At 35.1% G+C, this 72,089-nt stretch overlaps 2 protein-coding genes across 5 annotated transcripts; both read left to right on the plus strand.

Moving 5' to 3' along the window:
• The first annotated feature begins 17,124 nt into the window (after positions 1-17,124).
• On the plus strand, positions 17,125-40,987 carry LOC120771923 (sodium-dependent nutrient amino acid transporter 1). 4 transcript variants are annotated; one of them, XM_040100216.1, is made up of 12 exons: positions 35,238-35,320; positions 35,403-35,469; positions 35,533-35,624; positions 36,784-37,045; positions 37,545-37,845; positions 37,973-38,198; positions 38,477-38,747; positions 39,621-39,724; positions 39,802-39,991; positions 40,065-40,341; positions 40,418-40,594; positions 40,649-40,987. In XM_040100216.1, exons 4-12 carry the CDS (start codon positions 36,884-36,886, stop codon positions 40,897-40,899), a joined length of 1,959 nt encoding a protein of 652 aa, XP_039956150.1. In that variant the 5' UTR covers positions 35,238-35,320; positions 35,403-35,469; positions 35,533-35,624; positions 36,784-36,883; the 3' UTR covers positions 40,900-40,987. The 4 variants fall into 4 exon arrangements, with proteins under 4 accessions (XP_039956149.1, XP_039956148.1, XP_039956151.1 ...); XM_040100215.1 differs by lacking the exons at positions 35,238-35,320; positions 35,403-35,469; positions 35,533-35,624 and adding an exon at positions 17,125-17,168; XM_040100214.1 differs by lacking the exons at positions 35,238-35,320; positions 35,403-35,469; positions 35,533-35,624 and adding an exon at positions 17,131-17,487.
• An 876-nt stretch (positions 40,988-41,863) lies between these two features.
• On the plus strand, positions 41,864-56,176 carry LOC120770496 (ack-related non-receptor tyrosine kinase). Its single transcript, XM_040098019.1, has 6 exons — positions 41,864-42,612; positions 51,854-52,371; positions 52,435-53,105; positions 53,174-53,499; positions 53,559-55,476; positions 55,586-56,176. Exons 2-6 carry the CDS (start codon positions 51,874-51,876, stop codon positions 55,683-55,685), a joined length of 3,513 nt encoding a protein of 1,170 aa, XP_039953953.1. The 5' UTR covers positions 41,864-42,612; positions 51,854-51,873; the 3' UTR covers positions 55,686-56,176.
• The last annotated feature ends 15,913 nt before the right edge of the window (positions 56,177-72,089 follow it).

Genomic DNA, 72,089 nt, shown 5'->3' on the forward strand with positions numbered 1-72,089 from the left:
TGGCATATGCCATTCTGCATAAGAGAGCATTTTGTTTCTAAAATGTCCTTATGCATAAAACTGTCCATTTTGTCCACTATTTTGTGTACAGGGCCAAGCCGATTTCCCGAGAAGCATGTCCACTCCATGACATTTCCTCCACCATGCTTGACAGTCTGTTTACAGTAACGTCGATGTAGTCGATCACCTTTCTGGCGCCTTACTGCACACATGCTGACTGAGTTGAAAAGGTTGATCACATGATTAAGCGGTATGTTATTTTTAAGTAAGATCTTCAACAACAACAATATTCTTTTTGTATTTTTTAGTCTTGAATTCGCAAAGAAGTACATTGATTGGACGGTTGAAAAGTGGAATAGTGTTCTTTTTAGCGATGAGGTGAAAGCCAACCTTTTCAATTCAGACAGCATGTGTACAACTTGAAATCTGCTTACATAATAAATTGGCTTTTAAAATATTTAAGTATTGTTTCGCATCCATATTGTTTTCTATGATAGCCAAATTTCCTACTTCTGTACATGAAATGCATCCCCAAATCATGACTGACATCTTGCCAAATTTTCTAATGAAGTTGAAAAAATGTGATACTTTTTCTTGCCTAAACTCATTCTTGACAAACTGTACTTAAATACAAACTAACTTTCTACTGTTTCTTATCCTAATTATAATAATACACTTATGTAACTAACAATTTATTCCATTTATTTACACCCATTGTAAGTTTATTATATTTTTGCAAGTAATATTTTTCAACGTGTGTCAGTTTACCTAAACTTCACTGACCCAACTGAAAAAAATGAAGACTTGGAGACTCTCAACAACGACGGACTACAGAATTTGGCAGGGTACATCTGCCACTCACTTGGTAAAGGCAACCTAGTTTAAAATTTGGTCATGCAAATCAAACAGAATTTTTTCCATTTGACATTTTATTGATTCTTTTTTTTTAACTTTTTTGAAAATATTGGTATATTCTTTTGTACATATGTATGTATGTCTAGAAAAACATTTATTTTTATTTATAAACTAGCTGACCCGGCGAACTTCGCAACGCCTAATTATTGGAGGCATATTTAGTAAGTCACAAACACACGACACAATACTTTTTTAATTTTATTGAAATTTGCTGCTTTTAGATTTTTAGGAATTTTAAAGAATTATAGTATAGATGCACAGCAAAGAGACGTTAACATTTCAAGTGACATTTTACCATCGTCGACAATTTTTTTTGAGTGAATACTGACAAATATTTACACTATAACTATCAAACTACATCTGTCGTTTTTTTTTCTTTGACGATGGCCATGGTTAGGAAAAGAAGAAGAACTACATCTGGCATCGAGAAAATAAAGAATTCAAACAACTATAATATAGTTATAGTGAAGCTACTTACATATCCCTCAACTCCTTAAAATGCATTGTCCGTTTTGTAAAAAGTGGATGGAACGGCAGAAAAAAAATAATAACTGTCCAGATTGTATTAAATTATTATGAAGATGCGACGAATGCTACAACATAATCGCTGTTTTGTACCATGTGTGGTAAGAATGTAGAACGAATAATACGCGTGAACAGGGCAAAAGTACAAAAAAATAAATTAAAGCAAAAGCTGCTATCTAAACCAAAACAAGTTTCTACAATGCCATCTTCATCATCTGAGGAGACATTCTGTGAATTAAATTTATCGGCCGAAGACATACAGGACATTCAAGTTATCGAAGACAGCCAAAAGCCCAACATCAAGAATGTTCTGGTAGATATAGATGTTATTGAAGACAGCCAGCAGCTCAACATTTAAAATGTTCTGATCGAATCAGATTTGTCCTCCTAGTCGCCTAGTACTTCCACCATATTATCATGTCCTGGCGAGCCAAGTGGTTCCCAAGTAGATGGAGCCAAGTTGATGGAAATAAAGAGTTACTAATACACGTTGACATTAAGGATCCAAATGCACATATTATATACATATTAAGTCATTTATTTATATTTATACACTTCATATAAAAAAATTTAAAATTTTCTTGGATGTACTCGTTTCTGGACTATGAACATGATAAACAAATCTTTGCTTAAATTAAATACAACACAGTTATGATCATATACAGTTAATTAATATATGTAGTGCTTTCTGGTAGACAATATTTTTAGTTTTTTTTTGCGGTGCGTAAATAAATAAGGATGTTGGTTTTCCGACACGCGAACACACAACGTATAATTGTCCATGTGCGAAACAGGGAAACTCTAAGTTTATTACGCAAACTTGCAACGATTGGCCTTGCGATTTATTTATGGTCATCGCAAACGCTAGACGCACGTGAAATTGCAACCTCTTAAAATCAAATGGCAAATCCGTTGAAATCATAGGTATTCGTGGGATTAAGACATCCTCTCCTTTGTATTTTCCTTTGGTTATTTTAGCTTCGATGATGTTATTTATGAGTTTCTTCACAACCAATCTCGTTCCATTGCAAAGTCGAGGTTGATTAATACAGTGCCACATATATGTACGTATAAACGCACTCTTAGTTTTAATTTTGCTAACTTCGCTCTTTCTTTGCATTGCACTAATTACAACAAATTCTCTCTCATATTATTTGTTAAACTAACGGAAATTCGTATTGAGTGCAAACCCCCACTTTTGTTGTTGTTGTTATATTTAAACCGTTACATTTTAAATCAAATAGCAAAAACAGGCACATATTCGTTTAAACGCATCTGATTAGAGTAGCGTGTTTGTGATTAAAAATAAAAAAAGTTTTTTCAATTAAATTGAAGATTGGTAAGTTTTCGTTTATTAAAGTGCAAAAAAGTTGTAATAACATTTTTTTTTTAAGGTTTTATTAAAATGCCAAAAGGCAGTTACTTAAACGACAGTGAAAAGGTCCAAATCAACCTGTACCACAAAGAAGGTTACTCAAATCGAGAGATTGGGCGAAGAATCGGAAGATCAGAGGCAGTTGTGCGTTCCTTTTTAAAAAAAGGTGAGAATAAAAAACTAAATTCACGCCAAATAAACCAAATTAAAACGGAAGCCACAAAACATTTTTTGAACTCCACTCAAATTAAGGAGAAGTTGGATTTACCGGTGACAACAAGGCACATTGCACACATTTTACGCATGTCACCTAACGTAAAATGGAAAAAACCGGTGTGCAAGAATGTATTGAAACCGCACCACAAACAAGCTCGGTTAGACTTCGCCAAAGAACACATGCAGTGGTCAATAGAGTGGGATAATGTTGTGTTTTCCGATGAAAAAAAAGTTCAACCTGGATGGTCCAGACTCGTACAGTTGTTACTGGCATGACTTACGTAACAATGACGTCCGTATGTCAAAGAGAAACTTTGGTGGTGGCAGCGTTATGGTGTGGGCTGCTTTCTCATCGAGAGGAAAAGCAAAAATTTGCTTTGTGCCGCCCAAAATGAACTCAAAAATATACACAGAATTGTTGGACGACGCTCTCATTTCATTTTTGGAAGATAAAATGGATGAAGATAGCATTTTTCAACAAGATAACGCTGCCATCCACGTCTCTAAAGAGTCTCTGAAATGGTTTGAAGAGCACAACATCTCTTATGAAATGGCCTGCATGCAGTCCAGATTTGAATCCAGTGGAGAACCTTTGGGGGCACATGTCGCGAAAAATCTACGCGCAAAAAGCTCAAGGACACCTCTTTAAAACAACACTTGAGCTCAAATTGGCTATTAAGGATGCTTGGGAAGATTTGGACCGGACGCTGCTGCAAAATTTAGTGCACTCGACGCCAAACCGTATTTTTGAAGTTATAAATAAAAATGGAGGACCAAAAAATTATTAAAAATTAAATAAATGTAGCCTTATTAAAAATTAAGTTGATGCGTTTAAACGAATATGTGCCTGCTTTTGCTATTTGATTTAAAATGCAACGGTTTAAATATAACAACAACAACAAAAGTGGGGGTTTGCACTCAATACGAATTTCCGTTAGTTTAACAAATAATATGAGAGAGAATTTGTTGTAATTAGTGCAATGCAAAGAAAGAGAGAAGTTAGCAAAATTAAAACTAAGAGTGCGTTTATACGTATATGTGTCACTGAAGTACGCAGCATGATGACAACTGACCCTACTTTTAATTTCAAATTATATGGTGGTAGTCCAGGCAAGTCCAATGAATTTAAAAATTCTGTAGGATAGTTGACTACGTCGTCCTGGTTTGTGGCCGTGTCAACTGATTTGTACGTAAACAACTCTCCTGGAAGGAAATTCTGAATGGTAGCATTGAGATCATCGGCATCTTTGTTTTTTGCTGCCAATATTGCTCGTTCACTTAGCCAATCGTGGTTATTATATTGTTGTTTAATGTCCGGAAAAACACACTGAATAAGCTCCTTTTTCGATTCTGTGAAGTGACAGAAATCTGTGGGGAAAAGTCAATAATCCGGTCGAGCTGTCAACTGCGACCTTACCATTGCCAATATCCAGCAACTGCTTCGAAAACACAGTCGCAGTTTGATCTTGTTGCAAAAACACTCGCATGTTAGTAGTTAATTGTAGTGTCTTTACGTGCCGCCACAAATTTGATGATTTTAGACATGCGTTTATTTCGTCAGCAACAGTCGATCGAGGAATTACTGGAAGAGTCTGACGAAAATCACCTGACAACAGTATCATAGCTCCACCAAAAATGTTTTAGTTATCACGTAAATCGTTTAACGTCCTATCTAGTGCCTCCAGCGACCTCTTCGCCATAGCGCTATTTTTTGGCAATGTTGCAAACTGGCGTTTCGTTGATATGCATGTTTAATGGTAATTTTAAGGCTGAATGTGCAGTTCGTCCGCCTTCTAATAAAGTTGCTGCTATTCCAGATGAAGCTAACGCTAGGGCTACCTCATTTTGCGATCAGATCTTTGCTAATAGCAATGAAATCCCCCCAGACCCACTGTTTACAGCTTGTGTTAAACGATCGTACGCAATCCTTTGTTCTTCGTTCAATAGCGGAACAGTTGTGCGAACTGCTTCGGTCATAGCTTGAGTATCGTACTGGAGTTCTCTTTGCAACTCATGGTTTAATGCATCTTGCATAGCACGGTTGGGTGCTGTCAGGCCCAAACACGACAATACGTTATTTGCCATCAACAAACACATATCTTCTATTATGATCAATTTGTCATTGTAAATCTCTGCCGTAATTTCCAATGTAGGATTCAAAGTTTCACAACGCACGCGATGCAACAAATCCTCAGACATGTCATCCCTATATTTCATCCACAAATCATTCGGATTTGAGGGGAAACATGTCGATATTATAATCCCAAACAGTGTGCGAATTTGATGCGGCGATGAAGATATCACGGAATCCTTGAGCGTATCATCGCAATGCGAATCGTTTTCAAGCAACCGTAATAATTGACACGCCTCACGGTAAGTCGCACTCAGATGTCCATCAACTGTTCGCAATTGTTGAAAAGATGTCGGACCAGGAACATTCACCAATAACAATCTAAGATAATAACATTCATCGTTATTAGGATGTACTGTATATATACGGCCTTAGCATCTGTGGCAAATACATTTTCATCCTTCAAGTGGTGTTCCTTGTTTACGACGCTGAAAAGACTTTGATGATGCGTTCCATGTGTAGTAGCGCGGCATATTAGCATACAGCAAAGTGCGAGTGAATTGATCAGTTGCACAAATTGCGAAGAAACCTGCCAATGTGGTCACAGGTGGACGTGCCGCTCTATCCACAGCGTTGTTTGGGTTGAAATACACTCGTTGTCCATTTTCTAAATGAACTGCCAAATGCAAAACAGTGGGATGTCTTTCATGAATTGCAAATGAAAATATGCGCCAAATAGCCTCATTACTGCTTACATAGCGACCCATCTGATAGTGAGACACTTCATCATTTGTGTTTGTTACTGCGAACATGGCCATGTCGCTACCTTTGTTAACATATTTACTTTATGGATTTCACAGAGTTACAAAATTCCACGTTGATGTGAGCTTCAAAAGTTTTGGACAATATGGGCGAGAACGGCACAATCCAACTATTGTCTACATGAAAATCTTGTCCTTTTATCTTGACATCTACAGATCGTCCACCGTCCTCAACTGATCGCCGACGATAGAATGGGTAACCATCGATTCCCGAGATGGTTTCAGCAAGCAAGTTTCTCGGGTACCGTTTGGAGCTCTTGCCGTCGATCATACAGGGTGAGCTGTTGTTGAAAACTCGACAAGGTCCATGTATCATGTGTTTAGTTACTATCGTATGCAATTTTGGGTCAACCGTTTCATCCGGAATTTCGTCTGAAATAATGGAATCAATTTCTTCTGGCCTTATTTTGTCAACCAACCAGACTAATATATGAGCATGTGGCAAACCACGCTTTTGCCACTCAACAGAGTACATCCAACAACGTACTTGGCCATTCACACGATGCTTTGTAATGAAATTCATTAAAGATTTTAATTTTTGCTTGTAAACTCTGGCTGTGATGTCATGCCTATCAAGTGGTGTTTGGTTGTGTAGCAGTTCTTTTTATATCAATCCATTGTGGGTTACAGGTGAATGTAATAAACAGGTCTGGACGGCCATACTTTCGAAGATAAGACATCGCATCTTGAGCGTACTCGTGCATGTGGCGCGGGCTTCCGATGTAAGTGGCCGGTAAAATTGTCATTCTTCCTATATTATTTACATTGCCGTCAGCATTGATTGCATCGCGAAGATGAATGTACTCTTCAGATCGAAGCTGCTGTTGGTTAAGACGGATGTATGTCAATCTTTCAGTTTCAATTTTGACGTACATGTCCACTGCATGCTGATGAAAGAGCCGTTTACACATCAAAATGTGATTTAATTCACCTTCACGGATCATGAGTCTGTATGCATAATAATTCATGGCACTGACTTTTTGGGTGTATCAGTACCTGGAAGTACATATGATAAAAAAATACATTTATATATTGAACATATAAAATATTTTATTTTGTATAATCTAATTATCTGTTGTTGGATTAACCATTTTGATATTAAAATGGTACCCATCTTCTCCCTGCCAGAAAATTAATGGGTATTGTAAAGGCTAAATATACATTATAAGCTCTATGCGTTTCATATACACGTTTCAATTCATTGTTCCGGCGATGAAGTACAATATCTCTTGATTGCAAATTCTCTCCAACAACGACAATAGCCACTTCATCTATTGTCGGTGAATTAAACCTCCTTGCATGCTCTCCAGCAGGTGTTTTGTCGGCTCTTATTACAATAAAGAAATGTTGTTGATGATTGGTAGGTTTTATACAACATTTCAAAATGGAATATACTTCATAATAATGATTTCAACTAATTTAGGATGAATTTGACGATTAATTCGAATTTCCTTCAAGAAACAATTGTTGATTTGATGTTTCTTCGCAAAACAAGGTTTGCCATATTCACATTTTACTGAAAAAAAGTATCAAAAATTGGTACTAGATTTCTTGAGAGCTGCGTACTAGCACAAGTAAGTTTGTCACAGGAAAGTATCTTGACCGTTTCTTAAGCGTTTTTTTTAAATGAAGTTTTTACGTTTCTTGCGAGCTGCGTACTAAGCTTAACGAACAACAATTCATTTTTATTTACACTGGCGGAGCTGCGTACTAAGCTTAACGAACAATAATTCACTTTTATTTACACTGGCGGACATAATTATTCACACATCACGGAGTTTACCACAAAAACGGTTGTACCTTTTAAATAATAAAAACTAGGTTATAGTTTTGTTCCAAGGAAATCTTTATTCATATCTCTGGTATCTTAAAATAACATTAATTTTACAAATTATTTTCTATTTAAAAAAAAACCTACAAAAATTGCATATTACTTCATTTAAATGAGGGACAAAATTATTCACACACTTTGGTTTAACAAGAAAACTTATAGCATAATATGAAAATTAATATTTAGTGGGCATACCCTTTTGTTTCAGTACATCTTTTAGTCTATTTTGCATAGAGTAAACTAATTTTTTTGTCACACTGGGCTCTATATTTTGCCATTCTTGTTGAAGAACTTCCTTTAGTTGAGATTTGCTGGTAGTATGTTGCTTACTTACACGCCTACCGAGTTCATCCCACAAATGTTCTATGGGATTTAGGTCTGGAGACTGTGGAGGAGTCGGAAGAATATGAGGTACATTGTATGTGATCCACATACGCACGTCATGAGCAGTATGTTTGGGGTCATTGTCCTGTTGGAAATAAAAGTGATCCCCAAGGTTTAGCTTTTGTGTGCTTTCTTTTAAGTTATTCTTTAGTATATTCAAATAAACTTTTTTATCCATTATTTCTTCAATGAATATGAGATTTCCAACACCCGCTGCTGACATACAACCGCATATCATGACCCCTCCACCCCCGTGTTTTACTGCATGTATCGTATTATTTTTCTCAAGTTCAGTATTGGGTTTTCTCCAGACCCGTATTCTGCCATCTGACTGAAAAATGTTGAATTTACTTTCATCGCTAAATAAAACGTTGCTCCAGAACTGAGATGGTTTATCTTTGTATGCTTTTGCGAAGTCCACCCTCTTTTTTTTATTAGCCTTGCTGACGAGAGGTTTTTTTCGCGCTATACGTAAACTGTAGCCAGCACGATGCAAGGTCCTGCGTACTGTTTTTGCGTGAATATGTTTCCCAATTTCTTCACGGACTTCTGCTGCCACCTGCGTAGAAGTAATATTGGGATTCTTTTTAACTTTTCTTAGGATTTGCCGTTCTTCAGCGTTGGTCAGCATACGGGGTCTGCCGGTATGAGCACGACTCTGAAGGTCTTCTTCTCCTTTAAAGCGCTTTATGATGCTGTAAATAGTATATCTGCTTCTATTTACAAGTTTACCAATTTCGGCCATTGACTTATTTTGTTTATGTAAATTTAAAATTATTTTTCTTTCCTCGACGGTAGTTTCTTTTAATTTACGACCCATTTTCAATATCGACAACTCACTTGCACAAATAACAATACCGAATGTTGGAAATTCAATGTAAAATTGCAAATTTCAAGTGTAGCATTCATAGCGGTACTTCTCCAATGCTTTCGTTAGAATTTAGTGCTAAAATTTTTAATGTAAATGGCATGACTTTGAGTTGTGTGAATAATTTTGTCCCTCACATAAACGAAGTAAAATGCAATTTTTGCAGATTTATTTAAAATGGAAAATTAATTTGTAAAATTAATGTTATTTTAAAATACCAGAGATATGAATAAATATTTCCTTGGAACAAAACTATAACCTAGTTTTCATTATTTAAAAGATACAACCGTTTTTGTGGTAAACTCAGGGATGTGTGAATAATTATGTCCGCCAGTGTATGTACTATATTTTGTTAATTAACATTGCTTTCGCAAACATACAGACAAATGTGCAAACGACATAATATAAGTATGTATGATTGTTTCCCATTTTGCTTCTACGCCAGTCAAATTTCTATACAAAAATCGACGGAAATGCATGGGGAAAATAAAATCGACAACTAGGGCAAATAATTTTTTAAAAATTTATTGATAATTAAATATAAATTGAAAATACATGTAAATTCTTACTTAAAAGAATACGACTGGCGCGCTATTGTTAACTCGGCTATAATCGCTTAAGCGGTTTCTACGCCAATTAAGAAGAAGAAGTTTACTTTTCTGTTTACAATTTGTATGCATTTCTATGCTTGTTCGTCTCAACGCATAGAGTGTGACGTCACGAAATTGTTGCACAATGTATTTGTTTTGTAAGAATGTGTCAAAGAGCTAAAAAAGCGAAAAAAAAAAACTAACTATAAACTAGTGTCGTAATCTTGTATTCTATCATTCTTGAACATAAAACATAGAGAAGGTGCAAATTGAATTCTGTATGATGTTCGATTGGACGGTTAACAGAGCTTATAAAATTGCGACACGGAATTTCACCATTCTCGCTGCTATTTAGCAGAATTGAGCATGTGCAATGGCAGAAATATATGTAAAGCGACTGAATTCATGCGAGAATGAATAAAGAGAAATGCTTTGAAGAAAAATATGCAAAGTCACACAAAGAATGTAAAGAAGCATTCTCTGAGACACATATGCGTGATCTTGTATCATATGAACCATTTTTTTCAGAAAAATTGTAAAAATTTTAGTTTTTTACAAAATCGTAAAAATTTAGATAAAACATAATTAATTTTATTTTTTAATTTTTTAATTATTTCAAAAAAGTTACATATATTTATTTCGTCTATTACCAAGCGAAGATGTGTCAAATGAACTTCATTTCTTAAAAAAAATTGATGACCTTCATGAAATATGCATATTCGCATTATTTCGTTATCATTGCCATATTTGTACCAATAGAATTTCTATGACACATGCATATGTGCATATGTTCATACATATATTATTTCTTTGGCACATTTGTCTGTATGTTTACGAAAGCAAATGCGAGCCATATACATACATATGTACATACATTCATAGTAACAAGTGTCGCACTCTTCTTTCGCATCTCCATTGTCACGGTCAACCAATGGCCGAAACTTGCGTTTTGTCAAAGAGTCAAGTGCTGAACAAATTGAGCACGACAGACTGCAAGCGACATTTGTCAAATATTAAAATACACACGTTCTTATGGACACAGTTATATAGTTGTGCAGCTGGCTCAATAACTGTGTCCCTAAAAACGTGTGTATTCTAATATTTGTCGCGCTCATTGGTTCAGCACTTATGTGATGATAGAAAATCCAAGCTGTGCCGAAAAAATAAACTAATGGCCGCCGATTGTCACCTCTTCCCTTGCCTCTGTAACAGCTTCGCCAACAAACTAGCGTAAATATGTATGCATATGTATGAGCTTGCATACATATCGACGCAGATTTTTGCGAGTCACGGAAAAATATTTTAGACAAATATTGTAAATCGACAACGGCTATGTTGCCACTTTTGTCACTTCTTTCTGTGAAGAATCATCAGAAAGTTGTTCAATTTATGATTTTTAGCTTTTGCCATCGTCGCGAAAAGACGCTTGTTGGCAAAGCCATGCTCGGGGAGATGTTACGGCGTCTGTTTTTATGAATGAAGCGAGGTCGCTTGTGGAATTTGCGCCTGCGTTTATGAATGAAATTGTTCTTGCTGTAAAATTTACTACATTTGGGCTTCGCCAATTCGGCTGCCATATTGGCTTGCCATGCTTATGCTATTTAGGCAATTGTTGTTTTTGTAGAACAATGCTTAAATTTTTTGTTGGTGATATATTCACATGTGTACGCATATGTATGTTTGTGCATTATTTGTTCGGCAATGTATGCAAATATATGTACATATAAGTATATATGAATGTATGAACATGCAGCTCAATCAGAGAACGTAAAGTATAGAGAAGGTGCAGGTTCGACTGCGAACATTTGATAGATTCGTGAAAGGGAATTCGCCGCATTTGTTAACATTGTAGGTCGGAATTCGCTTCACAATTTTAACATTGTTTACAATTCTCTCATATATTCTAACCGAGAATATGAAGAGACAGAAATATACATATGTATTTACGGCATATGATGACAGGGCATATATGCCGAAGCATAGAATATGAAGAGGCAGAAATACACTCTTAACGAAGAATTTCGTTTTGCTTTTCGTTTATATTTTGATCCATTTTGACAGCGAAAAATGTGTACAAAATACATCTCTCACACAGAGAACATAAACAAATTTTTTATGTTCGTTCTTGTCTCACATGCCCAAGGATATGAAGAGACATAAATACATGTATACATGCTCCTTATGATGCTCCCAACAACAGCATTGTGATATTTTCATGCTTCAATTTTTCTTTCAACTTGGGAATCACAATGTATGCAAATATGTATGCTTTTGCGTTTTGCCGTCGGCAATTCAATATTGACATGTAAACATAATTATGATATGAGTATAATTTTGTATGAATGCATGTATAGTAATATTTATAGTCAATTTGGACTTGCATATTTAATAATTTTCTTTGATTTTTACATAATATACTATTCTAATAAATATTTTTATATTATATTTCCTACTAATAGAAATTAAATTTATCACAACAATATATACAGATGTATGTACATACATATGTATGCATGTATGTACATCTTCTATCATATTAATCTTATGTCTCTGCACATGCTCATATCATAATCTTATTATGTATGTATACGCATATGCGCATTCAGAAATACAAATCATGATTTTATCACTTATCAATATAATGTATTACATGCGCGCGCATTGATCTGCATGTTCATACATTCATATATACGTATATGTACATATATTTGTATACACTTCCAAACAACTAATGCACAAGCATACAAGCATACACATGCGTACACATGTGAATATGTCACCAACACAAAATTTAAGCATTGTTCTACAAAAACAACAATTGTCTAAATAGCAAAAGCACCACAAGTCAATATGGCAGCCGAATTGGCGAAGCTCAAATGTAGTAAATTTTACAACAAAAACGATTTCATTCATAAACGCAGGCGCAAATTCCACAAGCGACCTCGCTTCATTCATAAAAACAGACGCCGTAACATCTCCCCGAGCATGCCTTTGCCAACAAGCGTCTTTTCGCGACGATGGCAAAAGCTAAAAATCATAAATTGAACTTTCTGATGCTTCTTCACAGAAAGAAGTGACAAAAGTGGCAACATAGCCGTAGTCGATTTACAATATTTGTCTAAAATATTTTTCCGTGACTCGCAAAAATCTGCGTCGATATGTATGCACGCGCATACATCTTCATACATATTTACGCTGGTTTGTTGGCGACGCTGTTCGAGCAGCAAGGGAAGCGGTAACAATCGGCGATCGTTTGTTAGTTTCTTTCGGCACAGCTCGGATTTTCTACCAACAACACAATGTTGTGGCGCTTTACCGTCGCGTCAGTGTTTCGACACATAGAAGTACTGAACACAATGAGCGCGACCGACTGCAAACGAATATATTAGAATACACACGTTCTTAGGGACACAGTTATCGAGCCAGCTGCACAACTACATAACTGTGTCCGTAAGAACGTGTGTATTTTAATATTTGACAGATGGCGCTTGCAGTCTGTCGTGCTTAATTTGTTCAGTACTTGACTCTTTGACAAAATGCAAGTTTCGGCCATTGGTTGACTGTGACAACGGAGATGCGAAAGAAGCGTGCGACACTTGTTATTATGAATGTATGTACAAATGTATGTATATGGCTCGCATTTGCTTTCGTAAACATACAGACTAATGTGCCAATTAAATAATATACATATGTACATATGTATGTGTCATAGAAATTCGATTGGTACAAATATGGAAATGATAACGAAATAATGCGAATATGCATATTTCATGAAGGTCAATTTTCTTTGAAGAAATGAAGTTCATTTGACACATCTTCGCTTTGTAATAGACGAAATAAATATAACTTTTTTGAAATAATTAAAAAATTAAAAAATAAAATTAATTATTTTTTATCTAATTTTTTACGATTTTGTAAAAAACTAAAATTTTTACAATTTTTCTGAAAAAAATGGTTCATATGATACAAGATCACGCATATGTGTCTCAGAGAATGCTTCTTTACATTCTTTGTGTGACTTTGCATATTTTTCTTCAAAGCATTTCTCTTTATTCATTCTCGCATGAATTCAGTCGTTTTACATATATTTCTGCCACTGCACGTGCTCAATTCTGCTAAATAGCAGCGAGAATGGTGAATTCCGTTCCAAAATCTTATAAGCTCTGTTAGCCGTCCAATCGAACATCATACAGATTTCGATTTGCACCTTCTCCAGAGAACTTAAAACATAGAGAAGGTGCAGGTTCGATGTCGAACAATTTATAAGATTGGAGTAAGGAATTCACCTCACAACTTCAAAATTCACGATGTGAAATGTTAACATTTTTAACAGTTCTCCACATACTCAAACAGAGAATATGAAGAGAAATAATATACATACGTACGGCTTATGATGCCATAGCATGTACATATGCGCAATCAGGGAATATCGAAGAAAAATAAGTTCTTTGATATTCCATTTTTAACAGCGAAAAATGTGTACAAATACAGCTCTCTCACATACTCATGAATATGAAGAGACATAAATATACATATGTATGTATGCATGCTCCTTATGATACTCCCTACAACAGCGTTGTGATATTTCCATGCTTCAATTTTTGCTTTCGCAATGTATGCAAATATGTATGTATGCTTTTGCGTTTTGCCGTCGGCATTTCCATATTGGCATGTAATAATTATGATATGAGTATAGTTTTGTATGAATGCATGCATAGTACTATTTACAGTCTATTTAGACTTGTATATTCAATAATTTTATTTGATTTTTACATAATATACTGTACTAATAAATATTTTTATATTATGTTTATTAGTAATAGAAATTGAATTTATCACAACAATATATGTATAAATATATCGTCTATCATATTAATCTTACTATCTACCCATATGATTGCATGTATGTACTTATGTATACGCATGTGCGCATTCAGAAATTCAAATCATGATTTTATCACTTATCAGTACATACATATGTACGTATATTACATGCGCGCGCATTAATTTGCATGTTCATGCATTCATATATATTTATATGTACATATATTTGTATACACTTCCGAACAACTAATGCATAAGCATACAAACATACATATGCGTACACATGTGAATATGTCACCAACAAAAAATTAAAACATTGTTCTACAAAAACAACAATTGCCTAAATAGCATAAGCATGGCAAGTCAATATGGCAGCCGAATTGGCGAAGCCCAAATGTAGTAAATTTTACAGCAATAACAATTTCATTCATAAACGCAGGCGCAAATTCCACAAGCAACCTCGCTTCATTCATAGAAACAGACGCCGTAACATCTCCCCGAGCATGCCTTTGCCCACAAGCGTCTTTTCGCGACGATGGCAAAAGCTAAAAATCATAAATTGAACAACTTTCTGATGATTCTTCACAGAAAGAAGTGACAAAAGTGGCAACATAGCCGTTGTCGATTTACAATATTTGTCTAAAATATTTTTCCGTGACTCGCAAAAATCTGCGTCGATATGTATGCACGCTCATACATCTTCATACATATTTACGCTGGTTTGTGGGCGACGCTGTTCGAGCAGCAAGGGAAGCGGTAACAATCGGCGATCGTTTGTTAGTTTCTTTCGGCACAGCTCGGATTTTCTATCTTCACATAAGTGCTGAACCAATGAGCGCGACAAATATTAGAATACACACGTTCTTAGGGACACAGTTATTAAGCCAGCTGCACAACTACAAGAAGTAACTGTGTCCACAAGAACGTGTGTATTTTAATATTTGACAGATGTCGCTTGCAGTCTGTCGTGCTCAATTTGTTCGCGCGACGGACTCTTTGACAAAACGCAAGTTTCGGCCATTGGTTGACCATGAAAACGGAGATGCGAAAGAAGCGTGCGACACTTGTTATTATGAATGTATGTACATATGTATGTATGTATACAGACAAATGTGCCAAAGAAATAATATATGTAAGTATGTACAATAGAAATTCTATTGGTACAAATATGGAAATGATAACGAAATAATGCGAATATGCATATTTCATGAAGGTCATTAATTTTTTTTAAGAAATGGAAGGAATGAATGGAAGTGTTTATATGAGCACATTTAAGTTCATTTCATAATAGTCGAAATTAATATCATTTTTGAAATAATAATTTATAGAAAATTATTTTTTGTTAAATTTTATAACATAAAATTTTTACCATTTTTCGGAAAACAATGGTTCTTATAACACAAAATAATCACGCATACTTATGTGACAATGGTTCATATAATACATGCATATGCTACTATGAGAATGCTTTTTTACATTATCAAATTATTTTTTGTTTAATTTTATCACATAAAATTTTTATCATTTTTACCAAAGTAATCACGCATATGTGACAATGGTTCATATAATTCACTATACGCATGCATATGTCACTCAGAGAATGCTTGTTTACATTCTCTGTGTGATTGTATATTTTGTATATTTTTCTACAAAGCAATTCTCTTTATTTATTCTCAGTCGTTTTACATATATTTCTGCCATTGAACGTGCTCATATCTGCTAAATAGCAGCGAGAATGGTGAATTCCTTACTTCAATCTTATAAGCTCTGTTAGCCGTCCAATCGAACATCATACAGAATTCAATTTGCACCTTCTCTATGTTTTATGTTCTCTGTCTGAGGTAGCTTTCATATATGTACGCCTAAAATTATGCAATAATATTCAAATTATTTAGTAAGTAGATCAGCAAAATACAGGTATTTTTCAATTCAGTTATTTGTCTATTTTGCACTGTATTATCCAAAAAAAAAAGTTTTTATTTAAATTTACTTTAAACCATAAAAACTGCACTTTTTCCGTATTTTTCGATTTTCAAAATAAGGAAAATAAAGATTTCTCGGTAGCATACTGCATTACATACATAGGTATCACACCAGATTGAATAAAAATGTCGGTTTGTCGATTTTATTGTTTTTTGTTGTGGAATATTGTAAAACTAATCATTAAATTTTTGCGCAATGCTTATGGCTAATTCACTGATCTTTTATAAATATAAATGCAATATTTAAGAATATGAATACGCTACGTACACTCATACTTATGTATGCAAAAACAACATAATAGGTTGAAGCTAACAAACTCTTTTACTGCTGTATAGCGGACAACAAACAGCTTAAGAATATATTTTCATTGTCATCAAAGCTAAAGCTCACAATTATTTTTCTAAATTTTTGGTAGTTTAACTGTTCAATTTTAAAGCAGGCATTCGAATATACGCAATCGGAATGTATATGTATGTGATATACATGTGAATTCTTGAGCGTTCTCCCAGATACGCGACATTGTAGAGATTTCTCATTTGCTTATTTCAGAGCGTGATCGCACGTGGACGTGCTCTCTGTTTGCAGTTAACCTTCTTTGTTGTTGCAGGCGCATCGGCTTTTATTCATATTGTTATTATGTTGGTAGTATCATTTGAAACAAGTTTAGATGTTGCTAGCGCTCATATTAATGAAGGTGGCACTGAATAAATCAGTTAGTGAACAACTGTCTAAATAACAAGACCTGTCTAGAAGTGCCAACTGAAAGTAAGATGAAGTGAAGTTATTAAAACATATGTAATAGCGCAATTCAAAGCAATATAATCTAAACCAGTAATAAGTATTTATATTTGTTTGTTAAGTGATGTTGGTAAAAAGTACCTTTGCAAATGTATATTTGAATTTGCATACCTAAATATTGCATATGCAAAAACCCAACATATGAATGTAAAAATTTGGATATATAGTATATAAACATGTGTATACTTTAAGGTGGGCCAAAACCACAATTTAACTTTTTCTTAGAAACCGCAAAAATAGTGTCCAAAGTAATATTATTATTTATGGTACAGGAATATTTTTTCGTGTAAGTATCCAACATACATATGTACATATGTATGTATGTACATTAAGACTGGAATATGTTGTTTGGATTTTTAAATGCTTTGAACAAATCATTATATAGAGGAAATTAAAACTTATTCTTATATATTTAAAAAAAATCGGGAAAGTTTAATTTTAATAATATTTTACACAATAATGCCGCCTCAAAATGATCGAATATTATGTTATTTCTAACTTTGTTTTTTATTCGATAAATTCATATAGATTTTGTTTTTCATTTACCACGGTTGAAATAACAAGATAATAATTTTTTATTAGTAATACATTTTATTTGTTTTTTTGTTTTTTGTACAAGAATAAGTTTTCATTTTCACTATAAAATAATTTCTTCTAGTGCCATTTGTTAATATTAATATTAAGATCTCAACCTTTAGCAGATTTTTTTATTCATGTCTGTCTACAGTTTCGCAGTATTTAAGGAAAAATTAAATTAAAAGTTCTTTCGATCTACCCTCGTATACCTATTTTTAAATATTACTATGCATGTACATATATATTATATATTTAAAACTTGTTTGAACGGCTAATGATTCTGAACATAAAAAAGAGTCGAAAATACTCTGAAGATAAATAATTTTGAGAATATTTTAAACGAAAGCTTTATATGTGCTTGGTATTGGCTCTGAAGTAATTTAAATATAGTGGCTTTGAATGATCATTCTGTTACTTTTACGGCCTATGTAATTCATATAATACCAATAATATAATATTTAAATGCTTAAAAGCCATTGGTAACCAAATTCTCAGTTATATATTAATTTCAAACAAATAAATAATTAGTAGTTCACTGAAAGAACTGTTAAAACGACCATAAAAGGTTCTCCAATCTCGTAAAGCATACTGCAGCATTTCATCTAATAATAAAATTTAATGTTATTTTATAAACTGCTCATAAAGACTCTTCAAAAAATCGGCATCGCCAAAATAATATAAGTGATCGGGGTACAATTTTATAGCGATCTGTGTCCATAATTACAGTAATTTGGCGAATTTCCTTGTCACATTTTTACCAAATGCCTCATATTATTTGTCAAATTATTTACTTAATCAACAGCTAATTACCTAACTGTCAGTTTCTAGGGCTAACTAGATTTTTTTTACCATTGAAATACATATTTAAACATAAATTTACCTTTCATATACATATCTCTTAATCGCATTATAATCGATATTTACCTCCATTGACGGGCCATGGAATTTTTATTTGTTTAATTGCCTGCAAACTATAACAGATTTTATGGAATGTGTGCTCAAAGCAATGATTCCCAATATTTGTAGCAGAATGGTTAGATATTATTTGTTTACTAAAACGAAGTTTCCTTCAATAAATTGATTGCTTCGTGGGCAGTAGGGCTGTAAGTTAGGTACCTATTGAACCAAAGGTGAACTTCATCGCTGAACGAAGTTTTTTTGTGAAAATGTGAAAAACGTGCGAACCGCAAAACCTTCCATAAATGGATCATCTCTGCTCCAATTGTCTTCTACGATACTCTACTCCACAGCAGCAATATCGTGTTTGGTGCGCACTGTACGGCGTCTCTGACGAAAAATTTTGTTTTAATTTTGCTTAAATTAACTACACTACCATAATTGTAAAAGTGCTACAATCTATTAAAAATGCTATTTTGTATATTTTTTTTCTATTAAATATTGTTTTAATCAAGTGAGAATATGTTTAAGGCAAAAAGAACACTTTGGAATTATAGTTTGTCCGTAATTTTATAAAATTTTATAATATTTTTCGCTCATGTGACTCTGTGCTGTTGTTCCGTAAAAATTATGTTCTTTTATTTTAAGGTTTCCATTACTTAACGGTACAAGCTGTCATTTTTCAATCATTATTCATGAAACACTTTTACTTGGCTTTCGTTTGTGAGTGAATTCTTTAATTAAAGATCTATGGTTTACTTATGCATGTACATATACATATATACATATATATATATATGTATATATATATACTTATGTGTATAAATGAATATGTGTGTCAATGAGTGTAAATGTCGAAGAACACAAAAATAGCATGACTGCAATAAAATAATAAAAGCGCGAAGCTTTAGGTGTTGGAAAATGACTCCAATTATAATGGGATATGATTACCTAAGATATCTTTACAGCTTTTGCATTACTAGACTTATTTTAACCCAAAACAAGCAGACTAAAATTTAAAATTCTTAACTAAATAAAGTAGTGTGATTGTATCATCTACATACTTACCATGTGTATGTACGTATGTATGCATATTAGAGTGATTAAAAAAAAAATTTTTTTTTTCGTTTGGTACTCGGAAAAATAGGTTCCTAGACACCTCTAAGAAAGCCTCTCCAAACATGAGTATTTAATTGTAACGGGAAGGTCCTCCTACATACAGTATACAATATCTTGTTCCTTAGATTTTATAGGAAATAATAATTTTTTTTTCATTGAGTTATAAAATTCATAAGAAATAAAAAAATTTCCCAAAAATAATCAAACTTTAACTGTTAATATCTTTTAAACGTTTGGGTTTACGAAAAAATCATAATAGACCTTTTTTGTAGAGCATTCAATTTCCTACAAAACCTAAATTTTTCTATCTGATAATAAGAAACAATAGAAAACTGTATGTAGGAGGACCTTCCCGTTACAATTAAAAACTCATATTTGGAGAGGCTTTCGTAGAGGTGTCTAGGAACCTATTTTTCCGAGTATCAAACGAAAAACAAATATTTCATCTAATAATAATATATGTATATTTATGCTGATCACAGCACCGAGTATATCGGGTGATTTTTTAAGAGCTTGATAACTTTTTTTTGAAAAAAAACGCATAAAATTTGCAAAATCTCATCGGTTCTTTATTTGAAACGTTAGATTGGTTCATGACATTTACTTTTTGAAGATAATTTCATTTAAATGTTGACCGCGGCTGCGTCTTAGGTGGTCCATTCGGAAAGTCCAATTTTGGGCAACTTTTTCGAGCATTTCGGCCGGAATAGCCCGAATTTCTTCGGAAATGTTGTCTTCCAAAGCTGGAATCGTTGCTGGCTTATTTCTGTAGACTTTAGACTTGACGTAGCCCCACAAAAAATAGTCTAAAGGCGTTAAATCGCATGATCTTGGTGGCCAACTTACGGGTCCATTTCTTGAGATGAATTGTTCTCCGAAGTTTTCCCTCAAAATGGCCATAGAATCGCGAGCTGTGTGGCATGTAGCGCCATCTTGTTGAAACCACATGTCAACCAAGTTCAGTTCTTCCATTTTTGTGCATTTTTCGGGATGCATGGGCAGTTGGCCACCAAGATCATGCGATTTAACGCCTTTGCTATTCCGGCCGAAATGCTCGAAAAAGTTGCCCAAAATTGGACTTTCCGAATGGACCACCTAAGACGCAGCCGCGGTCAACATTTAAATGAAATTATCTTCAAAAAGTAAATGTCATGAACCAATCTAACGTTTCAAATAAAGAACCGATGAGATTTTGCAAATTTTATGCGTTTTTTTTCTCAGCTCTTAAAAATCACCCGATATTTACTAATCGTTATCAGCGCAAACCGGGGGATCAAATTATATATTTCCCACACATTGTAAAAAACGTATTTGAGTTATGTTCGAGGGTTAATAATGATTATTTGCAATGTGTCTGCATGTTTTGAAAAAAGTTGCAAATATGTATACATGTATGTATGTCGAACTCAATGAAAATTTTCGCTTTAAGGCGAGAAGTATTAAATTATATCGTCAAATAGAGTCTTATAATAATAATAATATATCGAAATTATGAAATAATAGTATCAGCTGATTTCCAATAATAGTAATATTTGTGTGAAACACGGTACACATCTGTCTTGTCCTTGAGCGCGATGCTAAATCTGCAAAAAGCTTACGAGACAAGTAATGTCACTTGCACCAGACTTTCTTTAGCATTCATGGATTCAGAAAATATTCTGTGTTGGTATGTAAGTATAAATAAATTATTTAACAACACATGAAAGATATTGAGCACGTGACTATTTTATGTAAACCCGAAGGTATCTCTGTACCCATAATAAGCACCATATTCCGATTAATCCTTCTATATATTCTCTTATTTTTGTCATGCCATCTGGAATTTATAATTATATAACGAAAATCGCACACTTATTTCTAACATAGGTCGGTATGTTTGGTTGCGTACAATTGTGGCACTTCCTTACATGCTTGTTATTACTTTATGATATGGTATGCTATAAAAAATTTAAGTGAAATCTGCTTATAACTGGAAAAAGAACGAACAAAAAGAAAAATAATTGCTTATTAATGTCACGATTTTATTATTGCATTAACACACTTATAATCTTAACTTAATGAGTTCAAAATTTAGTTAACGTATTACGCTTAAATAGCATTCACGTTTGAAGGTTCTGAGAAGTAATAGTATTTAAGTAGTAGTAGTATTTAAAATAATTCAGAGGATATGAGGAATAATGAATCGTTTTTTTTTATGTTTCCTTTGATATTCCTTGGTCTTTTGATAAACCTCTTTTCAAAAAAGCGAAATTTACCATATTTTCTTAAGTGTAGTAGCTAATTTCCAAATTAAGATACACAACTCTATTTTGGTACAGGAAAGCTTAATTGAGTCGGGCATTTGGTGTTTAAAAATATTTTTAAAGGTGGGTTGGGCAACGCCCTCTAATAGATTTAATGTGCATGTCCCAGAAACCTTTAAATCTATTTCAACCCAACTTGCTGATGAAAGTCCTCCGCCCTCTACATATGTGTTCAGCACATGATTTCTGAGTTATAGTATATTACGTAAATGTGTGCGGTGCCATCCGCAATGTTAAAATTTTAAATCCTCCCTCATGTAACTCTTCTGTACCTTCTCTTCATAACCTTTATATGGGGATCAGACGTGGTTATTATCTGATTTTACCCATTTTCTTAATGAAACTCAGGAAACATATTTTTTGGTAATAATTTGTCGATTTCTATGTCAATATGTAAGATATCTCATTAGAATTAGTTAAACGTATAATATATTTATAACCGAAAACATATGAAATATGTCCATGAATTACCTTAGCTCTATACAATGTGACAAAAAAAACACCCAGAAATTGTAACTAAATTCCCCGAGTAAATGATATTTCAAAACAAGTAAGAAAGAAATAAGTTCAGGTGCAACCGAACATTTTATACTCTTGTAATTTGCAAGAATCAAAGCCAGGGAAATACTTTAAGGTGTAAAACCAATCATATAGATGTTCGAAAATCCTGATATTAGTTATACGAGTTTATTTATAAATTTTTCTATTTTAGGGCACGATTCCGATTACTTTGGCGGAGGGGTAAAAAACCGAATTTCCGTATAAATGGGGTATGTACGTAATTTATGTGACTGAAGTACTTTCGCGAAGTACTCCTTTCTGCGTTGGCGGCCTTCGGCCGCGCTCTAAAAAAATAACTCTGGGGTGACTGAAGTACTATCGCGTAGTACTCCTTTCTGCGTTGGCGGCCTTCGGTCGCTCTCTAAAAAAATAACCCTGGCCGAGCGAATACCCGGGGTGACTGAAGTACTATCGCGTAGTACTCCTTTCTGCGTTGGCGGCCTTCGGCCGCGCTTTAAAAAAATAACCCTGGCCGAGCGAATACCCGGGTTGACTGAAGAACTATCGCGTAGTACTCCTTTCTGCGTTGGCGGCCTTCGGCCGTGCTCTAAAAAAATAACCCTGGCCGAGCGAATACCCGGGGTGACTGAAGTACTATCGCGTAGTACTCCTTTCTGCGTTGGCGGCCTTCGGCCGCGCTCTAAAAAAATAACCCTGGCCGAGCGAATACCCGGGGTGACTGAAGTACTTTCGCGTAGTACTCCTTTCTGCGTTGGCGGCCTTCGGCCGCTCTCTAAAAAAATAACCCTGGCCAAGCGAATACCCGGGGTGACTGAATTACTATCGCGTAGTACTCCTTTCTGCGTTGGCGGCCTTCGGCCGCGCTTTAAAAAAATAACCCTGGTCGAGCGAATACCCGGGGTGACTGTAGTACTTTTGCGTAGTACTCCTTTCTACGTTGGCGGCTTTCGGCCGCGCTTTAAAAAAATAACCCTGTCCGAGCGACTACCCGTGGTGACTGAAGTAACATCGCGTAGTACTCCTATCTGCGTTGGCGGCCTTCGGCCGCGCTCTAAAAATAACCCTGGCCGAGCGAATACCCGGGGTGACTGAAGTACTATCGCGTAGTACTCCTTTCTGCGTTGGCGGCCTTCGGCCGCGCTCTATAAAAATAACCCTGGCCGAGCGACTACCCGTGGTGACTGAAGTTATATCGCGTAGTACTCCTTTCTGCGTTGGCGGCCTTCGGCCGTGCTCTAAAAAAATAACTCTGGCCGAGCGAATACCCGGGGTGACTGAAATACTATCGCGTAGTACTCCTTTCTGCGTTGGCGGCCTTCGGCCGTGCTCTAAAATAATAACTCTGGCCGAGCGAATACCCGGGGTGACTGAAGTACTATCGCGTAGTACTCCTTTCTGCGTTGGCGGCCTTCGGTCATGCTCTATAAAAATAACCCTGGCCGAGCGACTACCTGTGGTGACTGAAGTAATATCGCGTTGTACTCCTATCTGCGTTGGCGGTTTTCGGCCGCGCTCTAAAAAAATAACCCTAGCCGAGCGAATACCCGGGGTGACTGAAGTACTATCGCGTAGTACTCCTTTCTGCGTTGGCGGCCTTCGTCCCCTAAAATACAAACCAATGTATCATAAAAAATAAATGGAAATCGCTGACAGATATAATAACCAAAAAATATGACAACTTTATATCCAAAATTCAAATTTTGTTTCAATATGAGTGCATGATAACCAAAAAATATAACAACTTTATATTCAAACAAAATTTAAGTTTTCGTTATAAAATTTATACATTTTGGTTATTATATCTGTCAGCGATTTCAAGGTGATGATAGGTGATACGTTCAACCGTTGGGTGAACAAAACTATAATACTCTGTAGTAACTCGTTGCAAGAGTATAAAATTGTGTTGGTAGGACTCTCCTTAATTACTATGCCAAATATGAACCCGATCTGTCAACCAGTTTGTTTACAGCAGCTTCTTAAGTCGATACACCTCGGTAGTGTGTTGCGATATTTAGAATGGATAAAAATATCGAACAGAATTTTTCTCGAAATTTCTAACCAAATTTAATGTGCGGAATCGTCCAAAATGTTGAAAAGGCTAACGGTGATACAAAAACACAAACCTATGAGTTGTACAAAGCCATCAAAGACGGTCGATAGATTGATGAAGACATGTCTCGTTCTGGACGACTATCGACCTCTTCAACGGATGAAAATATATTATTAAAAAGTGAAGGATATGGGGCTTAAAAAATGTCAGGCAAGTGTTAGAGAGATGGCAAGATAGCTCGACATCTCTCGCGAGTACGATCAAATGATGTTGGTAGATGTTTTAGGTATAAAACCCATTCCTGTTCGATTCGTCCCGATAAAGCTGATTTTTTTTTTCAAAAAGGGTACCGTAAACAAGTCGTGTGGATTTCGATCCCACATTAATGGAGAGCATTATAACTGCCGATTAGATGTGGGTTTGTAAGTTTTACATGCAAACAAAATCCAAAAAAACCATGCCATAGCCACTCAAAAATCAAGGTAATATTCTCTGGATTTTTTTTCAATGAATACCTTCGACCATACGGTGGTATGGTGGATTTGGCTCCGTGTGACTTTTTCTTGTTACCCAAACTGAAATTGCCGCTCCGTGGAATCCGTTTTCAGTCGATAGAAGAGATAAACCAAAATTCGTTGAAGGATCTGAAGACCATCCCAAAATGTGCTTATGAAAAGTGTTTCGAGGACTGGAAAAATCGTTGGCAACAAAATAAATATTGCTGAATAATTAAATATTTTGCATTTGAGTTACAATTTCCAGATACAATGTACTATATAGTACATAATATACGAGTAATGATTTTACCGAATGTGTCGGTCAGTGTGTGACTTATCGTATAAAATTGAAAATATGTTGTAGGATATACTTAGTTAATGCAATTAGTCAAGACGTCCTCTACCTTCAAAACGAGTGTTGATGTTTAATAGCGTTCGAGGAAGATAAATAAAAAGCGTTCTATTCGTTCGAATTCCTTTATTGCAGAGAGAGATAAAACGGAAGCTGGTTTTACAGCAAGCCCATAAGGGCTGCCCATAAAGCTTTAAACAAATGTTTAGGCGCGAATATACCGACCGCCTTGGACAACAGTTCAAAAAAGTACAATTATAATTAAAATCTAAGAATATCATATTGAAAATGTGTCCCCCTTTGTTGGTAGAAGCGATAGCTTGATCACTGGCCTTAACAGCTTTCCTTCGGATGTCTTCAAATTTACAACCCGAACTTGACCATCCGTCCCTGGATAAGTGCGAATAACACGGCCAAGCTTCCATTTAGTGGGGGGAGTGTTGCCTCCATGTATGATAACGATGTCATCTTTCTGTAAATTCGGCGTTGAACTTATCCATTTTGAACACGTTGAAGACTGACAAGATACTCGTCCCGCTATCGATTCTAAAAGTGCTGTCTAATTGACACAACAAGTGCTGTCTAATCGCCAACATTGAAATATAGTTCCCTTGAAGACCTCAACGTCAGGGTCGGGTAGCACCTTTTCAGTTCGGCAATCATGAAGTGTCCAGGTGTGAGGATTTCAAAGTCGTTTACATTTGTAGGAATAAAGCAAATACAGCGCTAGTTCACACAGGCTTCAACTTCAGTTAGTACTGTTTCAAAAATCCAACAGTGGTTTGTGTACCATAGTGCGGATTTGGCTAAGAGATGCGAAACTTGTTTAGATGCATGTGGTATCAAATCTCTAAACATTTTAGAATTAGTTCAAAGCATTTGCATATTTCGAACCCACTTTCAGAGAGTGCGCGGGAGAACACAGAGACATGTGGTCTTTACCAAAGCATGATGTGGCATACCATATAGTAGAGTTTATCTGTTGTCGTCTCCATGTGTCCCATAGAGTTTGAGTTCATCTATAAACATGGTATACTCTTTGCGAAGTTGTCCGTTAGCTGCAAATCTAATTTCCATGTGGAGTAATGTTTGAATAGCTGCTTCTCCTGATTCACCTATCAATACGTTTTTCTTCAAAGGTAAACGCACGATGTATCGTACCGTAGTATAGTTTCTCACACATAGATTCTTCTGATGAGAAGTATTTGCGGGCGGGTAGCTCTTCGAGTTCTCAAAACTTGTTGATGAGTTAAGTTAAATGAAGGTAGGAATGTAAAGTTGAAATTTTCACCGGTGGGCTTTGTAAATTGTGGTAGTGGCAAATCCGTAAGATGCGACCATGAGAAAGATGGTAGATCGTCCATGACAAGCCATGACTTGCGGGTTTCATGTGATAACTTTGAGACGGTTAGTTGAACAAGTCAGTCATCCCAGAAGTCGACTAGTCGTTTGAGTGCACGTAGGGCACCAACGTATTGACGTATAGAGTTTAGCACTTGCTTTATTCCCTTAGCGGTATTCTTGCGTGCGCTCACAATTAACACATAGTAAGTGCTTTGGTGGCTGTCCACCATGACACGTATGACCTTATACCTCGTGGTCAATAAGTCCAAAGCTTCAGCGTATTTGCTATCACATACTGCTAAGCTACTCACCAAATCGAAAGTTTCCCATAAGTGCTGCTCATGAAGCTTCAAACGTTGTTTAGAAAGGTGATGCCAGATATGCGCGAACAACGAGTATATCCTACATAGTGATTTCCGACTGTCCACCTGGCTTTAAACCATTTATGTTGGTCAAAATATACTTATGTGATATTTTAATGATATTTTAACGAAATTTGCTGGATGTGCTCTAGCTCTGAATATGAAATTTGTCTAGAGTTTGCTCAGAACCTATTATTATGACTTCCGATTATTTGGTTGGTGTTGAAAACTCTGTTTTAACAATTTAAATAATGGATTAATTATATACATATATCTGCGCATACCCTGCCCAGAATATAGAATATTGAAGTACTTGTTTGGTAGTTTCTAAGTTTTGGATGTCATAATGTTAGATGCTGTTTTGTTATAAGTCTTGGCCGTTATTTCAAGTTAACTGAAATTGAAAAAAAAGTTATCAAAATGTGAACTAAAAGACAATTAATCTGATAGAAAAATCACTGATTTAGTAGAAGGTACCCAAAAGTAAGGAAGAGTCATAAGGAAGTCATAATATGAGTCTGAGAACGATTAGAACACATTTGTTAGACCTCAATTTAAACGAAAGAAACTTAAACTTATGACCGGACATGATAATAGAAAAATGGTTTCAAATACCCACGTAAAGTAATGAAATTCAGAATTTTACAGTTTGAAATATTTTCAGAAATAGCCTCTACTGCTAAAAACTTATCTAACATGGCTATGAGGCATATAATATATAAGGATGCAGGTCATTAGTATGGTGCTGTTTGATTTAACGATTAAAATTTATTATACTTTATTCATTCTGGTATTCGTCCAATGTCGGCCCGAGGGGATATTCTACTGTAGAAAAAAAAAGATTTATTTTTACTTTCAATATTTAACTACACAATAATATATCTACAAGAATGATTTTCAAAATTCGAATTCTCTTCGGAGATATGCGTATTTTGCTGACCGGCATCCAAATTAATTTGTCTGGAACTGAAACTTTAAGCACGTTTTTTTTCGAAAAAGATTTACCTGATATTTTTAGAGAATATTCATTATAAACTTCTCTATGTCTGGAACTAGTTATTGCCCTAAATTTCAATTTTTACCTTAAAAAAAAAAATAAAAACAGTCAAAAAAGTGGCGCAAAAAATTTTTTTCAAGCATTCGCCATTTCGGGAAAATAACATTTCAATTTTATCCAGACATAGCGACATTATTCTAGATTAACATTTTTTTGGTTTGAAATTGCTCGGTGGATAGAAATCGTGGCTATGGTCACGTTCTAAGTTTTTGAGACCCCACCCCCTTTTATCTGCTGCTAATTTTTGAAGTTTTTAACTTTTTTTTATTTTTTCCCTATAATTTTGTAGTTTAATAACTATAGAAAATGAATTGCGTTTTTTACTAAAAAAATTATCTAAAACTCATGCCTATTGTAGATAATATTTGAACTGTTGTAAAAAAGCAATTCTTTTTTTTCTATCCATTTTGTATTAGTTAAAACTCTATTCTAAATTAAAATATATCCTTAACATTCAGAGCTTTATAAATATGTAAAAAAAAAATTAGCCAAAATGCACCCTAAGCAATTGCCTGAATTGCCTATATGGACGGGCCGGCCTTCTATTCTATTTATATAGTATTATCCGTAAAAAAGAGTAAAATTTGAAATGTAATTCTTTTCTAAACGTACCATTTTTTTCTCATTCATAAATGAGGACTGATATTTTAATGAACTTAATTGTATATATACAATTCGTTTCATTGCTATAAAGACGAAAAAAAATTATTAACCGGGATAAGAAAGAGATATTTGTCGACAGTTATCAAATAAAACGACGTCATTACGAAAAGTTAAAAGAGAGAACCAAATTTCTGCATCTGTTTCAACAATTGTGAGTGTGGTGAAACGAAATCCTAACATTGTACGTGAGTAGATGCAGAAAACGTCTCTCTTGCAACCAAACCAAGAAAGTCTCTCGTTTCAGTTTTGCCCAAAATCACATGCAGACTAGCAGGTCAGATTAAGAGAAATAAAATTTTGGATAATACAAAAAACTTTACTATTGGTCCTAGGTGATTTTTTTCCGATAAGAAAAAGTTCAACCTTGATGGTCCAGGCGGCTTTTTGAGATACTGGAAAGATTTACGAAAATAGCCGCGATATTTTTCAAAGCGCAATTTCGGCGGAGGCTGACTTATGTTATGGGGCACGCTTTCAAATTCTGGGACAGTATCGTCGGCATTTCCTTCTTGCCGAATGAATTGTTCCGAGTACCAGGAAGTATTGGAAGCAATTCTTCTACCCTATATACGCAGAAATCTTTCTCTTTTCAACAAGACAACGCAAGATTTCATACGAGCAAGGCAACGTAAAAATATCGATTTTTTGCAATGGCCAGCTTGTTCTTCTGATGTTAGTCCTATTGAGAACGTCTGGATTTTCGTCAATTTAACGCGATTTCTGAGCTGAAAACAACTATTTTCGATACATGGACTTTATTTACCCCAAAAATGCTTTCTCATTACACCAATTCAATTACAAATCGAATATTCGCATTTATTAATAATAATAGAAAGGCAATAAATTACACCGGTCAACAAAAAAAATATTTTTTTGGGGGTTTCTGTTTTCATGCTTGAATTCTGATTCTAGACATTGAAAAACACTTAAATATTAATCTTTAGTTCTTTAAGTTTGCTTTGGGCTGATCTACATCGATAAGTATTTGGGGTTTAATACGAGAGAGCTCATATGAGCATATAAGAAATACAAAAAATTTTCACTTTTAGACAGTAATTTCTTGTTATTATACATTTATATATTATTGTTTATCACACATCTTTAATAAAAACGACTCTTGTATCTAAAAAAATTTTCTAATTATAATCTATAGTGAAATTGTAGAAAAAATATAAAAATCATCGAAAAATTGCTCTAATTTCTACGAAAGCAAACTTTAACCGGAAAAAAATTTTTTTTCCTTATTTTTGTCATAGGAGAAACTAAAATTTAACATGTAGATGTCAGACCCAAAAATCGTGTTGACCGGTGTTATTAGGAAAAAAGGGAAACTGTTTCTTTCCTTTTTTTATAACAATGAAACACCGTTTTCAGTGCATTCCGCTTACTACCTACAATAGTAGGAAAAGTACCGTTAGAAAACAAATTGGGTTTACAGAATTGTTACAATTACCATAGAGCTTTAAAATAGTGTGTTTGTCAATGTTTCACTGAAATATAATATCTTTATAGCAATGAAACAAAGTTTATATACGTATCCCACAATACATTTAACCATTTCGTGATGCATCGTAAATACAATATCAGCAGCCTTCAGATTCACGTAAGGTCAATGTGCTTGAATATTTCCAAAGTTTTAAGAATAATGCATTTTTTAAGCTAATTGTATTTATAACAATTTTAAGTCCAATTCTAAGCAACATGCTCGTTTTGATCTATTAATATACAATTTTCAATGAGCTTGGTATGGATACTTTTTTAATAACAAAACATTTTATACATGCAATTGTGATTATTACTTGTAACTATCGTCATGCTTATAGATATAAACGGTGATACTATTATAAATATGTTCAATGAAGAAAATAAAAATCAGTTTAATAGATGTTTATGTAAGATAGTGACTTTTTCCATGCTGTGGCAAGACTAATTTTATCTTTTAATTTTATAAGTAATGCTGTAGAAATTCTTCGATGTCATATTGGTGACCAACTAGTTACAAAAACATGTATTATATACATATATATACATACTAGGGGTTCCGACCACGCGTTGCTATGGTATACAATTTATACTATTATTCATATAATAAACTATTCAATACAGTGAAAATTCTAGTTACTACTAAAGGTGAAAACGTTTTTGTCGGTATAAGAATCCAAGGGATTGTACTTGAGGTTTAATAATCCAAATAAATTTCATTGGAAAAAATAACGAATTTAAGGCTGCTTCTAAATGTCAGGTTACCAGCCTTTCTGTCCAGTTAATAGAGTTGTCCGCTTAATAGATTGTACTTAATAAACATTAACAATGTGCATGGTTAATGGAGATGTCCGCTTAATAGAGAGTACATTTAATAGAGCTTTCATTGTATTTCTTATTTATGAAATGTTTTTACTATCCTATCTTCTAAGTTGGTTCGAACTGGACACAGTGTGCTAAATTTTACTAAAATCGATTCAGTAGTTTAGGAGTCCATCGCGGACAAACAACGTGACACGTGCTTTTTATATATAAAGATGTATCAAGTTGCTGCCAGTAAGAATGCTCTATTTTATCTTTAGCGATTTTAGCACACTGAATGTATATACATACATACATACAAGTACCTTCATATCGTCACCTGAAATGCAAAATAACGTATCATCAAAAATTTCGAAATTGAATGTCTAATAGATTACGCTTCACTACTTCAAATTACTTACATAATATTACATATGTTCAACATTTTCTGGTTCTCCGATCAAATATAAACTAGTTTTAACCAATATTAAAATTTTGTTTCACTCATGTTCCATTTTATTTTGTGTTTCATTCATGCCATTGTAAATTTCCGAAAATGTTGTTACGTTATTTTGCATTTCAGGTGACGATATATTTCTGTACAATTTCACGTCATAAGAGCGGTTTTATACTCTCGCGACATGCTATAGAGTATGCTATAATAGTTTCGTTCACCTCACATCATTTACATCACCTAAAACTAATCGAAATAGATATTGAGCTGTATATGTATGTATATATGTATGTATATATGATCAGAATGACAATATGATTTGTCTGTACTTCCGTCCATCCCTCGAACCGGCTGTGCAAGATTTAACTTGAGTAAATATTGAAATATCTTGATGAAACTTGGTACACAAGTTTCTTAGCACCATGAATATTTTACTATTATAAATGGACGCAATAGGAGCCTTCCCATGCCCACAAAACGTCATTACTCGAAAAACTATAAAGTGCCATAACTAAGCTCCGGAATAAGATCCAAGCTCTTGGTACAACGAATCTTATTATGGAAGACTATCTGTGGTATGCATTTTTTTAAGTGAGAGTGGCCCATCCCTCCAAAAGGTTTAATATATGGATCGCGATTGTACGAAATCGCTTCATAGTAACCGGTGTTAAAATTGGGCAATAGACGAGCACCGCCCACCTTTAGGTGAAAACGCATATCTCGGGACCTGCTCTACCAATTTCAACTAAATTCGGTACATAATATCATGCGGACATTCCTATATTATGGTGTGAAAGTCACAACCACGTCTATGTCCTAAATAACCAACCGTTTCCAACTGTCAAAACATTTCAGCGATTCGTTTTCAATATTTTCGGCTTTTAAGGTTCTCTTTATTTCTGGAAAAAAATGAAAAAGTCACACGGAGCCATGTTTGGCGAATATGGAAGATGGGGCTTCGTTGCAATTTTTTTTTTTGGCTAAGATCTCACGAACGAATACTTTGATACATTTCTTTTACAAACAACAATCGCCAAGCTCCTTAAAACACGTTTAACCTAATTTTAAAATTCAAGTTGTTTTAGGAACATAACTCGTAACATTTGAAACAATTTTCTTTATGCAAAAAATAATTAACACTTATTTGTAAAGCGGAAAATCGTGTACATGGAATCATCTTTCAAAGTTTAAGATGTAAAATTTTTGTGGGAAAAGTAAATTATTTCAAGTAAGCAAATATTCGAGTGTAGCCGAAAATGGTATATGTATATTATTATTGCAAGGATCAAGCCGGCTAAATATCTTCAGTTATGGCAATATTAAAAAAATTTATCGAAAGGGTTTAACTTCATTGCGGCAGAGAAATTAATATGCTGATTGCATTGACATTTCTCAGGTATATGGTTCTTTAGAACTTATGTTCAAGCAATTAATGGAGTAAAGTCAACTGGACGTTTCAAAATTGTGAAAATCAGTTATATGGGGGCTAAAGCAGGTTTCGCTATTAAAAACACAAGCTCTTTCAATTCCATTCAAATAACTATCCCAATGGTCCCATATACATATGTATATATGTGGTATATAGTCAATTAAAATTTCGAAAATCATTATTTGTATTAGGTTTATGGGGACTAAGGGAATTGCTGATCCGATTCAAAAGTAATATGGATCCGATTCAAATGAAATTGCAGTAACATATCTGACAGATTGACCGATATTTTCTGCAAAGGAGTGAGGCTTGTGTATTTTCATAAAAAGTTATAGTTCCGTTTAAACAAACCGGTGTACGATGAAAAACTGTGAGGGCGCTATTTATTCAAAGCCCTTTGGCTTGCTTTAATTATTTATTTATCGCGCTTTAGTAGTTTTGAAAAAAGTTGGTTATAATCTGATTTCAATTATTTTCGCACTGTTAGTAGAGGTTCTTCCGAGGCTTTTTAACTTTTTCATTGAGGGCATTTTTTAAGTTGCGGTTCCCAAACCCAGTGAGCCCACCATCAACAAACTGATTGGACCTTATCAGTGTGGCTTTAGGCCTGCCAAATAACAACCAACAAGATATTCACCATGCGCCAAATCTTGAAAAAGACCCGTGAAAAGAAAATTGGCACGCACCACCTCTTCGTCGATTTCACATCTGCTTTTGGCAGGGGAAGACGAAATATCTCCTGTCATCAAACAAACATTCATCGCACTCGCGACTAGTTTCCCAAGTCATTGTTGACAGTCATAACTTTGAAGTCGTAGATAACTTCGTCTATCTTGGAACCAGTATCAAGACCAATAACAACGTCAACCGCGAAATCAAACACAGAATATCTTTTGCCAACAGGTGCTACTTCGAACTAAGTAGGCAATTGAGAAGTAAAGTCCTCTCTCGACGAACAAAAACCAAACTCTATAAGTTACTCATTATTCCCGTCCTGCTACATGGTGCAGAGGCATGGACGATGACAACATCTGATGAGTCGACGTTACGAGTTTTCGAGAGAAACTCGAATATCGCATTCGATAAAACGATGAGCTGTATGAGATATATGACGACAAAAACATAGTTCAACGAATTGAAAGACAGCGGCTACGCTGGCTAGGTCATGTCGTCCGAATGGACTAAAACACTCCAGCTCTGAAAGTTTTCGATGCAGTACCCGCCGGGGGAAGTAGAGGAAGAGGAAAGACCAGGTGATGAAGGACCAGAAGTCAGGTACGCTATTGTTTACGCTGAAAACCGACCTACTGCCTGCTGTAGGGTATAAACTGAAACTTCAGGGCACGATTGTACAAAAAATCAATTTGGTAAATGACGGACATCCTAAAGTATAGGAATATTATATACAAGTATGTACATACTTACATTTATTCGAATAAAAATTCAGCGAAGTCACCAGTTTACCTTGCTATACTGTTGGGTCGTTCACTAACCTGATCTTACTGAACTATTTCGCTGTCAACAGCTGATACAGTAAGGTTTTTTGTAAAAAATTGTCTTAAATTTTTTGGAACAATTGTGGTTTGGTGTCCTATGAAAGATGGAAAATCGAAAATAGCATTTTTACTTTTAAAAAAATAGTTTAAGCAAGGCGAATTATGTGATATGTACGGAAAAGAAGTGTTGACCGAAAGCCAATGCCAAAATTGGTAAGCAAAATTTCTTTCCGACTAATTCGATAATGAAGAAGTATTACGTCTTGAAATCGATGTGGATAAAATAAAATCGTTTGTCGATGCCAATCGTCGAAGAACAAGCCTAGAGATTGCTGAACAATTAAATTTGTCTAACGCGTCCATTCACAATCACATGAAACATTTTTAACATATTAAGTATATAAAATTTAGGAACGCCACGCAAATTCTGAAGTTCCAAAATTCTCACAATACGGTTTTCGAGGAAATTGATAGTAAATTTACAAGACTTCTTATTAAAAGCCATAGAAAAAACTCATTTTTGCCCCATATCTTGTACACTTTTGACACAATTTGCAGGAATTTTTGCCCGAATTGGAGTTTTTAAATACCATTTTGCCGCCCCCAAGGAGTTGCGCCCGGGGCGACGGCCCCTCAGCTGAGCAAATTGAGTGGTACCTTCAAACAGAAGAGGCCAGAATTCATACAAATGTGATGACTGGCCAAAAGCAAAAAGGTATTGGATCAATATGGTTAATGTATAATTTCAATAAATGTTTTTTTTTTTAATCAAAAACCGTGTTGAAATTGTACATAAGAGAAACGCAATTACTTAGTGAACGACCCAATATGTATACTACTGCGAGCAAAATACATATACTTGTAGTAAGCCTTTTTAATTTAAATTTCGCTCGAAAACCCATTCATCGATATAATTTTTTTTTCTAGGTGCGAAACGTCACATCAAAATATCATTAGTTTTTAGTATATGGTATGCTTGTTTTTCTGAAGTGCACAAAGCGCATTCGGCAATTTTTACGGTGAGTGAAATTATTCAGCAAAGAAGTTCCATTAAATTTGTGTGCGAAATCAAATTTCTTGGGCTGATATGATCAGAATGTTGAAAAGACCTTCAGTGATAATTGTTTGTCGCGTGCAAGTGATTTTAATTGGTACAAATTATTCCCAGAGGGTCGAGAACTCGTCTAACGACCAAGTTCAAAATACTTTTACGTTTAAATAAAAATAAGCTGGAACTGAACTAACAGTAAAGGAATTTGGAGTATACAGAAAGACTCGTTACAAAAAACAGAACTGTGTAAAAAGAATTGTACACCAAAATGTTAACCATTTATAAAAATAATACCATATACGAGCAATAATAGGTCTCTGGAATAAGACAATTGATAAATTGTGTAAGATGAGTCCGTGCATAAGCTTCTCAAAACGATCTCATACGGAATAACAATTCATAGAACCTCATTAAAAATGTAAAAAAAAAAACATTTATATTATTCCTAACCTCAAAGAGCAGTCTCATTAGAAACCTACTCAGTTTTTTTTTTTTAATAATTACATTTATGACGAATACAAAATGATTTTTATTTGTTTATTTATTATTTAAATAAATTGTTGAAATGACACGTAAAACAAAAGGTCTTGTACGATGGCTACGATTGCGGCCGAAATTTTGATCTAAAATAAAATCCCTATCGCGCTATGGAGAGTTTTTGTTTTTAATTTGACAAAATGGCGGCGGTTTGAACAAAAAGTATCGAATCTGGCCCTTTTTTCGACAGTTTTTCGTAGAAAAAAACTCCATTCTGAGAAAAACGTGAATGAGGCAGATGTCCCGCTCCGTTTGATATTTCAATTTTTCCCCACTCGGTTCACTTTCTACAAGAAACGCTATAGCGATCATAATAATTTGAATTTCGCTTTCAAAATTTTAGAGAATGTTTATTACAGTGTATACCATCCGATAATGCATCGAGTTTCGAGTTTTCACACTGAGACGATCCCTTAAGACAAGTCATAACATAAGTAAATTATTCACATTCTAATACCAATATTATACTATACATGTCCTAATAAAGTACTTTATTACTTCGTAATACGTATATATTCTTCCGATCAACATTCGCGTGAGATGTAAAATGAACAGTAATTTAAAGTTATAGTTTTTTATTTTCTTTCAAGGTAAATTACTGCTGCCCCTGAATTAAATATTCGTACATAAATGTGGTACTACCACACTTCTTACTCTTTCAATACAACCAACTAACACGAAACATCAGATATGGCCAATGAAGCTGGATACGTTAATAGCGCGTATGTACCTACAAATGCAACAAATACCGCAACTGCATCCATACCGGGAGAGTATCGTTCGAGTATCGCATTCGAACCGAGCAGAAACGATTACAATGGCCGAATTGATAATATTACACCCACGTCACAGGTATTTTTAAAGTTGATATAGGTACATATCGTCACCTGAAATGCAAAATAACGTATCATCAAAAAATTCGAAATTGGGTGTCTTATTGATTACTCTTCACTACTTCAAATTGCATACATAATATTATATATGTTCAACATTTTCTCTCCGATCAAATATAAACTTGTTTTAACCAATATTAAATTTTTATTTCACTCATGTTCCATTTTATTTCGTGTTTCATTCATGCCACTGTAAATTTCCAAAAATGTTGTTACGTTATTTTGCATTTCAGGTGACGATATATTCATTTCTTTTAATTAGTTTATTTAAATATATATTTTTACTAACACTCATGATTTCTAAATCGAAAAAATACCTTCTGTAAGCATCTCACCTCTCGTTTATTGTGGTTTCGTCCAAAAACAAAAGTCGGTACATCACCCCAAGAATGAATAACCCTTTGTATTGTGTAAAACATTGATCTAATATATTTTCAATAAACATACATATTCAATAGAAACCAGAAGAGTTACCCAAACTACCCCATGATGCTGTCGTCGAAGATGCTACCAAACGGCGAGATACTTGGGCCAATGATGTTGAGTTTCTCATGTCTTGCATTGCCCTCTCTGTGGGTTTGGGAAATGTTTGGCGTTTTCCCTTCACTGCACTCGAAAATGGTGGTGGTGCATTCGTAATTCCCTACATCATAGTATTATTTCTGGTAGGTAAACCTGTTTACTACATGGAAATGTTGTTGGGGCAGTTGTCCAGTCGTGGCAGTATCAAGGTATTTGATTTTTCGCCCATAATGAGAGGTTAGTCCCAAACGCTTACAAAAATTAATGTGTTCTTTTCCAAAATCGGTGACGATGTTCCCAATTGAAAAATATCTGTCAATTTTAATAAAAGAAACATATATTGACATTTCTTATATATTTTTAGGCGTCGGTTATGGTCAAGTATTCGCCACAGCTATTGTATCCACATATTATGCCACATTAATGGCCATAACACTTCGTTATTTGATTGAATCGTGTTACCCGACACTGCCATGGAGTTATTGTCGGGAGGAATGGGGTGACGCTTGCATCAATTCGAAAGTAAACAAATCAAATATTTTCACAAATGAGACCACAGTTAAAACTACATCAGCGGAATTTTATTTCACGTAAGCAATCAAAACTTTTGAAGTCTTTTTAAACCAAATATTTTAATAATTATTATGATTTATCATCTTGTTCAGCGGAATTTTGGTTATCATCTTAAAGACTGCTTATATTTGCAGTACGGAATATTAGAACAAGAAATCTATGAGAATCAAAACATTTTTCTATATAAGGAGTTAGCGTGATTGTGGCCCGACTTTTGTCATTTTCAAACTGCATTGTTGATACATGATATTTCAATTTTCTTATACATATATTTTCTCAAATTTTATATATTTAGAAAAGTAATTCTTCGTGAAAAAGATTCCATTGATGATGGTATTGGATATCCTAGTTGGTCCTTGGCACTAACGTTAGCCGTTTCATGGGTGGTGATAACATCTATACTCATAAAAGGCATCAAAAGTTCTGGTAAAGCTTCCTACGTTTTGGCACTTTTTCCCTACGTGGTGTTGTTTATACTTCTCATAAGATCATTAACACTGCCTGGGGCATTTAATGGTGTACTTTACTTTTTAAAGCCGCAATGGAATAAACTTCTTAACCCACAGGTGGGCTTATATATTGTAGTCGAAAAAGTCTTTTCGTATTTTGTCAATAGATGTATGTAGTTGTATATCCCCAGTGTTACAAATCACATTGTGTTGGAAAAGTAAGATTTTAAGCTTCATTTAGCCAAAAAACATTAAATTCGGGGATACAGCTATTAAAAAATGAGGAAAATAGTGAAGAAATTCGTTATATTTTGAAATTTGTGTATAAAAAAGGGAGAAATGCCATATGCAAGCCACCAATGAAATTTGTGAAGTTTACGGAGACGATGGTCTCAGTTCGTGTAGCACAGCAATGGTTCGCTCGCTTCCGTTCTGGAAATTTCGATATGAAAGAAGCACCTCTCTCTGGTCGACTTATCATTGAAAAAATCGATGAAAGGAACTTAACATTTCTCATCAAACCACATGAATTATCTGTGAAAAATTTAATGGACCAAATTGACATCTGCGATTCTTTGCTGAAATGAAATAAAATTAAACCATTTATGAAGCGCCTCGAAAGGTTTGGTGAGTTTGGAAACTGCTCTATTTTACTGTCAACAACTGATGAGATTGAAGCAAGCAGACAAAACAAACGGTCAGAACTGATCAACAGAAAGGGCTTCGTCTTCCATCAGAACAACGCAAGATCACACACATCCTTGATGACTCGGCAAAGACTGGGAGAGCTTGGCAGGGAAGTTTTGAATCATACACCATATAGCCCTGACCAAAACGTACATATTTGGTTCATCAAGAATCGTTTTAAACATAAAAAAATATGTCGAAGTTTGATTAGAAATACGAAATACTGTTTCGACTACCCAATATTAAAAAACCACTCTCTCACCCGTATTAATAATTGATTATTTTTGTGCTTTGCTCTAATAGGTATGGTATGCTGCCATTACACAAGTTTTCTTTTCGCTTGCCATTTGCTTTGGAAATATCATAATGTATGCTTCCTACAACAGATTCCGACACAATATAAAAAGGTAAAGAACCGTAAAATTTAACTAAATGCAAACATGTATGTATGTATATGTATTAAAATTTCCTTATCATCCCATAGGGATTGCACGATAGTGACGACTTTAGATACATTCACGTCTCTGTTTTCTGGCATCATAATATTTGGCATTCTAGGCAATTTGGCGCACGAATCAAATACCACTGATATACAAAATGTTGTTAAAAGCAACACTGGACTCGCGTTCATCTCATATCCAGACGCTATATCGAAGTTTGAATTTCTACCTCAGGTATGTGAATTACCTTTGTCTTATTTGAAGTTATGGATTCGAACTGTTATTTATATTCTATGTAAACAACCAGCTATTCTCCGTGCTCTTCTTCTTGATGCTCTTTGTGCTGGGTATTGGAAGCAATGTGGGCATGGCTTCATGCGTGATGACTGTTCTAAAGGATAAGTTCACCAACACTAAAAACTGGGTGATTGCAGTAAGCATAGCCATTGTTTGCTATGTAATCGGTTTGATCTACGTTACGCCCGGTGGACAATATATACTGAATTTTATGGACTTCTTCGGCGCGTCTTTCATTGCTCTTGTTTTGGCGATTTTCGAATTGATTGCTGTTGGTTGGATATACGGTAATTGAAGCCATGTGCTGTAAATAGTCGGTGATATTAACTACTACAACACTGTTCTTTATATTATATATTACAGGAGTCAAAAACCTTTGCCAAGACGTTTATTTTATGTTGGGTATAAAGACTTCCATTTATTATCGAATATGCTGGGGTGTTGTAACTCCCGTCTTCATGGCGGCCGTCCTTATTTACACATTGTGGAACTACACTCCCTTACAATATAACGGTTACACGTATCAAACGGGATTATATGGTAATATAGAGTATACACGAAGATAGTTTCAATAAATCGACATCTTTATTTCAGTTTTAGGTTGGTGTATTTCCGGCTTTGGTATAGGCCAACTGCTCATTTGGGGTGTGGGCGCTGTTTGGAATTGCTCCGATGGTACTATATGTGAACGAATAAAGAAAAGCTTTAAACCCCAAAAAAACTGGGGACCACTAGATCCCGCTACTTTGAAGGAATATCAACTTTTCAAAACCGAAGAGCGCACAAATGAAATGTTTAAAAAAACGGGACTTTGTCATAAAATATACGACAACATATTTGGTTAGAAGTTATGGGCACAATATATTTGTACATATGTGTGTATTTATAGATTTATGCTTGTATATATAGATATTTATTATTGTACGAACCTTACTATTTATGCATTTTTTATATTTTGAACTAAAAATTTAGACATTTCATTTAAACTCGGTTTTATTCCTGGGGGCACTAGTTACGTTTATATTTATATTTGGGAGGAATTTGACCACAAAACATTACATATTTTAGGAACAAATAATAGTGTTATCAATTAAGACGGAAAATCAACATTTGAAATTGGTCTCGCTCACTTTCTGATTAAATGAACATAATTACGAAAGAAATTTAACCATACGCGAATACTTATAATTCAAATTGTCTCCATTTGAAACAAATATAATAAAAATAAATCAATAAAAAAACTATTTTACAATAAAAATTAAATAACGTTTATAAAACACCCATTACCTTGCAGAGCACTAACGATAGTATTCACAATGATCTTCACACCATACATGTTACATACTTTTCGGCGCTGACTTTAAATTAGAAACTCATTATTTTATTTCACCCTGAGTTGTGAGATACGCAAGCGACATCTGTTAAATATTAAAATCACTGTCAGAGACCGTATATCATATACAGAGAACGTTTATCATAAACAGAGAACGTTTATAATAGACAGAGAACGTTTATAATAGAGAAGGTTCACGGCGCGAAGAACGTAAAAATATTTTTGGCTAACTCGGTCGAGATGGAAGAGTTTCACCACTTCCAGCTCTGCAGCAGAAATTTTAACATTTTCGTTATTTGTGTACCAATGTCATACGTAAAGTTCTCTGATTTCCAGTTTTTATAATTTGTAATGCATATGAACGACATGGTTACCCTGGTTCTGTTGAATAATTGTGAGAACTTGGCAATCCTATATTTCCCATATGCCATGTTTTGTTGGCTTTGTGTATTCCTTCATTTATCTTTATTTCATTCGTGCTATTCAATTGGAGAATTTCATTTTATTTTTTCAATTAGTAAGATTGCTTGTTACACTTGTGATTTTAAGCATATTTTGTACTAACTCATACCAGTGTACAGAACCGAAACTTGTAGTTATTTAAAAATGTTGAATATTTGTATTTTGAACAAATATAAATGATCGTCAATTGAAATCGTGTACGCCTTCAATTAAATTCCAATCGGATATTTTTTAATCAGTAATAGTAATTAAATATAAAATTACACAAATAATATTGTCTCTAGAAAATGCCAAAGCAAATTCAGTGAAAAGAGAATCTGCTGAAATAAATATGTAACGAAAACGAAAAAATAGATATTTACTATTATTGTGGCTTGCATTCTATTTTTAAACATTAGTGATTATTATCGACTGGCCATAGTTATAAATAAATAGACTACAAAAAATACAAGCCAGTTGCTCTTGGCCCATCACATTACTGCAAGCCTGTACAGAGACACAGCTAATATAACAAACATGGGCTCACAATAGAGGCGTTATCAAATGCTTTTTATTGACTGATTTCGCAGCAACAACAAAGTTTGTCTTCGCGATACATGATTGCAAAATCCAGTTTTCCCCATTCTTCCACCAACTTAAAGACTTCCCTCTGTCGCAAAAACAGGCTTCAGAAAGCAGCTGTTGCCTTTGCTGCCAACATTCTCTTCATTGTTTACATCTGCATGGATACAAATCATATATGTAAACATCTATGTACAATCAGGTAAATCCAACGACATAATATGAAACAAAGTATTACTAATGCATTTACTAATTATTTTGAATTAAATTGTGTTTTCTAACTAATGCTAATGAAAGCATAAAAAGCATAAACAGCTCACACGGGTCGGCTTTAGTATACCATCCCACGATTTCAGGGTTAAAAGTGGTATGGTTGGATAGTGCTGATGCTCCAGATTAAGAATATGGCACAATTCCGATTTCTTTGGCGCCGCGATTTGAAGGTACCGTTGGAAAGAGGAAGTCCTCCTGATTAAAAAATATATAGGGTTATAGGTACCGCAAACTCTTAGTTTACGAGATATTCGAACTTAAAGTTCAAAAATTCCCAAAATTCGAGCATTTCAACAAGCTATTTTACTATAACTTAAACTATAAACTTTTAAATAAATCCACATTTTACACTTTTAACAGTTTTTTTACCGAAGAAATCTTTATTTTAAAAATTACATTTTACACTCGTAGTGAACATCATGTGTGTGCTAAAATTACGACGAAATGGAGCGCTGCCATGTGATAATAAGGAAATTCGCTGAAATGCCTTTTTTTCCCAAAAATTTCTCTATCCATTCATATGGATATGTTCTTTAATTAAATTTAATAAACAAATATGTAATATAATATACTAATATTATATAATAATATTATATAATAATATTTAACCATTTTATAATGAAAACTCAAACTTTGTTTGAATATTAGTGCAAGATAACCAAAAAATATAACCACTTTATAACGAAACTCAATATATTTTTTTTATTTTAACGCAGAAAGGAGTACTATGCGAAAGTACTTCAGTGACCCCGGGTATTCGCTCGACCAGGGTTATTTTTTTAAAGCGCGGCCGAAGGCCGCCAACGCAGAAAGGAGTATTACGCGAAAGTACTTCAGTCACCCCGATATGATATAAATTTTACAATATTATTATAGATTTTTACTTATTTATTTTTATTAAACATAAATCGCATATTATACATATACTTACATACATATGTATAGTATATATGTATACATATGTATATAAACAAAGAAAAATCGTTAAGAATCCTACAAATTTGGTGTTTGAGATGTGGCAACGCTCGTTTTCCTCAGAGTTTTTTTTTCGAGTAAAACTCCTTTTTTGATTATTACTCATGATATAGCAAGAAAAAGGATAATAGGGGTATTCTCTTGCTCTTGCAAGACCCGGTGCACGGTGCAAGAATTGCAGATTTACAACGGCACAACAACAAACACACGCAGAAAAATATTTGCAAGGGCTGTGAAATATGTCAGACCAAAACCTATGTATATTTGCGTGCAATGTCACGCAAAAATATAATTGCAACCCTGTTGTAGTTGCCATTTTACATAAAGACATATTACGTCGTTAAATTGTTGAGGAAGATAAGTTTTAAATGGATTTTATTATTTCTATTTAAATTTTAAAGATTTGTTACAGTTTTTTTTCTTAAAAATGTATGCAGAAGGTGCGCCAATTCACAATAGCCATGCTTAATAGTCATTCACAACAAATTGACCGAATTAGCCATTCATATATCACTAGATTCTGCAATGGGTGCTCTCGTGCTCTTGTATATTTCGGTATAGTATTTTTGCAATCTGCAATCTTGCAAGAGCAAGAGAATACCCCTTATAAGTTTGCGGCGGCAATAATTATATATATTCTTAATCTGGAGCATCAGCACTATCCAACCATACCACTTTTAACCCTGAAATCGTGGGATGGTATACTAAAGTTTCCCCCGTGTTTCTCCCATTTATAATGAATTTTATAGTTATATTTTAACTTTTATATCCACTAACACTTCACTAATTCCTTTCTAACCATGTATTTTATATTAAATAATGCAAAAATAACTTTTATTCAACATTTAACTTTTGTCCAATTATTTTTGTTCATACAATAACAAAAGGGTTGCTTTCTAACTAATAATCAGTGCTACCTTACGTTCATATTTTACAGAAGAACCAAAAGAAATAAAGAAAACAAATAATACCCCAATGACAGGAAATATATAACACATTAGTTTTCCGCATATAATTCCTTTCTGCAAAATAACCCTGGCCGATCCAACACAGGGATTTATGAAGATAATGAGAATTCTGAAAGGTTTTACATTACTCATCACACGATAATGAAATTAGTTATAACGTCATAATCTTCCTTTTTTTATTTTTATTCCATTACAACATATGGTAACACTAATTTTTTGCTTGTTTACAACCATTTTCTTATTTTATGAATAAATGGATTTTAACTAAAGTATGATATGGAGTTAAAGTTATTTTTGCACTATTTATTATAATATAAATTATTAGAAACGAATTAGTGAAGAATTAGTGGATATAAAAGTTAAAAATATAAGTGTAAAATGCATTATAAATTTTTTTTAAATTTTTTTATTTGGTTTGCCAAAGTTTACGTTTTTACTTATGTTTGATGATAAATCTCTGAGCATGTTGTTTTTGTAGGGGCAGAAAATATTCCTGAAGTAATTTAGAGGTATTGTTCCTAGTTCGGGTTGTTGTTGTAGCGGTTACCTAGCCCCCGTTAGAGTTATAAGGTTCAGATAAGTTGTCATCAAGGTCATTTAAGGGTAGGCCCAGAAAATGTGATGTTTCCCCAGGATCGAGCTTCCGGCTTTGTAAGTTGCCAGCGACGTTGCTTTGTATTTGGCGTGTTTTTTTTTTTATTTCTTGTCTATAATTTCCTCTTAACTTATAGTATATCTCTTAATCTTTTCAATTACATAGCAACTTTTCCTTAAACCGTTATGTTTAGGTATAAATTTAGGCTTACTTAATGTTTAAGAAAATTGTATAGACGAAAGGGGGTGGGTCAAACAGAACTATACTTAAATTTTAATAAAAATATGATTATTATTATATTTCTATGTAAATATATCCGATCAAAAAATTCCGTATTATTATGTTTAATTAAGTAGTTTGATCTTCTGTAATGAATCATTAGCTGTTATCTGTTGTTTCATCTGTTAAAAAATCAAATCGAGAAGAAAAATATTTATATGAGAATTTTAATGCAGAAAAATCATTGCTTGCGTTTCACCGCAGGAAATAAGAAAATTCGAAATCGCTTTGCCGGATTATATGCTTTTGTCATATCACTTTAATAATTCAGGGATATCAGTTGGGGACGTCAGAAATATATTACATATTATATTAAAAATATGTGAACTAATTTTAATAAAAACTTAAGTAAGAAATAAAATTATTATATAAATAATCAAAACATTGTAATCTTCACTGGTTTGCTTTAATAGTCAATACCTGTATTACTTGATTGCTCTGAGAATGGAATAATGCGCAAGTAATGTTCCACTATTTTATTTTTTTAACTCCCATTAAAAGTTCAACAACCGCTAAGAAACTAGTGCGCCGGTGCAGTAACATTATCCCCCGGTATCTGACACAGAATGGAAAATATACAAGGTGGGTTCCAAAGTAAACAAGACTTAAAAAAACAGAACAAATGGTTTTTTCAAAATAGTGTCCTCCTGCCTCAATACAGCTTTTTGCACTGTCCAAAAGCATGTCGAACGAGTGTTTTAGCTCGTTGGCCGGTATGGCCGCCAGTATGCCGGTACAAGCCTTTTGAATGGCCTCTACGTCTGCATAACGCTTTCCTTTCATGGCAAATGCATTTTTCCGAAAAGGAAGAAGTCGCACTATGGCATATCAGGTGAATACGGGGAGTGGTCATTGGTTAAAATGAGGTTTTTGGTCAAATAATCGTCCTTTGAATGTTGGATTCTGAGCAATTTTTGGTTGTCAGTCAATTTGTGCATGAATTTCAATGATGATTTCGGCTGATTTTTGATGAATTCACGCACAGTTTCGATGGAATTTCCGGTGATCACGAATTTTGATTGGGCCACATGTTGATCGTCATTTATGTCCTCCTTTGAAAACGTTGAAAACTACTCGTGCACTCTGCTACGGGATAGGCAATCATCGCCATAAACTTGCTTCATCAATTGAAACGTTTCGGTAAAAGTTTTACCAATTTTAAAATGTAATAACTTTACTTCCAATCGTTGAAATCTCACTGGACAATCGATGACAGTCGACATATAGATGGTGCCACCAGGGGGATCTAGATTCAAAAAGTCCTGTTTACTTTGGAACTCACCTTGTATGTATCTTTGATAGTGTGAAGCAAAAAATGCAGGTATATGGAGGAGATGCGGCAATTGTGTTTCAATTTAGTTTATTATGTTTTACCGGTGGTGAAATACTTTCCAAGCACGTATCAATATCGATTCGGTAGAGCATCATTCGATATGATACCCCAGTTTAAGATAAAAGTAGATTCTCATTGTACAAAAGTTAGCAATATATTGTAGTTTAATTATATTGATAAAACTGTCGTTCCTATTTTCAGTGCTTCATAGATTTGAAAATTACGATTTGCTACAAGAAATTCTCAATGGATCTCTATGTTTATTCCTACCACCAATTTTTATACTCATGCGACATATTGCTATAGGGTTTAATAATTTTGTTCACCTAAACCTAATCGAGATAGAATTGAGTTATACTACTGTGATCAAATTGAAAGGTGAGTTTCGTCCATTTTATCTCCTTTAAAGTAATCCCCTCCCGCTGCAATGCACTTATGCCAACGAATTTTCCAGTCATCATAGCACTTGGAAAAATCCACCGTCGTGATGGCCATCAGAGCCTTCTTCGATTCTGTTTTATATTCTCAATTCAGTGAAAACGGTGTTCTCGGAGGGGTCATGTGAATTTGCTGAATAGCCAGAAGTTACACGAAGGTATATCTGGCGAATGCGGTGATGGTTGCGGCACGATATTAGTTGAAAATGTGGCGAAATGATAACGAATAACTAATGCAGTATGAGATGGTGCATTATCGCACTTCTTTGTTTAATAAATTCAGACATAGTAAAAGTCGGAGAATTCATCTCTAATACTAATAGTATTTTGACGTGAAATTTAGCATAGATGTCACTAACAGTACTACTAACTTACAGAAATAAAAATTTACCGATTCAAAAAAACATGCGAAGTTTAAATTAAACCACGCGTTGCTGTAGCTATGGTATACACTAAATAATATTATAGTAATCTATTCAAGGAAGCGAAAAAATACTTACGAATAAATGCGAAAACGTTATTGGATACTTCTTGAGGTTTAATAAAATATTGAAAAAAATTGTCACTGATGTGATATGAGATCCGTGAGGTGTGCTGATTATGAATTTGAGTTCAAAATTTTTTCAATCCTGACTTTCAATGCAACTTGCAAATGAATAAATTTGCCAGCAATTTTATTAAGGTTTACAATACGGTCACCAATGTTATCTTTTATTTTATTTGGAAGAAGAAAATAAAAATGTTTAAAGATCACAGTAATCAACATGATGTCCGTGGGGAACCGTAAGTGCATTTACGTGCATGTTTGTATCGCCTGAATAATATCTGAATTCATAAGACCTATCACATTTTTTATCGATTATATTTTTCTAATTTTTGTTTTGACTTTTAACATAATTGAGATATTAACTTTCCTATCTATATTTACTAAAATCGGTTCAGTAGTTTAACAGATTATCCCGGACAAAACCCAACACTTAATTTTTATACGAAAAAGGAATCGCATTAAGGTCGAGCTTATGTGGATAAAAAAAATTGCAAGAGTCGTGTCCCAAACCACTAAAACAAAATCAACAAAATTTCCCCAAGACAAATCTTTTCAGTATTTCCTCCGCCAATGTGAAAATAGGTGGAATCAAACTTTTGGCTTTGCAGATTTGTTGTTATATCATAACAATATGAATTTTTCAAAAGATGATTCGAAACCAGAATAACCCTCGCGAAATTTTGTTCTGGATTTTGGTTTGCTATACTCGTACTTATCTGCAATTGACATATTGATATTGTACTGATTTCGACTCCCCTTCCCCAGAAGAGTTAAGAAACTCCGCAACAACAACATCATCCAGAAATGCTTATTTTAGATTAACTAAACCACTGATTTCTTGCGATATTTATACAATTACAAATAAACAAGAAATCGTTTGAATTTGACACACTCTATGGTATTTTAGGCTGGTAAAAAGATTTAGCTTCATTTACAACCTGTTTGCACAAAAGCAATTCCAAATTAAAAAGTAATGCGCCCGCAACCGTCATACCGGAAATAAATACATATTTATATCATAATTTCTGTATATACTATGTAAGTACTGCATTGATTCCATACATGTGTATACGAGTATAAATAAACATTTTATTATTTTAGTTTATCATCATTCCTTTATATTAATCTTTTTCTTTGTGATTGCATTCCAATGCATTTGTGTGAAAATTGGTTCATGTTAAGTGGAATTATTCATATGGAAGTAAGTTGTAATTTAAAATTCCATAAATGTTTGTACATCACAGCATTCAATCGGTTTTCACATATTAATTATTTTGAAATGAAATGTCTCCACTCAGTGTAAAGTTTGCTTAATTCTATTAAAATTCAAACTTTAGCCAGTAACTACTATTTCCCTCCAAGAATACACAAGAGTTAAATATAATCACAACTGCGAAAAATAAGCTAATTATGATGAATGACGCAAATGTACATATGAATGCGCACAGCATCATTTCATATTTATAAATAATAAGTATACAATATTTTCATTGAGAAATAACCACTTGTCACAATTTACTATACTTTCATAATAAATTAGTATTACTTAAATATTTATTTAGCTTTCAGATAACTTACTAAGTATTCATATCGAAACTGCTGATTAGTATAGCCACAAGAGCTCAATTGACTTGCAGTATGTTTTAATTTGTTGAATAAAATTTAACTTTCTCGTTCGTGATATCTGGACTCTTATCATTGACATGATACAAATATAAAAAATTTTGATCTCTCCGTAACTGTGTAAAACTTTTATCAAATATCGTTGTGGAATGCTACAATGTTGCAGTCCTTGACTGCAAAAAATTCATGCATCGCTACCTTAACTTGTCTCTTGCACGAACAGTCTATAATTATATTTTTATTAATAAGTTCATATACTTAAATACATAACATATTCTAGTAATCAGTCCAATAAACACTGAAAAGTTGTCGGGAAGAAATTCTGATTAGATAAAATAGTTTTCACTTGCAGGATTTGTTATCAAACTGGAGGCTCTTTCACTGTTTACGATATTAAATGGCAAAATATTTCCCTCAGGGGCAAGTGCGCCTAATTCCACTTTTTCTCAATTTATTTATATGCATAAGGCCACTACATCCCCCTGCCTTACCACATCAGACGCTCGAGCGATGATATAATTGAAATGGAACTGATGTAATCGCATTTTGTTGTGTTTCTTTATTCTGTCATTCCATTCGTATGTACAAAAAATAACAGGCATTGAATATTTATATGCTTGCTTGCCCAACACAAATAACTATTGAAACCATTATTACAATAAAGTGCTCACTGAAAGTTCAAGTTTAAATGATGTTTCTTTCACATTTCTATACTTATACACATGCACGTTTGTTTACATTATTTTTGGTATAGTGATAACCATTCGTTTCACATGTGTATGTTTGTAGCTTTTTTCAGTGGCACGCAAACGTCAGTAGCTTCATATATTTTAGTGACACTGTAATAATAAGCCTGGGTCCAAAATGGGTTAAATCGGTTCAATACTTTCCCTAGCCCTTTTATAACTGTTATGAAGATTTTCGAACTTCTGGTTGATTTTACGCACAATATGAAAGTTATCTGCTAATAACATCTCTCATATAACTAATATAAGCATTTTCAAACATCCGGTTGACTTGACTCTTTGTATATTGATGATCGTTTGTGTGGTCCCTTAATAAAACTCAGCATCTTTTTCTACTAATAATATGTAGTAATTCCAGAAATAGATAAAATCTGGTAAATATTACCAACTATCATAGTATACTACACATAATGAATTAATTATATTTTACACTAACAAAAAAATATATACAGTGGAACTTACCTAATTCGATTCAGCATGATCGACAAAAAAACGAGTTAGAGAGACTTATATTGCCAATTCAAGAGTTCGAGTTATGGAAGTTCAACTGTATTTATAAATTTGCTTCAAAATATATTCTCAAGTATACCTGACGAATGTCAAAAGTTGATCTCAGATCTTTCTTTGACCCCAATATAGTCAATATCGAGATTTCCGCTTTTGCAACTAACTTTAAACCATTTGGGTTGGTCAAAATTTCTAATATTTGATCTAAATTAAATAGACAAGTTAAAAATTATGTATTTAGGCGCTGAATATGAATGAAACTTGTCTAGACCTTGGTCGACACCTCATATCCCTAATATAATGAATTACTATTTATTTTATGAATAGCACGTTCAATATTGACTTCTAAAGCTTGAAGAGAATCTGGTTTACTGCTAAAGACCAATGGCTTCAAATAACACCACAAGAAATAGTATAATGGTATTAACTCAAAACTTCTTGGAGCTCATTCAATGGCACAATTTCTTGAATCGAATCTTTAAACTCTTCTCGCAATAATTCGGTTATTGCACGTTCTTTGTGGCAAGTAACCCCGTCTTGTTGGAATCGGATTTTGTCAAGATCAACTTCTTCCAATTCCAAGGCAACAACAGCAAATTTCCGAAGTTCACGGTGGTCCAATGGCTTCGTTTCTTGAGTGAGAACAATTTCATACGGACGCAAGCCCAAATCCTTTCTCAAAATCTGCCAGGTTATGTTTTGAGACAGTCCGAGATAGTCTTAGAATCGACAAATTGCAGTATTTTTTATTACTTCGAGCGGTTTTTTGTCTTATTGGTACTTGAACATTATGTAAAGAAAATGTATGCTCGAAATTTTCAACAATTCGACAAATAGCGAGCACAGGTGGACGATTATTACGATAATAAAATTGCGGAAATGCTCGAAAAGTTGCAATTGGAGCAACCAACACACCTAACACCCCTCTTCTTATGGTCTGAACCCATTTAAACAGTTCGTTTGAATTTTAAGATGTCCACAAAACAAAACCATGGATTAACACTGTTCAAGGCATTTATATTGGCGGTAATGACTGCTAAATTGTTCTGATGTAATATGTTAACTATCTTTCGCCACTTGAACCCAGATAAAAATATTTAGTAACTTTCTTTAATTTTAAGCTTTATTTTTATTAAAACTCTTATTCTTTTCATATTTAGATAGTTCTTTAAAAAAGAAGATGACTTCTGCGGTAAACAGTGACACATTTGCTGCAACTTCAAGTTCGATCTTCAGTTTCTCCAGTTCAATTGCAGAAACTGAGTGGTTGGAAGACCTGTTGCACGAGGTACAACTTGAGCAGTTCCTGGAACGTATACGCGATGATTTGCAAGTGACCCGATTGGCCCATTTTGATTATGTGCTACCGGAGGATCTCGAACGTTGTGGTTTGGGAAAACCTGCCGTACGTAGACTTATGGAGGCCGTGCGGAAGAAAAAAGCACATCAGTGGCGTAAAAATATTCTCTCAAAACTGATTGGCGGCGGAAAGCAACCGTCATCGAAAAAGTCACAACAAGCTGTTAATAAGGAACATCAAAATACTCAACTTACGTGTCTTATACACGAAAAAGATATTACACTTGGCATCAAATTAGGTGATGGCTCATTCGGGGTGGTGAGGCGTGGGGAATGGCACTCCGTCCCAAATGGAAAAGTAATGCCCGTTGCTGTGAAGGTTTGTTTTTGTTAAGAAAAGTACAAATCAATATTATACTACAATATTAATGTTTGATTGCAGGTGCTAAAATCGGATAATCTCACGCAACCGGGTATAATTGATGATTTCTTCCGTGAGGTGCAGGCAATGCATGCTTTGGACCATTCGAATTTGGTGCGTTTGTACGGTGTTGTTTTATCCCAGCCAATGATGATGATCACAGAATTAGCGGAGCGTGGTTCGCTGTTGGATACATTACGTAAACAGTGCAAACATACACCGTTAACTAACATTTGGAATTGGTCGGTACAAATTGTCACCGGTATGGCGTACTTAGAACACAAACGCTTTCTGCATCGAGATTTAGCATGTAGAAATGTGTTACTTGCTTCCGGCAATAAAATAAAGATCGGCGATTTCGGTCTCATGCGAGCACTTCCGCAAGAAGATGATTGCTATGTGATGTCTGAACACAAAAAGGTACCCTTTCCGTGGTGCGCACCAGAATCCTTACGTTTCCGGCAGTTTTCACATGCCTCAGATACTTGGATGTTTGGCGTAACGCTCTGGGAAATGTTCACATTCGGTGAAGATCCATGGGTTGGACTAAATGGATCTCAAATATTACGAAAAATTGATAGAGAGGGTGAACGTTTGCATCAGCCAGATGCTTGCCCTCCAGATGTGTATGAAATGATGTTACAATGTTGGGATAAATTACCTGCAGAACGTCCAACGTTCGCTGCGTTGAAGTAAATATCCTTGAACATTTACAATATTAATTTTCTTATATCAATATATAATCTATTTTTATTTTAAGGGAATTCTTAGTAGGAATGTCTCCGCCTTTATATAAAGCAGCACGCTCTTATCGTGAAGAGAATCGGCTGCAGATCGATGCTGGCGACACCTTGGCCATTATTGATGGTCGCGCTGACTTGAAGCTAATTAAAGGTCAAAACCAACGAACATTTGATATTGGAGTTTTCCCACGCAATATATTGGAAAAACAAAAGCACACAAGCAGCGATCTAATACAACCAATGCATGAAAGCATTCGTCAAAGCGGCGGACATTCCAGTTCACCCTTCGGATTTTGCTGGGGTGGAGCTGGAGCAATGAGTGCGAGTGCCGAAATCCAATCAGGTTAGTTACGTAAAATATGCAGTCGCCTAATTTTACTGAATTGAACACATTGATTATAGAGAGAAATCGCAAATGTGCCTCAATGCAACCACACTTGCAACAACCAGCGCATCATGCCAAAGAACGGAAATCTGTATCTAGTAAACAGTTTGCGTACAATAAATTGGTTAACGAGCGTACCGCAGAACTACAGCGAAATCAATCAGTGCAGTTCGCAAAAGGAAAGGGAGTTAATAACACCAAACAAGGCCCTCAACGCCCGCCTCCACCGCAACAAAAACAAATAGAGGGTATATTGATTGACATTTCACCAGAGTTTGGGCCTCCTACAACTTCCATAAACTGTGATGAAAGCGGGTCTGTAAATATTAGAAACTCCTTGTGTTTATTGGACGCACCAATAGATATCCCAACAGAGGGAGAGGTGTACGATGCAAACTCGTTTGCTTACAGTAGCGCCTCAGCACAACAAACATTTTTAACTGGAACTTCGCCGCTGGCACAACGACTTCAACCGCCGCCTTATCAAATGCCACCCACTTATTCGAACACAATTGAATTCACACAACAACAATCACAATCAATGCAACATCGTGACCCATTTGATACCAGTAGCGTGCATTTGAATTATGATCAAAATACAGGAAATAATGCAGTGTACACAAATGTAATAGGTCATTCGCCGTACAAGGTGCAACAGTCAATATTGCGCGCAAATTCAATACAGTCATTATATAACAGTCCTACAGCAAGAAAAAGCCTTTTCTCTGGAACATTAAATTCCTCCGGCAATAAAGAGAATGTTCCACATTCGCTTGGCACAGAAAACCAAAATAATGTGATCTCTGAAAGCGAAGATTCGCTCCAAACAAGGTTGTCTTCACTCACCTTGGAAAAGCCAACGGTTGAATATTCTACAGAGAGTAATGTTTTGCTGGACCAATCTTTTATTGCTGAACTAGAGAAGGATATGTACAGCAGTAAGGGTCAAAATGATTACGAACGCAATTCCATTCAAATGTATACGAGTAAGGAAAATGTGTACAAACAAAATTTGACGCCTTTAAAAAACTCAACCAGCATCTCGTGCACAACAAATGCATCAAGCAGCGGAGTTTCTCCTAAACTGCAAAATCTCGAAACATACAACCAAGTACAATACTCAAACGCAGCTATCACTGAAGCACGCAAAAGCCTTAATGATCAGCATAAACTAAATAACCTAGAGGCTGTTGGAACAAATACCACTACAAGTGGTGAGGAGAGAACCGAAGTGCTTACTGAAAACACCCAAGATGTTATTAATCGAATATGGTATGATCGTGTCAATGGCACTTCAACACCTGCAACTTATTACTCTCAACCTCCCGAAAATGCATACCAAAATCAGAGTAATTACGCAGATCGATATGGTAGCGCAATCAATGACAAGGAGTCAAACCATAGCTTCGTGGCGCTTTCAAATCGAGTTGTGCCGCAAGCAACACAGGGTAGTAAAATATATGGATCTGCGGCTTCTCTGTATGGCAGTGTCAGTGGGCGTGAATTATATGACGCTGTAGCTGCGACACCCTCAACGTATTATGGTCAAATACCTTTGAACGCCGTTGAGGCTGACAACAGTATTTTCAGTAGTGCATTAACTACAGCATCTGCAGCGCCCGCTGCGGTTTACGACGAAGTAACGCTCGACGACTATTTACGTCCACATCGACCAGCCCCGTTAGCTCCACCACTACTCTCGACCCAGCAAATACAACGTCGTCTGGAGAAGCTAAAGCAGCATCAGGAGAATGGGGGTGGAAATTTATATGCGCCTGTTCCATCCGAAGCCGCAAAGGAAAACGAAAAAATTCAGCAAATACTTAAGGATTTAGGTTCAGCTGCACAGGAAGTAGATGTGCGTAATGCATTAAGAGCAGCAAACGGTGATGCAAATGCTGCAATACGACACTACAAAATTGACCAACTCACCAGGTGTGTTAATTCAAATATCTATGACATCAATTAATATATTTTGTTCTATGTTCTTATATGTAAATATTTGTATTTATTTACATTTTTTCATATGCCTCTCTTGTTGCAGACTCGGCCTTGCCAATCGTCCCCAGTGTGAACAGGCGTTACAAAAAACCGGTTGGAGCTTAGAGCTTGCAGCTGCTGTGTTATTAGAAAGTACTTCTTAGAAGATTTACGAATACCGAAATTTCTTATCCATTATACCACAATTCATCATTCCAAATTACATCACATTTTTGCCTCACCAAAATTGCATGACTATTTTTTTTTTATAATACAGCTCATGTATTAAAAATAGAAATATTCAAAAGATAATCATCGAATATAGAAAACATTACATGTTTTGAATTCATTCGCCGTCCTATGTTTGGAACAAAAAACGATAATATTCAAAATACCTGATATTAAAACTTTCGAATCAGTAAATTTATTTAGAGCGTAAAGCATTTTATTCATGATTTGCAAACTATAAAATATAACAAGCACACGACGTATTAAAATATAGATATAAATGAATTAAATCAAAATTCCAATATACCGATGTCAACTAGATAAGACTTCAAAATATTATATATATTGAATCGCATGAAAGAATCAACACATGCATAGATATATTTTTATGTATACAAATAAAAGTATAGAACTTGTTAAATGCACAGAGCTGAGTTACTTGTAGTTATTACAAAGAAAAGGCTTTTCAAAATATTTAGAAAACTTGAAATATGTTTAAAAAAATCCTTAATTTTCTTAATGTTACACGGATCTGTTCTTTCACGAGAGAAATGTTTTCTTATGTTTTTAAAATAAGAAGATTCATACCATTCGGTGTTCACAATTTGATTTTAGAATAACGATTTAAAATAATGATAAATTCAATTAGTAAAACGATTTTTTTCTTAAGAAAATATTTGAACAGACATTACTTTATATCGTACCTATAATTTTTTTCGTGAGGTTTGCCAAGACACAGGCAACTGTCCTTCTGCATCTCTTACAGCATATTTCATTCATTTGAAAGAACAATACTTTTTTTCACTCAAATAAAAAGTGATTTGGCGGTGAGCTCTTCATTACATTCATGTGAAAAAAATCTCAGCCGAAAGTCATCGTATTTGGTGAAAGATTGTTATCAAACACAAGAAGAGCTTGCGAAATATTTGTGAGTCATTCCAACAGCCATTTCAAAACAGTGAACTCATTATTGGGGAACGCTACCGACAACAAATCATCAAATTGCTGAAAACACTCAGAATTAGACACGAGGCAACAAATTTCCATCTTGAAAACGCTTGGACTCATGTTGCATCATCAAAACAGAGAATAAAAGATTTGCTTGTTTCATGCGTCGAACCTGCGCAGTTCTTTTGGGATCGATAATTGCTATAAAGGGATTTCTTTAATTGGTCAAAATTCTGGCCTCGTTTACTTTTAAGACTGAAGTAGTATTTTGGCACTATACATTTATAGGCTCGGAAGATTGGGGGAATATTTCTACTACTGCTATCTAAAACTCCGGCGATCCGATATTCATATCGTCTGATATATCTTTTTTGCCTAGTAGTGGAGACACTTAGAGCCTCACTGACCACTTGAGCGTAAGTGATAATCAACATGGCTTCCAACAACACTAATAGCATTTTCTTCTCTCCACTAAAAAGTTTCCTCAATCAGCGATAGATTCAGAGGCAAAGGCATCAAATATGTTAGATACGCTGCTTGTAATGTTCCGAAATCGAAGACAAAAAGCTGAGGAACATTTACGATACGGCAGAAGTAAAGCTTGACGAAGAAAAACCAAGAGTCTGCGGCCGACAAACAAAACGCGAAAATTTCTGCGAGAGAACTTGCAAAGAATACTACAGGGTCCCAGGAATAATCCTCTGTTGGATACAATCGGTGAAGATTTTAAGACGCGCTTTTCTAGATAAGTATTGGATGGATTTCAACTGAGTTTGCTGCTTCCAGAAAAAGTATGTGCTTTGAAAACCAAAGAAAAGGAAAATCTTATTGACTGCTTGAATGATACTATGTAGATTCAAAGGACTTTTGGATAATGAGAACGTCATGCGACGTTTGAAGCTCAAAGGTGAACTTTATTACTGACAGTGCCATTGGGGCAGAAGCAAAAGTTAAAAAACAAGGTTGAAGATCTGCGATGTAGACCTATACCCCATAATTCATAGTTTCCTCCGCGAGCTCTGAACGCTATTTTTCGACACTTCGCCGCATGAAAAAAGATAGATTGGTCGGCCTAGTGTTGCTACTATAGAAGAAGTTCTCGAAATATTCTCAAAACTTGTTGTAGTAAGATTTAATATTAGAAGGTCGATATGAAATTTTTCCCCCATGATATTAAACTATAAAGACACTATATTTAATATAATAATATTCATGTTTCAAGTAAATGTTTATTTCACCCCAAAAAAAAACTATTTCTGGATCCGCCCCTGCTTAATATACGGCAACATTGTACCAATGTTCCATTACACCCTGTAAAAAGTACAATTTCTTAAATTAAAAATGAACAAAAAATGGCACCTATTTTAAATCAGATGATGCATTATTGTTTTCGTTCATAATTAGCGGCCCGTGCCGCAATAACTCAGCATTGAGCGGCATTAACGCACAAACAAAGCAAGAATGCTACTCCCCAAGCTATTTTGTGAGGATGTTTTCGTAAATTTCCCAGATAGCTTGCATCGAAAACCAGCTCTGTATAATCTTGTTAAAAATATAAGAATTTATAGGTAAACTACATATGTATGCATATACATTTTTGATTGTAGGGTCGTTTATGTACATTGTGTTACATGTCTTAAGCCAGTCTTGTCTCACCACCTTAATATGATCATTGCAATGCTTGAAGCATTACATATGCGCCTGTGTTGTTGCTATTTTTAACATGTAAATACATATGTATGTATGTACGTAAAGTTTTATTAACATTATTCCAAAAGTACAATGCCTCACAGATACTACCATACATATGAATGAGCGCATCTGTTGCAACATACGGACTGCAATTTTCTCAAAATACTTATGTACAAACATTTCAATCTACAACTATTTACTCAAATGCATTTGCATCTCATAGCAATGTCGCTAAGCTGATTTTACACGCAATTACGTCGATTCGACGTTACCATAATGATCTTTTTCTGTCGCGAGACGTTACTATTTTTATATAAATATAGGAATTCGTGTTATAAAAATACTAGTCGGCCTTTAAAGACGATTGGCCAACAAATATTGTTGATTAAGCTTCATAATTTGCATTAGGTAAAAGTTATACATATTGATAAATACACAATCGTTTGGAAGTTAGGAAATAACTTAACTCATATGAATTGAAATTGAAAAACCTTACCTATAAAATATTAAGTAAGGTATAAGAATGTAACCAAACATTTTATAATACCCGCTTCCACTCACCATATAAAGGTTATGTTGAAAACTACTAAAAGTGCGTAACCCCCTGGGCGATGGGAGCGCCGGTCACCTTTAGGTGATATCATATTAGTATCTTAGTGACTATTGGCATTGCAATGAAATCTTTGATTACGCCCAAACTTAGCTCTTCCTTACTTTTTTAATATAAAGTTTTGCAACAGCTGAATATATTTCCCCGGTTTAGTCCCTTTTAAATGTCGAGATGTTGATTTTAAGTCCTGTTTCTGCAGCTCTAACAGCTAGAAATGTACGATGTTTATAAGACTGTTATCTGTTATACCGCAAAATGCAAAGCTCCTGTTCACCACGTAAGATTATTGCCAAATCTAATACCGTTGCTTGTAATATGTATTTTCATGCCTTAAACGACAACTAGTGTCTGAGCGCAGATGTACTTCGAATTATTTGATTCATTTTAGCATTTTTTAAGGGGTCAGTAAGGTAATCTTTTTTCAACAAAACTTTTTTTTTTGCTTTTTCTATTCTCTTATACCCTTAGAATTAATGTAGAAACCCACTTTACCATTGGAAGGTTTCGAAAAAGGCTAAAAAATAATAATACTGCTCGACGCTCGGAGCGCTCGGAGTCCACACCTCAAACTTTAAACGCGTTTTCTCAAACACACACTTTTTTAAACTGGCGGACATGATCCGGTCGAACTACTCAACCGATTTGCCTAATTTTTTTGTAATGTTCATAAAACGCCTGTCTGTCGTCCCTACTAGATTCATAATTTTTAATAATTTATTGGCAATGTTATGACAAAATTTATGTTAAAAAACATGGGGAAAAACTAAAAAAAAAACGTCAATTACTTTTTTTATTTATCAACATTTGTTCATGATTCTAGTAGGGACGATAACCATTCACGTACTTTTTAAGAATAAATTGGGTTTTTGTGAGAAATGAGAAATCGTGAAAAAACGCATCTCATTCACCCAGCCATTTCTTTGACAGATGTCATCAAAAAATTCCGAAAAAATTTGTTTATACACTCCATGATATACCTCATAATATGTGAAAAATGTTCTATTGTAGAATAAAAATTTCTATGAAAAAAAATGTCAAAAAACAGGCCAGATTACCTTACTGACCCCTTAATTGAGGAGTTAGTGAAGATAACTCCGTAGCTAACTCCCATTTAATCCTCAAAATTTTAGAGAGTTAGCTGCATTTTCGTTGTTTAAAATGACCAATTTTAATCTATTGTGAATGAAAAACAAGCGAAACTTACAGCTGTTTTTCAAATTTTCAATAATAAAACAAAAGGTTTTACGTGTTGATATGTTTTTGTAATGAAAAGTGGTTTTGTAAAAATTGGTCGGCTAACAACCGTAATGTTTATCTTCTATCCATTTTCATTGAAAATAATATAAAAATGACAATCAGCTGTTTACGAGAGTTTCAAACTCGCATAGCTGCCGTCTGTCACCTACAAATTTGGATCTGATTACGTGCGCAATTAATCCGGATTAACGCTGCCGTCTGTAAAGGCTATAAGGCTAGTTCTCTAGTAACCAGTTACTACAGAGTATTATAGTTTTGGTCACCTAACGGTTGTACGTATTACCTAAAACTAAGCGAGATAGTGTCTGACCGTGCTAGCTTTAACCCTAGAACACACACCCAGAAAATACCACGTAAACACACACCCGGGATACGTTTGTACCCGGGACCTTATTTTGCGGTTTTTTTAATGCTTATTCAACCGATTTCTATGATTTTTTTTTTAAATATTCTACCTGGTTCAAAAGATATGTGCAAAAAGGTCGCGCAAGGTATGGGTACGTAGGTAGCAAATACACTGGTATAACTGGTTTTTGTATTTTATATGCAGCTGCAAGGGTTGTTTTCACACGAGGTGTTGTTATAAATGCTGCCTGTTGATATTTTCATTATTGTTTTGGTGTAAGTGTAAGAAGTGAAAATAAATATAACTGAAACTAAAAATAACTGGATACGAAATGACTTCAAGAAGAAACGAATATTTATCAAGTGCAGCATATAGAAGGTAAAAAATCTAAAATAAGCAACAATGTAAACATATACTAATTTTTTTTATTATGCAGGCTAACTGAGGAACAGCGAGAATCATATATACAATCTTTATTTGATGAAATTTGTGACGATGACGCTCCCTATGACTTTGACTCAGAAGATGAAGAAGAAATTCAAATCAATGACATTGAAATTGCTGATGACGATGCTGAGTATTACCTGATTATGCGGACTATGAGGATGATGAAGAAGATGATGAAGAAGAAGAAGTAGAAGAAAATAATGAATTACCTGCTAGTGCCGAAAAATTTGTTGCACGTGATGGTACTGAGTGGATGAAAGAACCAAATATAAATCGTCAGGTACTCAGACAAAATATTATAAGAGAACGTTCTGGACCCGCTAGATGCACTGAAATGTAGTCAATAGAGCAAACATTCAAATGTTTCATGAACGTTGAAATGGATGTTATAATTATGCGCCACACAAATAAGTTAGCAAAAGAAACTTATAATGCTTACAACAATGCGCATCCAAACACAACTTCTAAGTCATGGACTCCTGTGTCAATTACAGAGCTGTTTGCATTTTTTGGCATACTTATTATGACTGGTGCGAACCATAGCAATAGAGAACATGTTCGAGATTTATGGAGCGTCAAAAACTATCCTTTATATCGCGCCACAATGGGAGTCAACCGTTTCTGTTCGATATTGCGGTTCCTAAGACTTGACGATAAAAACACTCGTGCAACACGCTTACTAACTGATAAAGCAGCACCGATCAGTGAGTTGTGGACGATGAAGAACAATAATCATTACAAGCCCAGCTCATGCTTGACGATTGATGAACAATTATTTCCTTACCGTGGACGCACACGGTTTACGCAGTACATACCGTCAAAACCTGCTAAATATGGTGTCAAGGTTTGGTGGATTTGCGATGCCACAAATGCATATCCACTGCATGGACAAATATATACTGGCCAAGCAGAAACTGGTAGGGAAACGAACCAAGGCGAACGAGTGGTGAAGGATTTGTCTGCCAAATACCAAGGAAGTGGCCGAAACATTACAATGGACAATTTGTTTACGACCTTGCCAGTTGCAGAACTGCTTCTCACCTGGAAACTCACGATCGTTGGAACTTTGCGCAAAAACAAATCATATATTCCTCAAGAAATGAAGCAGAACAAAAACATGACAATTGGTTCAACAACATTTGGCTTCAAAAATAATGTGACAATGTGCTCTTATGTTCCCAAAAAAAATAAAGCAGTAATTTTGCTTTCGACCATGCATAATGATGCTGAAATAGCTGACAGTGGGAAACCTGAAATAATTGAATATTATAATCGTACCAAAGGTCGAATGGACCAAATGTTTGCGGAATATCCAACACAAAGCCAAACAAAACGATGTTCTTCAACATATTGGACATTACAGCTTATGCAGCCTACATTGTCTACGATTTGAATAACCCTATGTTGCCTTGGAGAACAAACAACAAGCGTAAGCAGATCCTGCGCAGCTTGGCTGAAGCATTGTGTATGCCCATTATTGAAGCCAGAGCCATAAATCGTCAAGTGACGCGAAATTTTTCGACTAAAATTGCTATTGAAGCATATTTCAACCGACCGGTGGAATCAATGGTGTCAACAGCAGCATCAAAATCTGCCGCAGCGTGCACGCCAAAACCTGTATCCGGATCTTGCTATTTATGTTACGCACAAGAGGAAAAACGCCGTAGAAAAACCATAAAGCTGTGCGCCAAATGTAAGAAGCCAATGTGTCTTGAACATTCGGTCACATCAACAAATTGCTCTATTTGCCAAGATTTTCCTTAGATATAAGATTCATTTTTATAATAAAATTCAATATATAATGTGTGAAATGAATATTTTTATTTTTTCAAATAAAAAATAATATAAAATATGTTTTTTTTTTGATTATTATGAGGATTTTTACTATTGGGGTACAAACGTATCCCGGGTGTGTGTTTACGTATATAATGTGTTTGGAAGGCTGTAGCTCCTGAACAAATGGTCCGATCTGGTTCAAATTTGAATTTGAACTCAAAACTAAATAATCTTCCTAGATCCGAAGTTAGCGGTATAGAGGTATAGCGGTTCAAAAGTTACAACACTTCAAAGTTGAAAGTGGATAAATTTTTATCCGGGTGTGTGTTCTAGAGTTAACTTGAGTAAAAATTTATATACCTTGATGAAACTTGGTATCAAAAGAATTACGAGTTTGTGGCCCCGAACTCTGACAAGTTTAATGTCAGTGACAGTGGGGAAAATGGATGGAATCTGAGGATAACCCCGCTCACTCCCCATATAACGGTACTGTTAAAAACTACTAAAACCGCGATAAATCAATAAATAAATATACAAGAGACATTAAATTTTACCACCGATATGGTATGAGAGAGCTTTGTGGGACCCGATGTAAAAATTGGACTATGACCGTGGCACCGCCCACTTTTTGGTGAAATCCCATATCTCGGGACCCAATCGACCGATTTCGACAAAATTTAGTACGTGGTATTTTTTACATATAAATGCCATATTGTGAAAATCAACGAAATCGGACAACAACAAGGCCCACTTCCCATGTAGCACAACTTTAAATTCCACTTGATTTGTTCAGTTTCCAGTACACAAATCAAGAAGCAAATAATAAAACGGGATAAAACTTTGCACGAAAGACATTAGTGTGTGCCACTTTATGACGAAAAATTGTTTAAGTTCAATAAAAACTATTTAAACCTCTAGGTAACGAATATCTAGACTCCGGTACCTATAAGTGACTTTTGATAGAAAATGTGGTTAATGTGTGATATATATAACTGGAATTAAGGGATAATCCTTTTCTTATAATGGAATGTCTGCATGTTAAAATGGGTTCAATTAGCCATATACTTCGAACTTCCGGGTGACTTTGTACCGGATATATTGGCCAATATGTGAGTTATCCCAAGGAGAATAAGAGAGCGTATTTTACTCATACTCGTAGTGTATCTTTGTGTCTAAAATAGATAACTTTAAGCGGAAACTTTGCCAAGCTCCTATACTCGTATAACTAATATCAGGATTTTCGAACATTCGGCTGACTTTACTCTATATGATTGATTTTACATCTTAAAGTATTTCCCTGGCTTTGATTCTTGCAAGTTGCAAGAGTATAAAATGTTCGGTTGTAGCCGAACTTGGCCCTTCCTTACTTGTTTCATTTTATTTTCTTAAGAATACACACAGAAAGTTTCATATCATTCCGGTCGAGGGCTGACTCCAAACTACATAAAATAAACTTGTACAAAGCGAGTCTCTAAACCGAAGTTGGCGCTGTTGTCTATTTTTAGTCAGATTGGTCAGTTACGGACAATAAAGAAGAATCAAAGGTTTTGCTTTGAAACAGTGGTTTATTTTTTTTGAAATTTTTCATTTATGTAGAAACTTTTCTGCAAAATAACAAAGGCAATAATATGTACTTTTAAAAAAGAGGAAAAGATAGCATTGTCAAGTTTTACAGTTAACTGTAATTTAAAAAGTGTAAATAGCGTGCCTCGTGCTTAGTGATAAAATAATAGAATCAATAGCGAAATGGATTCATAAACGAAAAATATTGAATTTAAAAAGCGTAATAAGTAGTTATATTAACTTAATTAGATTTGTAGAATCAATCAATATCAATCAATAGGAATTACATATGTGCAAAAATGTCTTCAAGAACAGTAAGAAAATAACTAGTGGAGAAAAATTGATTTTGCAACTTGGTTCCGAAAGGTGACAATGCTGAGAAACGGCATTAAAAAAATATTTTTTTTTAATATAAAAAATTTTGATTCTATTTTTTTGTCCTTCGAATTTTTGAAACACATTTTTTACCTTTGTTTTTGTAATATTTATGAATTGGTTTTTTCTACTATTTTTACTGCTATCAATAGCCTTGACATGAAGTAAATAATAAAAATATAACTTCTTCTTCTTCTTAATTGGCGTAGACACCGCTTACGCGATTATAGCCGAGTTAACAACAGCGCGCCAGTCGTTTCTTCTTTCCGCTACGTAGCGCCAATTGGATATTCCAAGCGAAGCCAGGTCCTTCTCCACTTGGTCCTTCCAACGGAACGGAGATCTTCCGCTTCCTCTGCTTCCCCCGGCGGGTATTGCGTCAAATACTTTCAGAGCTGGAGTGTTTTCGTCCATTCGGACAACATGACCTAGTCAGCGTAGCCGCTGACTTTTAATTCGCTGAACTATGTCAATGTCGTCATATATCTTATACAGCTCATCGTTCCATCGAATGCGATATTCGCCATGGCCAACGCGCAAAGGGCCATAAATCTTTCGCAGAACTTTTCTCTCGAAAACTCGCAACGTCGACTCATCCGTTGTTGTCATCGTCCAAGCCTCTGCACCATATAGCAGGACGGGAATTATGAGCGACTTATAGAGTTTAGCTTTTGTTCGTCGAGAGAGGACTTTACTTTTCAACTGCCTACTCAGTCCGAAGTAACACCTGTTGGCAAGAGCAATCCTGCGTTGGATTTCCAGGCTGACATTGTTGGTGGTGTTAATGCTGGTTCCTAAATAGACGAAATTATCTACAACTTCAAAGTTATGACTGTCAACAGTGACGTGAGAGCCAAGTCGCGAGTGCGACGACCGTTTGTTTGATGACAGGAGATATTTCGTTTTACCCTCGTTCACTGCCAGACCCATTTTTTGTGCTTCCTTGTCCAACCTGGAGAAAGCAGAACTAACGGCACGGGTGTTGAGGCCGATGATATCAATATCGTCGGCATACGCCAGCAGCTGTACACTCTTATAGAATATGGTACCTTCTCTGTTTAGTTCTGCAGCTCGAACTATTTTCTCCAAAAGCATGTTGAAAAAGTCACACGATAGAGAGTCGCCTTGTCTGAAACCTCGTTTGGTATCGAACGGCTCGGAGAGGTCCTTCTCGATCCTGACGGAGCTTTTCGTGTTGCTCAACGTCAGTTTACACAGCCGTATTAGTTTTGCGGGGATACCAAATTCAGACATCGCGGCATAGAGGCAGTTCCTTTTCGTGCTGTCGAAAGCAGCTTTGAAATCGACGAAGAGGTGGTGTGTGTCGATTCTCCTTTCACGGGTCTTTTCCAAGATTTGGCGCATGGTGAATATCTGGTCGGTTGTTGATTTTCCAGGTCTAAAGCCACACTGATAAGGTCCAATCAGTTTGTTGACGGTAGGTTTTAATCTTTCACACAATACGCTCGATAGAACCTTATATGCGATGTTGAGGAGGCTAATCCCACGGTAGTTGGCGCAGATTGTGGGGTCACCTTTTTTATGGATTGGGCATAGCACACTTAAATTCCAATCGTTGGGCATGCTTTCGTCCGACCATATTTTACAAAGAAGCTGATGCATGGCTCCTTATCAGTTCTTCGCCGCTGTGTTTGAATAGCTCGGCCGGCAATCCATCGGCCCCCGCCGCTTTGTTGTTCTTCAGGCGGGTAATTGCTATTCGAACTTCCTCATGGTCGGGCAATGCAACGTCTGCTCCATCGTCATCAATTGGGGAATCGGGTTCGCCTTCTCCTGGTGTTGTGCGTTCACTGCCACTCAGCAGGCTGGGGAAGTGTTCCCTCCATAATTTAAGTATGCTCTGGGCATCGGTCACTAGATCACCTTTGGGAGTTCTACAAGAGTATGCTCCGGTCTTGAAACCTTCTGTGAGCCGCCGCATTTTTTCGTAGAACTTTCGAGCATTACCCCTGTCGGCCAGCTTATCAAGCTCTTCGTACTCACGCATTTCAGCCTCTTTCTTTTTTTGTCTGCAAATGCGTCTCGCTTCCCTCTTCAATTCTCGGTATCTATCCCATCCCGCACGAGTTGTGGTCGATCGTAACGTTGCGAGGTAGGCAGCCTGTTTTCTCTCCGCTGCGAAATTTCTTTCCTTACTGATGAGGAGTGGTTGGCTGATCTGGCTTTCCTGGTTGATATAACTAAATATCTTTCTGATCATAACTTGCAACTGCAAGGGAAAGACCAACTATGCACACAGTTATACGAACACGTTCTAGCTTTCACAAAAAAGCTTTTGATGTTGGAAAAGCAGCTGGAACAAAAGCAGTTAATTCATTGGGAGACCTTATCTACAAGAAAGCAAGATACCTTGGATTTTGACAAGTACGTGTTGATGTTACAAAGATTAAGGAACGAGTTTGACGACAGATTCGCAGACTTCAAATCACAAACTCCCTGCATGAAAGTGTTTCAAAATCCATTTGATGTTGAAATTGAAGGCGCTGCGCTGAGTTTACAGCTGGAGTTAATAGAATTGCAAAGCAGCTCTCATCTAAAAACAGGATATTGTCTTCCAAACTTAATTGAATTTTACAAAAAGTATATTACACCCAGTCCATACCCAAACCTTACTAAGCTGGCTATTCAACATATTTCTTTATTTGGTAGTACATATGTTTGCGAGCAGCTGTTTTCTCGCATGAAATTTAACAAATCAAAAACCAGATCATCTTTATTAGATAGCCATCTTAAAGGCATTTTGCGCATAGCCACTTCTAAAACTCCAGCTGACATAGATGCGCTGTGCAAACAGAAAATATTTCAGACATCTCATTAATTAGATTTTAAGAAAAAGAATATATTTATATGCTAAGGCCATAGTTACATTAATAATAATATATTAAGATTTATGTGATGTTGCTTTTTATAAATAAATAGATATACCAAAACTGAAGGTCATTTTATTTTTTTTTTTTGGCCCGTTACGGTTATGAAAATGCTAAACCTGGCCCTTCACAAAATTATGTTGAACGGGCCTTATATAAGATATACAAATATAATATGACAACCCAATTCGAAGAGTACAAAAAAGAGATGGTTACGCTGCATATTCCCTTCCGCAACGAAGAGACAGAACTACTTTCCGAGTCAAAATTCCTTCATTTAGACTTTGCTTTATAAAATATGCATAATGAATTTAAATGTTCTAGTTTTCTTTCATACAAAATGATATGCATTTCTGAATATCACCTAGAAGTATAACTTCTTCCGCGCGTAGGGACTCCACGCACCTTTTTTATTTTTTTTTTTAGTATTTTTAGTACCATGGATGATTCTATTTTATTGTCCGTGTATGCTGAAAAATATTAATTCTGGGTGGAAGAGTGGGTACTTTGTGATGAAAAAAAATGTAATTTGGGTTGTCCAGTTCGTGCTCAATTTCGATGATGGATCAGTTATGGTGTAGGCAGCAATTGAAGCCAATTGAAGGACCAAAATTTGATATATTTGAATGAAAATTAAATAATACCAGTTATTAATAAATTTATATTTGAGAGTTTTTGTTTCGTTATTAAAAAATCTTATTTTTTTCTGTTCTAGATGAATAATTTTGTTCTTTTGATTTCACAAAAAATACTGTAAATATAGTACATAAATAATAAACATACATACATACGTACATACATCGTAAGTAGCTTGCAAAAATAAATAAAGTAACATTATTTCTTGACACATTTAAAGTTTTGTGTTGGTCTTATATTTATTTCGCTGGAGGTATGTATATACTTATATAAACGATCAGATTGAAGAGACAAGTTGAAATTCGGTTGTCTGTCTGTCCGTCCGTACGTCTGTGCAACCCATAACTTGAGATATCGTAATGAAACTTGGTACACGTGTTCCATCCCTGAACCACTCAGATACCAACCTCGATGTATGTTTCTGGTCGTTATTTTGCTGATAACACCACCTCAGCCCACGTTTTCATCAGCATATGGTAGCATAAGGTTTTGAAAATATCTTGTGCTCAAAGGCGGTCATTGTGTCGTTTATCCAAAATAAAATTACACCACACCATTATGTTTCCGCACAATGTTGAATTGTATCTGTGATGTATCTACAATTAAATAGCTATTAAAATATTTCACATTTGTACGTTTTTCCTTCATCACTGCCATTTTTTACCAATCGACGTTCTACATTAGTGGAGTTGCTTTTAGTTTTTTAAAGGAATATAAAATTCCAAAAACTCCAATACTTACATTGAAATGAAAATACTTCGAAATAACCACTGATACTGACGCTCTTCAGATTTAACTTCACCATAAAAATATAACGGTATAAAAAAGTAGCAAGGGCAATACCATTTGACGAAAAACAGTACTAACTAAGCTCACCTTATTATTTTGTTCATAAATGTATATATAACTCCATATCTACCTCGATTATTTTTAGATGATACAAAAAACCATTAGGTGAAACAAACTATTATACTACTTTCTAGCAACATGTGGACAGCGTAAAAAAAAAGCAGAGCATCCATTTCTACATAGTTCTGAATAGTACAGGGTGGCGCAAAAGTAATCCTCCTATCAGAAGTTCCAATAAATTTTGCCATTGACCTCTAATGTCAGTTCTGTTTTGACATTTGTGTAGTAAACACATGGGAAATACACGTACATAAATAAACAATGGTACGCTACACTGCACCAGAACGTGGGTTATTGGTGACTATTTATTTGACCAATAATCGGTCGGTGACTTTGGCACAACACGAAATTCGTCGCAGACTTCCTGGCCGTCCGACGCCTACTGGTGAAATACTGCGACGTTTAGGCACTCGCCTCGAAGAGACTGGCACAACACGAGATGCTGCCAGCCGTGGCAGACCCCGGAGTATCCCTTCTGCAGATAATATTGCTGCTGTTGCCCAGGATGTCATGGAAGCGCCGTCGACATCGACCAGACGACGTGTCACCCAAATGGGTATCGGTCGACAGTGTTTACAGCGAATTTTGGTACAAGACTTGAATATATTTCCGTGCAAAGTCCAGACGGTGCATCAGCTGTTAGCTGCTGACCGCTAATCGCGTCTAACATGCGCTCAAGCCATCCTTAATTACCACCAAGAGGAAAATGATTTTTCATCAAAAATAATCATGAGCGATAAGGCCCATTTCCATCTTAGCAGGTACGTAAATAAGCCAAATTTAACTCAAACTCACTGTAAGGTGTGCTGTTTTCGCTGGAGGAGTCATCGGATCTTTTTTTCTTCGAAGACGTCGCGGGCCAAACGGTTACTGTGAGTGGTGAGCGCTACAGAGCAATGATCAACGAGTTCTTTTTACCGCAACTTGATGAATTGGGATTGCACGTGCCACAACCGATATGCTAAAGGATGCATTTCCCAGGCACCTAATCTCCCGTTTTGGCGATTTGCACTGGCCAGCAAAATCGCCTGATTTGACCGCTCGAGACTTCTTTTTGTGGGGCTTTTTGCTGTCGCGGGCTTATGTCAACAAGCTTCAGACTCTTGCAGCTCTTAAAGACAATATCCATCAAGAATGTAAGGACCTATCGCCGGAAATTCTGGCCAAAGTGATGGAAAATGCCATAAAAAGGACTCAAATGACAATCAACTGTGGCGGCGGCCATTTATACGAGTATGATATCATATTCTCGACTTGATGTAAAAAAATTTAAAAGACCAAATAAAAATAATCCACAGGCAGAATCAAAGTTTATCATTTTTTGTTTTAATTGCAGGCAAAAAACATCGGAAGGTTATTTTTGCGCCACCTTGTAGAATTGATGTTAAACTACATTTTGACTATTTCGCATCTATTATCTTTCTATACTGACAAACTCGGTTTCGTCCTAATTGGAAGTTTTGGTTTGTTTATCTCACCCTTTATCAAAAAACGAATTAAGACTTGCAATGCACTGTAATGTAATGAGCAGAGAGCTGCGACGAGTATGATAAAATCAGAACAAACAGTCGCCCCAAAAATTCATTGTCTTTAATTCAGTTCAGCATAGACAACATTGTTACTCAATTCGTGTAGCCGCCAGTGTCAACTGACCTGATGCAACACGAACAATCTGTTCTTCGGCAATCACGATCGTGTAAACGTATGGCTGGCTTCGGTTGTAATCGTTTGATTTGAGTTTCATCATTCATAATAATTTTTTTTCATTGAGTTATAAAATTCATAAGAAATAAAAAATTTTCCCGAAAATAATCAAACTTTAACTGTTAATATCTTTTAATCCTTTGGGTTTACGAAAAAATCATATTAGACCTTTTTTGTAGAGCATTCAATTTCCTACAAAATCTAAGGAACAAGATATTTTTTCAAGTAGTTGGAAACGAGATATAAATTTTTCTATCTGATAATAAGAAAAAATAGAAAACTGTGTGTAGGAGGACCTTCCCGTTACAATTAAAAACTCATGTTTGGAGAGGCTTTCTTAGAGGTGTCTAGGAACCTATTTTTCCTAGTACCAAACGAAAACAAAAAAATTGTTTTTTTGAATCACTCTAATATAAATATATGTACATATATGTACAATATATACCGTGAGCTGAAGAGGGAAGCGAGACGCATTTACAAACAAAGAGAGAAATGCTCAAAAATTCTACGAAAAGATGCGGCGACTAACAAAAGGTTTCAAGACCGAAGCATACTCTTAACCGATACCCAGATACTAAAATTATGAAGAAAACACTTCCCCAGCCAAATCACAAAAAGGGTGACCCCACAATCTTCACCAACTACCGTGGGATAAGTCTCCTCAACATCGCATATAAGGTTTAATCGAACTTATTGTGTGAAATATTAAAGCCCACAGTCAACAAACTGATTGGACCTTATCAGTATGGCTTTAGACCTATAAAATCAACAACTGACAGATATTCATCATGAGCCAAATCTTGGAAAACACCCGTGACTTTTCACGATCGGCACACACCTTCTCTTCGTCGATTTTAAAGCTGCTTTTGGATGCACGAAAAGAGCTGCCTCTATGTCTGAATTTTGTATCCCCGCAAAACTAATAAGGCTGTGTAAACTGACGTTGAGCAATACCAAAAGCTCTGTCAGGATCGTAAGGACCTCTCCGAGCCGTTCAGACAAGGCGACTCCCTTCCGCGCGACTTCTTCAATCTACTCTTCGAGAAAATAATTCGCGCTGCAAATCTAAATAGAGACGGTACCATCTTCTATAAGAATGTACAGCTGTAGGCGTACGCAGATAATATTGATATCACTGGCCTTAACACCCGCGCCGTTAGTTCTGCTTTCTCCAGAATGGATAAAGAAG

Source organism: Bactrocera tryoni, chromosome 3 (genome assembly GCF_016617805.1).
Source record: "Bactrocera tryoni isolate S06 chromosome 3, CSIRO_BtryS06_freeze2, whole genome shotgun sequence".
NCBI lineage: Eukaryota > Metazoa > Arthropoda > Insecta > Diptera > Tephritidae > Bactrocera > Bactrocera tryoni.

Bases quoted from the DNA above. Each gene is read 5' to 3' on its own strand.
- LOC120770496 (XM_040098019.1), top strand. From the start codon at position 51,874: ATGACTTCTGCGGTAAACAGTGACACATTTGCTGCAACTTCAAGTTCG. The intron at 52,372-52,434 runs GTTTGTTTTTGT...GTTTGATTGCAG, and splicing joins TAATGCCCGTTGCTGTGAAG to GTGCTAAAATCGGATAATCT. The intron at 55,477-55,585 runs GTGTGTTAATTC...CTCTTGTTGCAG, and splicing joins AAAATTGACCAACTCACCAG to ACTCGGCCTTGCCAATCGTC.
- LOC120771923 (XM_040100215.1), top strand. From the start codon at position 36,884: ATGGCCAATGAAGCTGGATACGTTAATAGCGCGTATGTACCTACAAAT. The intron at 37,846-37,972 runs GTTAGTCCCAAA...ATATATTTTTAG, and splicing joins TTTTTCGCCCATAATGAGAG to GCGTCGGTTATGGTCAAGTA. The intron at 39,725-39,801 runs GTAAAGAACCGT...ATCATCCCATAG, and splicing joins TTCCGACACAATATAAAAAG to GGATTGCACGATAGTGACGA.